Raw genomic sequence first — 72,089 nt, forward strand, 5'->3', positions numbered from 1 at the left:
TTCCACTCCTAGCAACATTTTTTCTCGTTCGTCACTCGTTGGCACTCCTCATTGTAACAATCATTTCGTTGGCGTCGCTGTGCAGTGCCTAACACTCCTTGCGCTGTTGTAGTCACAGCTTCGTGGATTTTTTCCCACAATCTGTTGACGTCGCCAGATCCGGTGGCATTTCCTATCCGCTTGTCCAGCTTATGGTGGTACTGTTCAGCAACTCCTTCAACTGATAAGCGTTGGAACGCATCGTTCGTTGTTTCGTGAATTCGTGACCCTGGATAGTCGCGCCCGAATTTTTGCAACTACAAGGTAGTGGTCCGAGTAAATGTTCGGGCCTCTAAAGGACATTACATATAGAACATCCGAGAAATGTCGTCCGTCGATCAGCAGGTGGTCTATCTGTGAGCAAGTGTCTCCACTCGGATGTTGCCAGGTGTGTTTGCGGATATTCTTACGTGTGATGTAGGTACTGCTGATTGTCATCCCTCCAGCAGCAGCAAAGGTTACAAGTCCCTAACCATTATCGTTGGTAGCGGAATGGAGGCTTTCCGTACCAATGACAGGATGAAAGAAACTTTCTCTTCCGATCTGCGCATTCGCATCCCCGATGACAATGTTTACATCGTGTGTTGGTAGGGCAGTTCAAATTTCAAAAATGTTCGAAAATTCCAACTCCCATATGTCTATTAGCATCATTTTGATAATATAGGAGTCCTGGCAAAATTTCAGGCAATTCGGTGGCCATTTAGGGGTGGCGCGAAGTCAATTTATGTTTATATGGAAATTTGTATGGGAAAAACTTAAAATTTATTCAAATCTCCCTACAACTCTTAAATCGTGATGAATTCAAATAAACATCCCCAACCTCCATTTTTGGAATCTATTTGAGCTCAACCAGTGGGTAACTCATTAATTTTGATTTATATTTCCACTGCTACGTTGATGCTAATTACACCATTTTAGCCATTTATCCCATATTCACACTGTCAATAGAACCGTTCAATACACTCATAACTAATGTGTTATCCAGAGGTCTCATTTATATAGATTCCAAAAAGGGAGGTTGGGGATGTTTATTTGAATTCATCACGATTTGACAGCTGTAGGGATACTTGAATAAATTTTACGTTTTTCCCATACAAATTTCCATATAAACATAAATTGACTTCGCGCCACCCCTAAATGGCCACCGAATTGCCTGAAATTTTGCCAGGAGTCCTATATTATCAAAATGATGCTAATAGACATATGGGAGTTGGAATTTTCGAACATTTTTGAAATTTGAACTGCCCTGTTGGGCACTCTCTGTAGACCTTATCAAGGCTCTCATAGAAGTCATCCTTCACGTCATCAGGTTTATCGTTGGGGGTTATTCGTTGGGGCATAGATGCTGATCAGGCTATAGTTGAAGAATTTGGCCTTCATTCTCAACACGCAAATGCAGTCGCTTATCGTCTTCCACCGGATAACACGCTTTATCTGCTTCCCGATCACCATGAAGCCAACTCCTCGTTCTGCTCTGTCACCGCCACTATAGTAGATGTGGTACTTGAATGAAGTGTTCGCTATGGAATCCACCGCTCGGAATTCACGTTCTCCAGTTCTGGGCCACCGTATTTCCTGGATTGCTGCCACATTCACGCCGACCTTCTTCAGCTCACGAGCCAGGAGCCCAAGACTTGCGGGTTCATTCAAAATTCTCATGTTCCAAGCTTCGACTCTCCAATCGTTGCCGTCTGTTGCCGTTGAATCAATTCGGTTGCTCTACTTTTACCTTTCTTCAAATATATTATATTAACAATATAGGTCACTTCTCTCTTCCCCATACATCAAAATAGAGACAATCTTACTAGTGAATACAGCACCATCTGTTATCTGAAATGGTCGATAAACTTGTTTTGGTCATTATCTTCTAAGTGTGTAGATGTGACGTTTCTCCTGATAATCAATACCAAATTTTCAAAAAGACTTATCTGCTTTTGTAAACAAAGATTCAAACGATAAGAAAATTATTTTGAGCTTTTTAGTGGAAGTAGAGTCAAGTACGAGACACTGAAGATCTGTCAAGATACAATTAAGTGGTGGAATTCAATGGGATTGTATAAACTTGTCTTATGAAAGATTCAAACGTCAAATTGAAGAATTTGATAGCACTCCCACACCACCAACAGATAGCAGAAGCATTCACCTACGTGTTGGTTTACGTGGGATTGCTATCAGATTCGTCAAATCGACTTTTTAATCCTTGGATTTTTTAAAATGGTAAGATATTGAGAGATAAAGCCTTTTTACTGACGGCATTTCATCCATTGAACGCAGTAGGAATGGCTTCCATAAAGTATTTCACTATTCTTACCTTATTTCTGCTGCATTCGATAAAAAAGGAGAGATTTTCATCGAGAAGCATGTTGTTAAATCCAAAAATAGTGAAGTTCAATTTACCCAGATTTTAGTACAAATGGCACAAATTAATTTTGACGTTTACTCAGATTTTTACAACTCTCTAGACGACGCAAAATGCGGATAAATCTATCATGTCCCTGGGTAATCTCAGAATAGCGTGTACCTGGGAGGGAGAAACAGATTCGAAAAATTTGTGTGTTTAGCCGAGCCGTAATCTAGCTGTCAGTGTGAGCCGAAAACGAAACACTCAGCAAGAAATTTTTTGAAGGCAATATAACAACAATAAGGCCGATACAAATATTTAAAAACAATTATGTCTCCCCCCCCTCGGATTTTTTTTGCCCCAAAAAAATATTTTGAGGGGGCAGCAAAAAAAATCGGGAAATTCTGAGGATTTTCAAAACATTCTTTAACAAATCCGAGGAGTTTTATTGATTTTTTCCATTTTAATATTTATTTTTTATTGTCCCCCCACCCTTGACCTTTCGAAGACCAGTAGGACATAATTTAAATTAAATATTTGTAACGGCCTAACGCACAAATCAAAATTTAGTTTTTTCAGGTGAAAGTTGAAAGTTTACCTGTTGCATTACGACAGTATATATTTAATTTGATGTGTAGTATCGAGAGCTCCCTCCCAGGCGTGTACTATGTATCTTTTGATGGGCACGAATTCACGTAGCACAGGTAAAATAATACAATTTCAAGCTCACTAATTCCTAGAATAGGCTTTAGGTATTAAATCCCACATGGTGTATTGTTATGATTCGCAATAAACCCCGCGCCAGGAGGAACTGGTCGCAGTGGCACACCCCTACGAAAGTAAAAAAGGCCGTCTGCTGGATGGAAGTGTCAAAACTACAGAAATCGAGTTTACGCTTCCTGTCGATGGCCCATGTTTATGATAAACTAGCGAAAGAAACCCAGCTTTGCCCGGGTGTTGCAAATGTCACATTTAAACTATTTGCAGCACCGCACTCTAGATCAATATCCGTGCGTTTGTTTTGTTTTCCTAAACAGCTGACCGAAAATTGTATTCTAATGATTTTTTTACGTTTCCTCGTTAAATTCATCAACTTTTTGATTATACAAACCTTGCGGATCCCAAAACGAATCGATTAGGGAAATAATCTTGCAAAACGGACAACTCGTTTGCGAGTTAAATCGTCAGGAAGGAAAACTCAACTCATTTTTATTATATTAGAAGATAGAAGATAACCAGTAAAAAAATGTATCGATTCCACAATTTTACCATTCCGTCCTTTTCATAAAGGACTCTTGCTATTTAGATTTGACACCACTTGCGTCAATTAGGGTTGCGCGAAATTTTAGCGTGTAGTAGTTGCATTTCTGCCACGGGTGGCGCCACATACGCTAAAGCATGGGTCGCCAGTATTGCATGAGAGTGAGCTATATTGTTAATATAATATATTTGCTTTCTTGGTAACTGTAGAACCTTCGGTTGACTAGGGTTGCGCTACCTACATCGCGTTGAAGGGGCTGCCTTCTCGATGCTGACACGATGCAGCATAGTGTGCACAGTTTTGCTTAGAGTCCCTCGCTGGCACTCGGACGATAGTCAGCCGCCCCTAATATGGGGAACAGACGCTTGATGAGATTTGCACCTCCGGACAGGAGCAAATCCCGCTTCCCTGTCAGCATACGACCAAAGTTCCCACTGGGATTGGTTACCAGATCTTCTCTAAGGTTGCTCGTACTAAACAGAGCCCTAGCCTAATCCATTTTTCTAGCTAGGGCAATAAGTTGTGGTAATTAAGGATTCATCGTATTTAGTCCTCGCTACCAACAGCAGTCTCAGAAATAAAACATAATTAATGTTCCTTCCTTGCAGACAGTTGAAAGACTCGAATTCCTCTTGTTTGAGGCTAAACTGTATGCAGCGGAAACAACTTTTCAAGCAATTAGTTAAAAAACCTCGGTACCCGGTCCTAGGCTGAACTGACTGCTGGAAAAATCGAGTTAGGGGTTTGAATACGTACTAACTCTTCATGAACTGGTGAAAATGGTAGTGAGAGGAACACACGGAAGTTCTTATTACTGAACAAATTCTCTTGCTTGAAATGGTCTTGTAGACAGAGCTAAATCCCGGGTTTTCATTGTTTACTGGTGATATTCTAGAAGCAAGACAAGGATGTGGCTAGGGCTCCGATGCATGGCCAAAAACAGTATTACTGTTCTGTTTTCTCAAGAAAGGATTGATTTCTTATTGATAAGGGGCGCGCCTTCAATGGGATTGCTCTCTATGAAGGGTCTAAATAGCGGGACCTTGTCATGATGGTCTTGAGAAAACAAAACAACAACTGTATCGAAACCGATACTGCATTGCTTCTCAATAGCACTGGAGTAATTCGACATGCACTTAAACACTAAGGATACGGGTAACGCTACAATAGATCTAATAATTGGTCGCAGTGGCACACCCGAACAGGAAAAAAAAAACCCTGATTAATCCACCTAGCGGTGATGATGCCTTTCTCGCTCGTTCAAAATAGTTGATAAACATATATGAAAAGTCTAAAATAACAATTGGTGAATAAGACTTATTTTTCACATTTATTTATACCAGATAAACCGGCCTAGGGTCGAAGATCTCGTAAATAAAGATATATTGAATTGAAAATTCACATTTGTTATAATTGCTGCCGGATGCAATTTGTTGCAAGCAAATCGGATGAGGTTAAGTGCCCGGAAAATGTGATGAGGTTGTGCAATTGCACAAATCGAGTTTCAGGCATAGTAGAAAAATTTTGAGCCCATAGTGAGTTCGGGCTGATTTTTAATGTGAAACAATGGGACAGGATTCGCCGTTGAAATAATCGGTTCAGGATAAGATTTCGAAAAATGAGTTAGATTTGTTTGCACACATGCACATACACATACTTCTTCTGAAAAAAGTTCGTATCGTTTGCTTTGAATACGAAAAAGCAAAAAACGGTGGTGAGAAAAAACAAATGTTTCCATTTGTCAAACTTTCGAGTGCTTTCCGTTTTGAAGCCAGAATCCAGCTTAGACTTCTATCATCTAATCAATAAGTTAGCTTTTTTGAAATTGTTGTTTTGAATAATATGATTCTTCATATAAATAAAAATTAAGTTGACCATTCCCGTCAAAAATTGTATTTCGTTTCATTATTTCAGTCAATTCTTTGGCTTATCAACTTTCCCAAAGAACCCATATTTTTTTAAGCCTCTAACAACTAAATCCAAGGGCCTCATATGCCTGTCACTGGCGAACAAAGCTCGTGTACTCTGCATCGAAGCTTAGAACCGGTGTTAGGGCGCAATCGTTAATGTGAACATTTTTAAAAACAAAAGTGTGCATAAAAATTGCCTCGCCATAACAAAAAGGTGGTAGAGAATTAACACTGTTGTTTACAGTTTAGAACCAAGTCCAGATGTCGCACATGTTGGGGTAGGGATTCAGTGCTCCGCCTTCTCCCCCTGATTAAATCAAAAGATGTTTTAGTTACAAGATAAAGTTTGTCGCTATCGTCGCTGTCCGGAACATCTTTTGCCGGCGATGATAGGAGAGCTAAATGTCAAAGAAGGAAAATCCATACGATTTGACCCAACATGTTCCGGACAGCAGAACAAAGGGAATCGAAGCGACAATCTTTATCTAGTAACTAAAATATCTTTTATTAAATCGAAAACAAAAACCGAAAACGTGTGCATGTGTGAACCGGTCTGTAAAAATGCACTCGGTGTTCGTTCAAAATCGGGTCAATCTTAAAAAACAGCACATTTTCGAAAAAATATAGGTTAATTGGGAATGTTGACCTTAAATAAGCCAAAGAATCTATTAAGGGAATGAACATTTTTGACGAGAAAGGTAAATTTTTGCTGATGAGCAGTTCCATTTTTGTCATTATCATTCACACTTTTCAACAAGATTTATAAATTTGATCCGACTTAAAAAAATCTGAAGAGAATTCTACTGGGGCTGCTTTTCTTTATATGGAAAGCACTTTGCAGTAATTGGTATGAATGTATGGTTAAAATTGAATATTTTAATTTCTAAACTGATCCAAAATTATTTATCAGATCACTCTTTACAGGTAAACGATTCAAGCACAAACTCTGATAGATAACGCGTGACAGAGCTAGTGTTACCAAAATCAGCATTCTTGAGTTCATATTGTGCAATACTTTATATCGTAATGATAACATATATCGGAAAATCGAAAATCGTTGCTTACCTTCGTGTAATTTGTTATGGATTATGGCAAAGCTGTTTTCGATCATTTAGTAATATAGTTTCGATAATTTAGTAGTTTGTCAATAACTTATTCCAGAGGTTGAATTTCAAAAGTGATATGTGGAGGACTTCTAGAGCGAAGGTTTTTTACAACTCTGCCTAATTGTTGTTTCTATTGCACTAATAACAGAGTTATAGCGCTAGTTGCAGTAACTTATTATACAAACTGATCGAAATTTTGTTATCATTTAGTATTAGTAACTAGTGCTTTAACTCTGTTATTAGTTGAATTAAAACAACAAACTATTAGGCAGAGTTGTAGAAAAATAATCGCACTAGAACTCTGCTGTAACACGTTTTGACATTTAACCTCTGGAATGAGTCATTGTAGTTTGTCAATGATCGAACTAAGACTATTAAATTATCTAAAACATACTTGGATTATAGAAAAGTTTGAATACTTTTTCTACTGACTTCCAAAAATAGAAAATTTTCTCCGAAGCCTACCAAAACTCATTTTCTCCTACATAATCCGAGTGCTTTTTATTTGAATTCTTCTAACAGACATGCTGTCACTATGAACGGGGTTCCAATTATTTGGTCTAGCGAAGTCCAAGATTTATGACTTATGTATAGCATGAATGAATTAACTATCAAAAACCACACAGAAGGTATGCAAGCAAAAAGGTACAAATATAGTAAGTGAATATTCATAGAAAATCAAAATCTCAAAATATTTTTTTATTTACAAACTAATTGTTAGGCCAGCCATGTTTTACATACATATACTGTGCCAATATGGGTTATTTGCTGCAACGCCAGGAAGAATGCATTTACAGAGGATTCAAAATAAAATGTTGAAATTGATTATGAAGCACCAAAACAATAAGAATATTACATGTGACTTATTTGAATGAAATGACACAAAAGCACCTGACGTAAACTCAATCGTACCGTTTTGACTCAAATCCCGAACATGACTTATATTCCGATATAACTGAACTTTTTATCGGTTCAGATTACATGCCACCGAACCAAAGCACAGCCCCCGGTGCGTTACCGCACGTATGCACAAGCAGCCTAGGCAGCCTATGTCTTGATGTAGTGAAATAGTTATTTATTGCAAATCGCGTAGCCTCTTGTTCTTCGAACACCAGTATCTCAAGAAACAAAGATAGCTCAGTGGTAACGTGATAGGCTCTCATTCAGAGGATTTATGTTCGATCCTCGTGTAAGTCATCTTTTTTTTCAAAACTCATATTTTCTAGATGTGTGGTATAATACGCATTGCAAGAAAAATTTTGAATACTAGAAAATTCAAGCGCCTTTAAAAAACAATTGTGTTTAATATTTTCCATGTTAATAATCAATGGAACGTAATGCTGTGTATTGTTTATATTTATATTCATGACATTTCTATAATTGAATCCATCTGATTATTTGGAATATTTGAAAGAATTCAGGTCTGAACTTCAGTTGATAGAGGTAGGAAATGAAACATAAATACATAAGTTGAGAATCGATATGTACTCAACAGTTTTCTTTAATGATTGTTAGCAGAAACAAAATAGCTTTTGATTTATCTTGGTAGTAATCAAACTTGCCCACCGAGTTTCAGTAGACAGTAAACATAAGAAGGAAATTATATTCTATTGCTTCAATGCACAAAAGAAAATATGCTTTAGTGAATAGAAAAGACATATTTATTCAATAAAATTAAAAGCTTGCGAGTTTATGGTGCAGCAGACGCTATATCCAAGGAATTGAGACCGGGATTTCCTCTGCGCGTTATTTCCGCGGAGCTTTCAAAATTTTATTTTTCCGTTTAAACCAGTATCCGTTTGAACCAGTATCCCCAAATCTCATTTGCTCGGATCAACATTCAACCCAGCTGAGCTAAAATAGAACATTGCCGCACGCAATGCGATGTGTGTTGGTGATGCTTCCTTCGGCAATATTCATCCGACGGCAAGAGACTGAAGCGAATGCGCATGCGTCCCGCGTCTTCCCGCACACCAGCTGCGCTCCCATATGCTGATTGAGCGCCACAAAGAATGATGCATGCATATGCGTAAAAATAGAACAGAAGCGCGGCTTGCCGCTGATGCTACGATGGTTAAGCCGACCGATCCACAGTGGCGGAAACCCAAACAAAACCCAAAACAAATCGTTCTTTCGTGAAGCTGATATTATTTTAATTTTGCACATTTAGTCAATGATAATTCCTCAATTTGTTAATTGTAGTTGGTAAATTTAATTTTTGGTGACTTGGTTCAAGTTGATGGTGTAAAGTATCTCCTAAACATATATGTATGGGAAAATTTAATTTGACTAAATTTTGTATCGGGAAAGATTCGGATAGAACTGATATGATGCATTGAAATATATATTTTGTCACTTAACAGTGGTTAGTTTGGCGAATTGCGCCTTGTTGCACCAAAGCGGGAAATTTACTGTTTCAAGGTGAGAATTAAGACGCTGCTGTGATCCTAAGTCATGGGCTTCCGGAAGTCTTTGGATAGCATAGCATATGTCGGATAACTATTTAAATTTCAAAATGAATTCAGCGTTACAAAATTACTGTTGCTAAATTTTAAGCGCAATCTTAGGTTTAGTCGAGCATTTGTATGGGGGACCACCACTGCGCGACGGCACATTGCCATTCCTTCTTTTAGGCGCATTCGAACGGGAGAGCGTTGAACGTGTTAAACAAAGCACGATGCTTTTTGAATTTGCTTAATGAGGACTGAGGAGTATTTATAGGCTGTTAGGGTATTTGTGCTTTTCTTAGCGCTTGATAGCAATAAGACATGAGAAAAGTTATGTCTAACGTTGGATGTAATTATGCAATTATACCAATATAATTTTGCATTAACATCCTCGAATCAATAGTGAATCTACTTTTATCTCAATTAAAGTAACAGCGTATCCAAGCGATTTCAATAGTTTATCTACTAGAGCATCATTACTGGGCGCGAGTGTTTTGACCATCCTCGCAGCGCTGTCATTTTAGTTTAGTCACTCTTTTTCGCACTGGTCACTATTTTCGGTTATCATTTTGGTGGCTGCATTCCGTACAAATGACGGAATTTAGTCAAATTTAATCAAATAGCAGCGCTGTTATCGCGCTACCAAATTTGATCATCTGTCCGCTGTCCTATTGTTTTAGCAGCGCGTTTAGTAGCCACCGGAAAAGTGTCAAGTTATGATACTGCGCTGCCAAACGGCTTATACTCACCACCGGCAATCTTGCTCTAAGTTAATGTATTGAAACTGTATATTTTAATAACCAACGGTAAAAGCTAATATTTTCTTTTCTCGATCCATTAATACTTCCAGTATAGGAATCGGTACCCTAGCAGGATAAACTCTGATGCTTATAGAGGTAATGAATATATGCCCAATTCGATGATTTATATTTGTATGTATCTTGTCACATTCTATGTGTATTGATGGTGCTGTGGTGTAGTAGCCGCTTCCCGATCAAGAGATCACGAGTTCGAATCCAGATCGGAGCATTTTGCTTTTTTTTGCACGTAAAAACAGTTTTTTGGCCATAACTCCGAAACGCAAAGTTCAATCGATCTAATTTTAAATAGGAACCAATGGGACTGCATTCCGCGTCGAATGCAACTTGTTGCGAGCAAATCGGATAATGATAAATGCCCAAAAACGTGTCTCACATTTTTGTACACATACACACACACATACATACACACATACAGACATCACCTCAATTCGTCGAGCTGAGTCGATTGGTATATAACACTATGGGTCTCCGAGCCTTCTATAAAAAGTTCGGTTTTGGAGCAGTTCTATAGCCTTTCCGTATACTTAGTATACGAGAAAGGCAAAAAGGTTGCTCGTATCCCGGCAAGCACCGCGAGGAGGTAGGGATAGGAGTTGCTGGCTGGGATAGGAGTTGCTGGCTAGGATGGGAGAGGCTAAGAATCGCGGAATGGGGTCTATTTTATTCCTTCAGGTACGCGAAGTACCAGTGGTACGCTTCGCCCAGCATTTGTCGTGTTGAGGCGACCATCTAGCGCTTATTTTCCGACGCGACCAAAAATAGGCGGAGGAGGGGATTTTTTGTATGAGCGAGACAATATCACAAATCAGTCAAAAAACCGCTTGTTGCAGTTTAGCAGAACCCCGACCGTTTCTGATAGTGAAACAGAGCTTCGATTCACCCTTCCACGTGAGTCTGCTTAGTTTTTGCAACCGATCACCAGTTGAAACATTTCCACTCTTCCTACATGAGCCTGAGCCATGTCGCCGATAACGATTCTCACATTAGTGACACATTTCAAATGAAATCTACCAGAGCGTTACACAAATCCATTTATTTCATACCTCCTAAAGTTTAATGGTTCAATTCCAGATCCTGGCAATGGGCCCACGCTTCGCCTGCAAATGCGCCATTACGTGACTATTTCCGATTTCATACACACCGTTTGAAATTCAATCACATGCCCATACAATAAATTTTGACCGCCCTTCGGTTCCCAAACCGCCAACAATTTCTCTGACCAGTGTTATTGTCGTCCACAATAATGGCCGCAAACAGAATCGCACACCACCACGAACCTCGCCATCCACCACTACTTCTGCCACCCGGCACAATGCAATAATAATAACATCGATAGAGCGAATAAGCGGTCCGGTCCGTTCCGATCCCGTATCGTATCCCAATAATTGAGGAAATGTCACCCGAATCAAATTAATTAACCACGTATACATTTTCGCCATTACCCCACCGCGTTTCCCATCATTGCCACATCGAGCGCGTTGTTCTATCCGTTGTAATAACAATGGGCTTACCAGCGTAGTCTCCTATTTTGGGACCCCCATTGCGACGTCACCGTCCTCAAACAAACCTGAGTGACCACGTCTCGCAGCCGGTTGTATACCAGGAGCTCAGTTCGGATCACTATCCGGTGGTGGCTGAACTGGGCTCCTCGGTCAATCGGCACCAGCAGTTACGGCGGAACTACCACCGAGTGAATTGGCAGCGTTTCCAGCAGTGCGTCGATAACACCGTCGACTACGAGGTGCGTCCGGAGACGCCGGAAAGTATCGACCGCCAGCTGTGCGCTATCGAGGAGGCGATCACGGCGGCCTGAGAGCAACACGTACCGACGGCTCGGCAGGTAAGCAACCTTAAACATCGATACACTCACCAAAGATTTGATTCGATTGCGGAATGTCACTCGCAGCAGCAGTTTCAGCGTACTGGACTGCCTGAGCTTAAGGCACGCTGCAATCGAATCACAAAATTATCAAGGCCAGAATGGTGGACCTCAAAAATAACGACTTCTCGAATAAGATCCGCACTCTCCCAGATTATGCTAAGCCGTTCTGGAAAATGACCAAAATTCTAAAATCCAAGCCTCGGCCCATTCCACCTTTGATCCCACTAGACAATAATGGCTCTAAGGATCGCTTGATAACTCCTGCAGAGAAGGTCGCTGAAATAGGTCGTCACTTCGTCAGCTCACACAATCTTGGGCAGAACATCGTCAGTCCACACGAAGCAGCCGTCAACGAGCATGCTAACAACATCCATTTGATTCCCAACGACTTCTCGGAGGAGTTGGAGATCTCAGCTGACGAATTGACGGCCTATATCAAATCGTCGAAGAACATGAAGGCCCCAGGCTTCGACAGCATCCTGAATCTCGAGCTCAAACACATGAGTGCTCCGTTCTTTGAGCACCTCTCGCTGATCTTTAATCAGTGTTTCCGGCTTAGCTACTTCCCATCGTCCTGGAAGTCAGCGAAAGTCATCCCCATCCGGAAGCCTGGGAAGGATCCTTCCTCCCCCAAAAGTTATCGACCCATCAGCCTTCTCTCAGGGTTATCCAAGCTATTCGAAAAAGCTATTCATCATCGGTTACTTGAGTCTGCCGAAAATCTCAACATCTTGCTCGAGGAACAGTTTGGTTTCCGACGCGGTCGGTCAACTGTACATCAACTGATCCGAGTTACCAACGTCCTCAGACGGAACAAGTTTGTCTCGAAAACATCCGCCATGGCCTTACTCGATGTCGAGAAGGCATTTGACAATGTATGGCATGATGGCCTGGTGTACAAACTACAACGCTACAATCTTCCCAGCTACCTGGTGAAAATCATCAACAATTACCTGTCGGCAAGGACATTCCGGGTCTCAATCAGCGGAGCGAGTTCCAATGCGCACAACATCGTCGCAGGCGTTCCCCAGGGCAGTATCCTCGGGCCCCTGCTTTTCAATCTGTTCACCTCCGACATGCCAGAACCTCCAGAAGGCGGCATTCTGTCTCTGTTCGCAGATGACACATCCATCGTCTACAACGGTAGAGTGATCAGAGCGCTAGTGGCAAAACTCCAACGAGGCCTAGATGCCCTGACAGAGTACCTCACCAGCTGGAAGATCTGTATCAACGCGGCGAAGACCCAGGTCATCATTTTCCCCCACCCAAATCCCTAAACATGTTCTGCCTGGGACTGTAAAATCATCCTCAATGGCACGACTGTGGAATGGGCCAATGAGGCCGGCTACCTTGGCTTGACCCTCGACAGCAAGCTTATTTTCAGGCAACAGGTTGACAAAACGGTGACAAAGTGTAACGTCTTGTTGAAACTACTGTACCCTTTGATCAACCGCCGGTCGTCATTGTCCTGAAAAATAAGCTTGCTGTCTACAAGCAAATCATCCTCCTGTGATCGAATATGGCATGCCGGTCTGGGAGAGCTGCGCTAAAACCCACCACCTCAAACTTCAACGGGTCCAAAAACAAATTCCTGAGGATGATCCTCAACACCCTCCCAGGACAAGAACATCCGAGGTCCACCGTCTGGCCGGAATAAAACCTTACATGAACGCTTTGGTGAGTGTAAAGAAAAGTTTAGGGTCCGTTGCTTACATTCGGATCAGGCTCCAATTAGGGCGCTAGTTCCAATCTAGGTTATCAAATTTCTTATTGTAAATATTAGTGTACATAGTAGTTAGGTTATCAAATTTAAAAACACCTCAGCGCCTCCTAAAGGCCGTCATGATATATCATATTAACACTTAAATAACAATGTAAACATAAAAATTTAAAATTGAAGTTGGAGGGCCAAGCCGGCCGAGCACTGTACATGTAAAAAATAATTGTAGAACAGAAAATGAAACAATAAAGAAGAATTTTACTACTACTACTCAAATTAATTAACCACGTATACATTTTCGCCATTACCCCACCGCGTTTCCCATCATTGCCACATCGAGCGCGTTGTTCTATCCGTTGTAATAACAATGGGCTTACCAGCGTAGTCTCCTATTTTGGGACCCCCATTGCGACGTCACCGTCCTCGGTAATCCAATTCTGAGCCCGACCGCCGACACCGACTCGGAATTTCGGTGTGGTGGGTGGGCCAGCCAGCAACCACCAGCCTTCCGGTGACGTGTGGTGTACTTTATGCGTTGTGGATGAACGGGACCAGAACAATGGCGAAGCTGCGAAACTCAGTTGCTGATGCCATTGCATAGGTCTGATGTAACTGGGATTAATTGAATGGAGTTTACACCGAGCGCATAAGCGGAACTGTACTTTGTTTTCCTTTCGACTTGTGTTTGTTGATTTATGGAAATAATTGAAAACTGGCCTCGTGGTTGTGGCGAGGATGGCGAGGGTCGAACAAGGAAGTACTAGAATGAAAGCTACCAGCATATCGCCTACTGTGATGCACTTGGATCGATCTGAAGGACACGTTGATGCAAATTCCATCGTTGGCGATTACAAGCGTGGATGGTCAAACCTGCGAATGACTAGATATCCGAAATGTAATTTGGTGCCGGTAGTTGCATAAATTATCGTACGAACGTATCCGCTCGATGTACAATCGACATGACCGTTTAGCGCGTTGAAAGGAAACTGCAAATTCCCCGCTAATTCTCTGGACGAGAGAACGTGCCCGTTGGCGAACCTGGAAGTGTAAATTCCAAACAATTCGATTAACCGCCAACAACGACGGTTATCACTTCGTCCTAGTCGCAGAACGGAGCCGGATACAGACCAGGGGCAATTGATTCAGCGCCAGCATCATCCAGGGCAACTGCGGTGCCAATGTGCCAGAAATCCATATGGGTCGAGAGCTTCTCATTCCTGTTTCCGATCCGTAAATGTTCGCAATCAAAATGTTCATTGCCAGTAGGTAGGTACCAATTCGATCCAATTCGTATCGACGGCGACTCTGATAAGGGAACGAGCAAGGGAGCCGTAAACCAGAAACCAGATGACACATTCTTTTGTACCATATCGAACGGGTTTTATGCTTGTATGCCGCCCATGCATGAGCGACTCAGAGAAAGAAACTTTGTTTACACTTCCAAAATGCAAATTTGGCTTCTGATCCGATTCAGTTTCAAACGCCTGTCCCAGACACCTCTTCTGGGGCGAATAAATTTCAATAAAACTCCTATGTTCGTTGACTGGAAACAAAAACGTGGCGGTTTTGATTTTTTCGAATTCAGGGTTGCTAGTAATAAGAATTTTTACTGTCAATCAATGGTAATTCCAATTCTTTGATAGAAAACCTATTACTATCACGGTCTGTTCGACCTCATCATATTTGAATAATTACTTTTGTATCTCTCGTTTTTTATTGCTCGGAGTTCCATCAGTCACAATCTATCAAGATTATTCGGCAACTTGATTTCTCAGCATAAAGCTTCCGAAACTTTCAACGCTTCTCCTCTTCCATAATTGAACTGTCACCCATCCCCTCCAGACACGTTCAAGTTTATTTCCCCCCACTTAGCCATAAATTCCCTCTCCTTCCACTACGGAATATCCTAATCATTGATGTTATGATTTTGGGTGGAGCAGAAACAGAGGAGAGCAAGGGAAGATAACATCGTTCACTTCCGGAGCCACACATACGGCCGTTCGTTGTTGAACAGCAGCACGTTCTCGTATGAAGGCATCAGACGGCGACAGTAGCGTTGCGGGGTCGATTCGGTGAAGATTCCTCATTGCTTCGCCTTAGCTCGTAATTTTTCCCAATCAAGTGGAGGAAAAGTATTGATGAGGGTGTCGGTGAAACGGTTAGCTGGGGGGTTGTAGTACACACAATGATTCTCACATAAAAAGTGGATATTTCATCTGAATTTCATATACACGAATGTAAAAGGGTAGGGTTACTGTGCTGGTTCTTCAACTAACAGCTTGTTCATTCAATGAAAAACAAATGAATTAAATGCAAAGTGCATGATCGCAAAATGATCCGAAAAAACTGGTGCTTTATTACATATTTAACTTTGAGATGAAATGAATTAGTTACAGTTAGATGTAAAATGAAGCAGTTCTCATAATTATTATTATTATTAGATAAACCAGTGCACTATGATCCAGGATACAGATTTACGTGGAAAGATGCATTTTACGGCTTAACGCCAAAACGTGCGCCGACTAGGTTTAAGTCTTACATGCGTAAACATTTAACCTTAGTAAGATGTTGGAGTTGACGGTGGTGACGAAATCGAGGTGGTAGAAGAATTTGTGTACTTGGGCTCACTGGTGACTGCCGAAAATGACACCAGCAGAGAAATTCGGAGACGCATAGTGGCTGGAAATCGTACGTACTTTGGACTCCGCAAGACGCTCCGATAGAATAGAGTTCGCCGCCGTACCAAACTGACAATCTACAAAACGCTCATTAGACCGGTAGTCCTCTACGGACCCGAGACCTGGACGATGCTCGTGGAGGACCAACGCGCACTTGGAGTTTTCGAAAGGAAAGTGCTGCGTACCATCTATGGTGGGGTGCAGATGGCGGACGGTACATGGAGGAGGCGAATGAACCACGAGTTGCATCAGCTGTTGGGAGAACCATCCATCGTTCACACCGCGAAAATCGGACGACTGCGATGGGCCGGGCACGTAGCCAGAATGTCGGACAGTAACCCGGTGAAAATGGTTCTCGACAACGATTCGACGGGCACAAGAAGGCGAGGTGCGCAGCGGGCAAGGTGGATCGATCAGGTGGAAGATGACTTGCGGACCCTCCGTAGACTGCGTGGTTGGCGACGTGTAGCCATGGACCGAGCCGAATGGAGAAGACTCTTATATATCGCACAGGCCACTTCGGCCTTAGTCTGAATAAATAATAATAAGATGTTGGGGTTAATATGACCCAAAACGAAACTTTAAAGTAGATTAACTCTTTAACTGATGTGCCGATTGTTCTGTAATTTTTTTTACTTTTTACATTTTATGGAAATAAAGGATCTGACGTGAAAGATGTATTTTCAGGTGCAACAGGAACGACCCAACAAAAAAGGTAAGAATACGATGTTAGGGTCATATTGACCCAGAAATGTAAATACTTATAGAATAATAAAACTATATCCGAATTACAAAGTTTACATACCGTTCGAAAGATAAACTCATCAATTTTGGGGGTATGTGGTGATACGTGGAGATAAGTGATAAGTGGAGATAAGTGGCTAGTTTTTTTTTCTCATGTAAGGGTATGGAAGAAAACTTGCCCATTTGTCCTTTTTATTGGGAAAGGAATTTGTATTCTCTCATGCGTTAAGAAAAGTTTAAAAAAAAGGAATTATATTTTTGCGCTCTGCCAAAACGCCCATACATGTAGGCCGTGTGCGGAATTTATCGGCGTTGGCCTGATAGATCATTTTCTGCCAGCGGCGGCTGCGTTGTGGCGGCACGCCGTTGGTAATCAGCGGCAGCGTGGGTCGGCGTGAGCCTTTTTTCTTGTATTAATCGTTAATTAGCCAACCTGGCCAACCACACACTACGACGCTGATGGCACACCATCAAAACGACTTCCTCTCACAGAGAGAAACCGAATAACCACACCACTGTAGACAACAGAAGTCATTTGCAACATTCAATAACAGAATCTTTATAGCAACTACCGCCATCTTCAAATGAACCGTCAAGCATTGTCTATTCCAGTATATTAAATATTTTGTAAATTTTGTAGAGTGTAAGTTTTGTAAAATAGCGGTGTTTCCAACGTCCTTAATCGTCCGCACTAAATGTTCAAATTGTAACCCAAGTAACACAATTTGTTGAATGTAGTGTAAATAATTCATCTTCCACACATATAGGTTGTTTATGTTTTGGTATATAAACTTGTTTTATTACCTTCACAAGACCGAAACAGCGCAAAAATTGTTGAAATTTTCAACATCTTTCAGTCGCACGAAATAAATCGTAATACATTCACAAGACTAAAGTTAAGTTGGAAGTGAGTATTAATAACATTTGCTCAACATGATATGATATGTCAAATTGAATACAAAAACCCAGATCAATCCACCTAGCGTTGGTGGTGCCTTTCTCGAGCATTCAAATAATAAGTTATTTTAACTTAAAACGGCTACGCAGTCTTTAAGGATTAAAACAAGATTTATATTTGTCCAACGTTTCGACACGGGGTTGGTGTCTTCATCAGGGGATGACATCACCTCAATTCGTCAAACTGAGTAGATTGATATATAATACTATGGGTCTCCGAGCCTTCTATCAAAAGTTCGGTTTTGGAGTGATCCTATAGCCTTTACGTATACTTTGTATACGAGAAAGGCAAAAAGTTGTTGACAAATTTTTCATGCCGAAATAATATTTACAAGATTGGATGAAAAAATGCATGCATAAATTTATCTCTGAATTCCGTTTTTAAAATATAGTACACATAGGTACTGCGATGGGCCGGGCACGTAGCCAGAATGTCGGACAGTAACCCGGTGAAAATGGTTCTCGACAACGATCCGACGGGCACAAGAAGGCGAGGTGCGCAGCGGGCAAGGTGGATCGATCAGGTGGAAGATGACTTGCGGACCCTCCGTAGACTGCGTGGTTGGCGACGTGTAGCCATGGACCGAGCCGAATGGAGAAGACTCTTATATACCACACAGGCCACTTCGGCCTTAGTCTGAATAAATAATAATAATAACACATAGGTACATAGCATTTAAAATTCGTGACGATGCTTCATATGCCACTCACGACTCATCGTGGAACTTTTTTTATTTTATTTCTCCTACATTTATGCGCCATTGATTGTTGAAAAATACGCACTATATCAAAAACATAAAATTTAAAAATTCATCTGTAAACACATGCACCAATCTGCACAACAGCAATATGGCGAGTTCTCGTTAGACGATAGAGTCGATGAAAAATATCTATTGCTTAGTGCTGAAGAGATGTTGAAATAAAGTTAAAAAACTCAGAATAATACACCTAGCGGTGATGGTGCCTTTCTCGTGTACATATTATAAAACAAGAAAACACATAAGAATTACAAGAAAAGCACATAAGAGAGGTCAAAATTGCACTTTAGGGAGATAGATTCAGCTATTTCCAACAATTCATATTTATTTGCGTTCATTTGAATGCATTTCGAATTTTGATTTTTAAATATTTTTTTTAGGGGGGGGGGGCCATTGGGAAAAATGTGGAAAAAATCAATGTTTTTTTAATAACTCCGGATCGCAATGGCCAAGCAAGCAAAACGGATAAGGGTAAGTACAAAAAAGTGTGTCTCGCATTTTTTTGTACACACACACATACATACATACATACACACTTACAGTCATCGCCTCAATTCGTCGAGCTGAGTCGATTGGTATATAACACTATGGGTCTTCGAGCTTTCTATCAAAAATTCGGTTTTGAAGTGATCCTATAGCCTTTACGTATTAGTATACGCGAAAGGAGGTCAACTGGCAACCTTGCCGATTATTAATGACGTGATTGTGTTGGCAAAATAATCAACCGAATATTACTACCGAAAACGGGTTATTAAATTCGAAATTCGTAGATCTAAAAGGATAAACTGGAGGCACACTTGTGAAAACATTGAAAGTACTCCAGTTGCTGCCAGACTGCAGAAAGTCACTGGGATGAATTGCACTATGAGCGATGCTAGTACTCTGGCCAGTGAAATTTTTACTGAACAGAAAGTAGAATGGGCGATTGATTCTTTTGCACCCTTCAAGGCGCCAGGTAGGGACGGAATTTTTCCTGTACTACTACAGAAGGGAAAAGAAATCTTAGCACCCATTCTGACTAAGATGTTCCGATCAAGCTTAATATTAGGCTATATACCGACTGCATGGAGGGGAGTGCGTGTCACATTTATCCCAAAAGCTAATAAGAAGGATAAATCATCCCCAAAATCCTTCAGACCAATTAGCTTATCGTCCATCATATTAAAAATAATGGAAAAACTAATAGATGAGCATATAAAATCATCCTATTCAACGAAAACTCCTCTAAGCGGAAATCAGTTCGCGTATCAGGAGGGAAAATCTTCAGTAACAGCGCTTCACAAGCTAGTTACAATACAAAGTTGGAAAGATCTTTTGAAGCAAAAGAAATCTCACTTGCAGCGTTCCTTGACATTGAAGGAGCATTCGATAACACATCTCACAGTTCAATGAAGGATGCTATGTTGAAACGAGGTTTCGATGTATGCATTGTTGATTGGATTGGCGAGATGTTATCAAAAAGAGAAATATCAGCCAACCTTGGAAGCTCATCAATTAGTGTAAGAGCAGTAAAAGGGTGTCCCCAAGGAGGCGTACTATCACCTCTATTGTGGTCTTTAATCGTTGATGATCTTCTCAAACAACTGGAGGCTCGTGGCTTCGAAGTAGTTGGCTTCGCGGATGATATAGTTATGTTGGTGAGAGGAAAATATGACTGTGTTATTTCTAACCGAATGCAAATTGCCCTAAATTTCACCACACTATGGTGTGAAAAAGAAGGATTAAACATAAATCCTTCAAAGGCCACATTGGTGGCGTTTACAAGGAGAAGAAATTATTCTTTTCCTACTTTAAAATTGAAAGGAGCAGATTTGAAACTTTCAAACTCAGTCAAGCATCTTGGAGTTAGACTTGACAGTAAGCTAAATTGGAACTTACATCTTGAGGAAGCATTGAGTAAGACTACAAATGCTTTATGGATCAGTAAGGCGACATTCGGTAAAAAGTGGGGACTGAAGCCAAAAATGATTCAATGGATTTATACGGCGATTGTGAAACCCAGAATCTCATATGCCGCATTAATATGGTGGCCAAAAACAAAAGAAAGGGTGGTTCAGAAAAAGTTGGAAAAACTTCAAAGATTGGCTACTCTTTCAATAACTGGTGCAATGAGAAGCACGCCCAATAAAGCGCTAGACGCTTTGCTCCACGTGCTACCATTGGATCAATTTATTCAGATAGAAGCAGAGAAGGGTGCTTTGAAGATCAAAGGAGATTCAAACCTCTTCGAAGGTGACCAAAAAGGACATCTTAGTATTCTTAACAAAATAAATATCAACTCACTTATCACAAACAATGATGACTGGATGAGGAGAAGATACAACTTTTGTCGTTGTTTTGATGTAATTAATCTTGAGCGAAATACATGGGCAAACGGTGGACCAAATCTTCGCTCAGGATCAATTGTATTTTACACCGATGGTTCAAAGCTGATGAACAATCAAGTTGGGGCAGGCGTGACTGGCCCAGGGATAAATATTTCGATTCCCATGGGCAAATGGCCAACTGTTTTCCAAGCTGAAGTTCAGGCTATTCTTGAATGCTCTAAATTATGCTTACGCAGAAATTATACTGCCGCTAACCGCAAGTCGAGCACATCTGTATATGGGATCCATATACATATGTGCTCGACTTGCGGTTAGCGGCAGTATAGGCATTCAAATATTTGCATAATGTCTGACAGTCAAGCAGCATTGAATGCTTTGAAATCAGCAATATGTAGATCTAAACTCGTTTGGGAATGTGTCCAGTCACTCCAAACCTTGGGTAGTCGTAACAAAGTGAACCTATATTGGGTTCCTGGTCATTGTGGAATTGAAGGCAATGAACAAGCTGATATGCTGGCAAGACTTGGTTCATCTCGACAATTCATAGGTCCAGAACATTTTCGTGGTGTATCTGCGTGTTCTCTTAGAATGGAACTCAAATCTTGGGAACATTCTAAAATAGAGGACATTTGGAAAAACACATTGATTGCGAGGCAGTCTAAACGTTTCATTACACCAAACGTATCTATCACTCGCAAAATTTTAGATCTTTCCAAAACAGATCTTAACACATACACAGGCCTTATAACAGGCCATTGCCCGAGCCGATATCACTTGAAGCTGTTAGGAAAACTTCAAGATGATGTATGCCGCAAAGACTCGGAAAGAAGACTCGGAACATCTGTTATGCCATTGTCCGGCAATTTTTAGAAAGAGATTTCAGTTCTTCATATAAGGGGCTGATAGAACCCTCAGAAGTTTGGAGAACAAGTCGATGACGTCAATGATGCGTCAACTTGACAAAGCTAGATCAAATGGGGCATATATCACAACCCAAGTAACAATTTACATGCTTGTTAGATTTATTTAATTCTTATAGCGGATTTATGATAGCAGTCACCATGGCTAGTTGCTCAGATTTATTGGCGATCTTATTGCTATCAATAAACCTCTAATAAATCTGTTCGAAAAGCTTCAAACGTCAAATGCCGACTGGTCTTGTTAGCAGCTCTACGGTTGTAACGAAGAGCATAATAAGTCCAATTTTCAAAGCTTGATCAAAGCCATAATTTTGGGTCGTAATGTGGTCAAATGAATAACCCCAATAAGAATATTTACATTGCAAAGGGTTTATAACGGTGTTTAATAAGAGCAACATTTTTCTGATCGAAATCTATGATGGCCATATTGGAAATGAAGAACCATCTTCAAGTCAGTGAAATTTATCACTGGAATTTATGATTAGACGGTGTTTTCGCCGCAAAAGACACGTTTTTGGTAAAGGATATAAAAATCAAACATATTTGGATGTAATATCAATTAGTTTAGTGAAGATTTACGTTATTGATATTATAATAATTTTAAATTCATAGCCAGAAACTATATTATTTTGCGGGCGCGTAGTGCTTAATCTCATTTTTGCACTAGCTTTCACCATGAAATCGAGCGCGCACCTCATTTCCATGAAAGTACATTGGAGAAACTTAAAAAAAAGTATTATTTTGTAGTCATCCTCATCATGATTTTCATCAACACTTTAGTTTGTTATCATTTGTTTGCAAGATTTTGTTTCTCTTTTTTCAAAGCAAATTTTTGACAGCTGCCGCAGCCAAATTCCCTTTTTTTGCGGGCGGCTTGAAACGGATTTTTATATACTCTTATAAGAGGTTTATAGTGGTAATCTAGAGAGGGCCACTTGGACATATCTTACTCTTATAGTGGTCATCAGAAGGTAATCCTGTAGTAATGGGTTTTATTGTCAGTTCTTGTAATTCGATCTTGAAAACCATTTCTAGAGCGGAATAAAACTTGAAATGTTACTTGGGAATAGATCTAACAAATGGTCGCAGTGATTAAAATATCCAACAAGGAAAAAAAAAATACGCGAAAGGCAATACACCTATTTTAGCTGAGCCCGCATCATAACTATACATCTTCGAACTAAACAAATGTCAAAAAATAAACATGTAAATTGTAAGTTCGTGAAATTATCCTGGCGACATGTTTTATGTCTTGAGTGTGTGAAACAAAACATCTCGAAAACCAAATCAAGTGTCAATAAATGACATGTTATCAGCTTGTTTTCTTCTTTCTAATTGAAAATTTCATTGAATTTCTTCTTTCTAACCATCATACAACAAGTATCTTAAACCTCCGCAAAAAAAATAGGTTTTCGGTATTACTTGGGAAGCCAAAGTGTAATTGTAAGTGTAAGCACACCAATTATCGCACGTGCCTAATCATCTTTCCTCGTCCAAGCTGATGTCGTCCCTTCCGTCTTTGGTTCATTCACCATAGACCAAAGACCTTTCTTCATCAGCACCAGTTCCATCCAAAACCTCTACGTCGCCCAGTTGCAATCATTCAAACAATCAAACGGTCCACCTGTCATAAGACGAGTTTGAACAATCCCATTGAATTCCACCACTTAATTGTATCCTGACAGATACGTATTTCGACCTCAACAGTAAGGCCGTCTTCAGTGTCTTGTACTTGACTCGAAGTCGAGTCAAGTACAAGACACTGAAGACGGCCTTACTGTTGAGGTCGAAATACGTATCTGTCAGGATACAATTAAGTGGTGGAATTCAATGGGATTGTTCAAACTCGTCTTATGACAGGTGAAAACATTCCACTAAAAAGCTCAAAATAATTTTCTAATCAAACGGTATTTTAGCATCTGCCATTTTTACTTGATATTTCACAGTCACAGTTAAAAAAAATACAAAAAAACACCCTTTCGAGCCACTGTGCGATATTTTTTGCTATTCAATGTGCTTCTACGAAATTACACTCCTCTCTATCTGCCTATACACACTATCCATCTCTTTCCACTGCTTCTAGCTTGGTTTAGTATCCGGCAAACAACAAAGTATCAAACAACACATATCAAACATGGCAGAGGACGGCCGCTCCTCCTCGAACAAAAAGTGATTATACGTTTGCTATTTATCGCTTCTTTTGCCGCAACCTTTTCCAGTACTAGTCAGCAACCATTCGAACATTCCGACCTATTGATGAATTCCCCCCGGCCGTATCCACGACTTATGTGTTCAATCATGATCCCACTGCACCTCGCGACTTATGCGTCCGATCCATGATCCCACTGCTATAACGTCAGCGACCAATCCATCTAACTAAGATGTGTTACTCGCCGGATCGGAAGGACCCGTATTAAAACCCTGGGCACCGGCTAGTCAGAGCTTGTGCTCTTCTGCCCACAGGGTCGGCACTATAGGAACAGTTCAAGAGCTCTTTCGTACTAACAATAATTGCTTAACACGATATTTACCATTAGACCATTTATTGTGTGACTTACAGAGGTGTGTTCGTGTAGGTAGTGTATTGGTTGGCCGGCCGGCTGATGAGGGCGATGCTCGGGTGATCGGGGTTGCCACATGTGCCTTGAGCTTGGCTTACTCGACGACGTATACGTGTCCGGTCGGTGGTATGACACTCGGACAATCGACTGCCGGTTTAGTGGAACTACGGATGTCGCGGTCGCGCTAGTGAACTACTCGTAATCAAGCTCTGGGAGTTTTCACGTGGCCACTGGGGAAACTGCTGGGCGGGGGAACGTCGACCTAACCTCTCCGGGTTACTCGATACGAGGTCGCGTGGTCGAAAGGAACAGGTCCTCAAAAATTCCGGAAACCGAGAAACTTATGTTTCGCAGTGCGCTTTGGGATGGCACCAGTCAAAAGCACTTCAGCGTTGCACTTTGGGTCCTGATTCGAGATCGTAGGCGAATACAAAGTATTGCCGTTATCTGGATCTACTTCGATTACAATCAATTCGAATCACTGCACACTTTATAATTTTAATCTTGCATAGCTTGTATCACTCTCGAAGTGTGGAGATGAAAGAAGTGTATGGCTATTCAATCATCCGTATTCTTCCCAAAACTTCTCTTCTATCTAGCTGTCCCACTTTCACTGGTCATTTCTGCTTTATGTGGCAACCCGTTTTGCGGTTCACCGTGATCGAGGGGTATCGTGTGGTGTTGAATTGTTTTTACAAATCTTGTTTTAAATGTATCTAACTTTTTTTTTATCGTTTATTTAAATTCATGAGTGTGCATGCTTTAAGTTAATTTATCATTTAATTTTTTATTTAGTTAGGCTTTCCAGTTCTATTTATATTACCGAACTTAAGAATAACGCTGAGGTACTAGTTAATTGCATTTTTTTACAAACAAAGTATTTTATGCTACAACGGTAACAGATGTTTCTGGACCCATAACCTGTTGGAGGAATAAAGAGAGCTGCAGCTGATGGCAGAATTATCAGTCATGGAGTGACAGGGAATTCTATTATTGTTATTCCTTGTGCGGGGGTTTCCAAAAGAAATTAAGGGTACCAGTGTGCCATGAATTTATAGATATTTAAATTCTCGTTTGCCGGTGTGTAATATGCATAATATCCATTGCCGACATCTATCTTCTCGATCTTATGTTTCACGTGTATGGTAAACGCAACAATTTTTTTTCGCCGAAGATCAGCAAAATTTTGCTTTCATTGTTATAATTATTTTTTATTGTATTGAAGAAGGTATTCAAGATTTCATGGCTTTTATAAAAATCAGTCAAACAATAAACACAAATAAAAAATCTAATTTACATTCATTTGTATACTGTTTCATTATTGTAAATCTTCAGTTTTGCACGTTGGTCATAACTCTTTCAATGGTCTCATGCATTTGGACATGTCTTCGAAGCCCATCAACCATTGATTCATGTTGATTAAAACATTTCAAGATGTCCGCCATTTTATGAATTCTGAAAGAAAAATATAATGTTATTTTTACTGCTCCACCAAATATCATTTTTACTGCTCTACTTTATAACTTACGATGCAACGCACTATGGGGAATCAGGTGGCCGAAAATAAAAAAATCGACTTTCTCTGATTCGTAATTCAAGTTGACCTACTAAATGTTAATGCTTTGGAGCATTAAACCCCAGCATATCAGCACTCTAAGCCATATGTAGAGGTGTGCGCCGCCGCGCCACGCCGCCGCCGCCGACAGTTTTTGGCTCGCCGCAGCCGTCGGCATTTTAGTATCGGCGCGCCGCCGTTTAAAATTTTGTCACGCCGCTGATCTATATTTTTCCACGCCGATTCAAATTTGAAGAAGTCCGCAGAATTTTTCGTGGAAATTTCGAAGATTCAGACGAATTTCCGTATAATTTTCCGAATGATCCCCACATCATCTTGTTGGAACCCCAGAGAATTTTTCGTGAAAATACCAATGATTTCCTTGAGAATTACCGTTAAAATTCCGAAAACCTCTCCGTAAAAACTAAGAAAAACTGTGAGTGGAAATTCCGAAGAATTTCTCGCTGAAATAGAATTTTTGTCGTTTGGCAGAAAGTAATTTGGCCGAAAGTTGTTAGGCCGAATATGTAGTTTGACCAAGCATATCATTTGACCGAAGTCCATCTAGCCCAAAGTTATTTGGTCGACGACCCTTTCCTGTTTTAAATGTTTCAATGGAACTTTTGAAGAATTTCTTATGGACAATACAAAGAACCTCCCGTAGAAATCCAAAATCCTTCCGGAAAAATTTTCGTTGAAATACTGAACATTTTCCGTGAAAATTCGAAAATTTCACTTATAAATTCTGAATTTTAGTGGAACAAGGTGTCTACTCAATTGTAAAAACAAAATTCCCAAATTTTTCCAGTTTTTTTAGGTACTCTACATTAATTTTGAGGTAAAAACAAACGTGCCATATACAGATTTTTGCAGCAAGATAATCAATTCAAACAAGTCAAACGAAACACGTTTTTCAAAAGAAATTATTGGTGGCCTCACAACATTTTTTCTCGTCATCTTTTTCTTCTTATTGGCAGAGGTTGCATATCCCACTGGCACATTGCCGCCTTGCAGCTTAGTGTTGATTAAGCACTTCCACTGTTGTTAATACATTTATATGCCCAGGGAGGTGAAAAAAATCCAACCCGAAAATTTTCTAGACTTGATCGGGAATCGAACCCAGCCACCTTCTGCATGGTTTTGTTTTATGGCCCTGACTGCTTCGGAACTTCCTCCAGAACTCCAAAAAAAAATTCCTTTAGGTATCCTTCTTTTAAAATTTCTTCAAAAATTTGATCGATTTTAATTAGTAATTTCTTCAGAGGAACTTTAGTAAACTTGTAAAGAATTGTTCCTGAAATTTGTTTGGGAATTTCTTCGGGAATTCCTGTCAGAACTTCGTACGGGTATTCCTTCAGAAAATCATTTGACGATTCATTTGTGAATTGTTTTACGAGTTCCTTCAGCACATTCCTCGGAAATTTTAATGTCTTTATTATTGAGATTTTCAGCCCACGGCTGGCTCATATCAGATTCCTCGGAAATTGCGGTGTCAATCGAATCTGTATCTTCATTACTTTCATCTACTCCCTTTCACTTTGAGTAGTATAATTATCACCGAAAAAAAGCCAATAAATTAATTTCGATAAAAATTCCTCGAGTAACTTCTCCGGAATTTTTTTCCGTCATTTCTAGAGAGTTTCTCTTCTACAAATTCCTTTGAATATTCGGAAATTCTCTTGAAATTTCCATAGAAATTGATTTCGAAATTCCTTCGGAAATCTATTCATAAATTCATTTAGGAATCCTTCTGAGGAATTCTTTGATTTTTTTTATTTGCCTTTTAAGACCTTTAGAAATTCTTTTGAAAATTCTTCTGGGAATTCCTTGGAAAATCCATTCGATATCCTATCGAAAATTCCTTTAGCAGAAATCCTTCACAATTTCCTATAGATTTTTTTTTCTTGAAAATCTCTTTATGTTCTTCCGCGGGAATTCTTTAAAGAATCTTTCGGAAATTCCTCCAGGAATTCATTCGGGGGCTCATTTTGGAAATTCCCCCAAAAATAATTTAGAAAATTACGCTTATAATTCCTAGAACACGAAAATTGTTCCAGAAATTTCGAAAGTTCTTCAAGGAACTGTCTTGAAATCCTTAATTAGGGGAACGGTTCGGCACTTCATCCCATAGCTTCTATTTCCATCTCATCAAAAACAAAGCAATGAGAATGAATTTGGCTTGTTTCTTATTTTTGTGGTTTTTTTTTCACCAGTGAGCACGTTTGTTAGCAAAAAGAGCGACAAGAGTGGTAATGTATTTCTTTGTTTTGCATGAGATTAATATATGTTCATTGAGATGGAAAACAGAACAGCTCCCCTATTATATACATTTTAATACATTCATGAAGAATATTCTAGCGAATTCTCAGAAGATTTTACAAGCAAAAACTACTTGATTTCCCGAATAAATGTTTAGCTCTCTTTAGGTATTGCTTCGGAAATTATTCAGAAATTTGGATGAAGCTTTGAAGCTGGATAAACGTTTTTTTGTCCATAAATCGGAACAACGATCCATACGTGTTCAATTGTTAAATTTGTTATTTTTTTCATGTTTGAAAGTTCCCTGATTGTGTCAGAAATTCTCTGACAATTCCAGCATTTTTTCAGGTTTTCCAGTGGAAAGTCTGGAAAATTCCGAAGAACTTTCCACGGCAATTTGAAAAAAATCGTGTGCCCATTAGAATAAATTTCCTATGAAAACTCCTAACAATTTCCATTGAAATCGAATTTTTTTTCATTCAAAAAAAATTCTCGCTGTAAATTTTTGGTGAAAACTTCAGCGAGTTTCCCGTAAAAACTCCTTAGAGTCCCCCGTGGATGTTCCGACAATTGTTAGTGTAAATTTGACAAAATATTTGGTTGAGTTTTCTGGAGTACAAAATTCTGAAAAGTTTGTCATGCAAATTTTGAATTGTTTTCCCCTGAAAATCCAAACAATTTCCCTTGGGAATGACAAAGAGCTACAAAGTAGTTCCTGTGGAAATTTCGAAAATAATTTCCAATAAGGGCTCATTCACAAATTACATAACGCAAAATCCACTGATTTGAACCCCCACCCACCCCTCCGTGACTTGCTTGTAACATTTCATTTATACCCACCCACCCCCATCTGTGACGCATAACGTCTTACTAAAATTTCACAAAAATTATAAACTGGTATTTTTAGTGTAGTACATAATAGTACATAATAATACTGTCAAATTTGAATTTAATTAGTAATTTCGTTTTTTAAATTATTTTATTTTCATAAATGTTACCAGTAACAGAACTAAGCAAACCCCCCAACAAATATTCACTAGTTGAACTAACATCAGTGTGATGATTTAATTCAGCGCTGTGTTGAATAATGTCTGTACTATTTCTTATCTCAACTTCTGTTCAAGCTTTGTTCACACAATTTTGGCGAAGTTATACAACTACAACATCTCATTTTGAAAAACAAATTTATTAACTGATTCGTTAAACCTTTAATAAGCATTTTACTAAGCCTCAATTCAGCTACATGTGAATTCTTCGAAAATAATAACGCATAGAAGGTAACATCAGTAAGATCTCCAATGAACGTATTTTGAAGAAATTGCTATTTTCATATATGTAATAATTTTAAAATTTTCCTAAATCGGGTCTCGAACTGCTGTAATTTGATCATCCGCCGGTAACGTTGTCATCCGCGCCATCCTTGATTTGTTAGATATGGCTCACTCAGTGCATAACATAAATAATCTTATTGCTGAATATGAATCATAATTGGACTCTTATTCAATAAGTCGATCTGTCAAACTACAGTTTGTTAATAACTGTACAAGATTTTTATTTCAACCATTGTTCAGCCAGTCATAACCATCGCACACTAGGAAAAATACGTAAAAATAATGTCGATAAACGATAAAATAAAATCCGTCCCTAATGCTATTTATGGATTTATGAAAATAAAATCAATGTATATTCAGCCTTCCTCAGAATCTCTTGATAATCGGTTGCGATATGATTGTCAAATGCTAAGATAATTCCAATTTCGTAGCAATAAAGATCAACATCCATGCGATAATATTGGGATTCCACACATCAAAGATTCAATAATTTTCCGATGTTATTCAACGGCGTTATGTCCGGGCTTTTAGTAAATTTAGTTTCGCATGAATGCGTGATTTTTTTTATTGCTCCAGCAGTTTCGTTCGTTATAAGCTCCGACATTTTAATAAATCACGAAAATAAAAAGCATGTCTTGAAAATAAATCATTATTGTTCTATAAATGGAAAGATCTAGAATCCAGATTTTCTCTCAAACTGAAAAAGCATGTTTTTCCCACTTTGCGATAGATCAGATAAATGTGAAATCCAATGGTCAAGAAGGACAAAGGTAAAGAAGGATGTCTAAAGCCTGCTTATTAACTTACTATTCAAACTCAATTCGACCACCCTTTCAGAGCATCACATCATAGTCGAACAGAGAACTCAAAATCATTAGTTCAGTACATTGTTAAACTTCCCCAATGTGCTGAAATGTGATAAAACGAAAACGTAAGTTCGACTTCAAATAAAGGTAGTAAACAAATAAATAGGCCATGTCGAATATTAGTTAGATTAAATACTGAAATGAAATCTGTCTAGCAAATTATTCAGCATCCATTTTATTCAGCTACAAAGATCACAAATAAACAATAATTCAACCTAGATGCTTATTTGTAGCTTGTCGTTGTTTGTTGGGCCACCCACCCCCTAAACAAACCGTAACATTTTGTAACGCAATATTGTGTACCCACCCACCCCTTTATGGGTTATGTAATTTGTGAATGAGCCCTAATGAATATTTTGGAAAAGATGCTCTCGTTGAAGTCTTGAAAATATCCCGAAAAAATGAAAAAAAAAAAAAATCTTCGAGAACGTTATAAAAAAAAATGGCCACGCCGATTCACGCCGCCGCCGCCGCCGGTTAAAATGGCTTTCGGCGTGACGCCGAAAACGCCGCCGCCGCCGACCAAAATTCTGACAAACGCCGCCGCCGTCGATTTTCGGACCGGCGCACACCTCTAGCCATATGGTTATCAAGATATCTCGGGTACTTATTCAAAAGGACGTATGTGATTTTGTAAACAAAGATTGAAACGTCGATTTGTCCAATCTGATGGCACTCCCACGCAAACCATCACCACAGACAGGCAGGGGAAGCCTTCGGCTACCTGTTGGTGGTGTTGGTTTGCGTGGGAGTGTCATCAGATTGGACAAATGGACGTTTGAATCTTTGTTTACAAAATCACATACGTCCTTTTGAATAAGTACCCGAGATATAGGCATTAGAGCCAGATACTTTTTAGTTCTTGAAAAATCAATGCATTATTCAACTGTCAATATCTTCGGCTACAGTATAGTAGCTCTTTTCCAACTCTTTAAAAAGTTTCTGAAAGCTTGTTTCATGGACTTGCGAAGAACGGGTTAGTTATGGGAAAATAGGTAGTGAAACATCCGAAAATCACCCGAAGAAAAATTTTGTCTGACTTGTGTGCTCACCTTTATCATACCATGTGAGTCTGCTCACCTCTTTCATTCAGTTCGCGCTGACACATACTACTATAGTCAGACCTAACTCTACCTCTGTCATCCCTTGTGGGACATTTTACTTAGGTTCCCACTTCTGACATACCATGTGAGTCTGACTCACCTCGTTCATACCATATGAGGCTAGCTCAACTCGAACATACCGTGTGAGACTGATTTGTGTGCTCATTCCTTTCGTACCGTGTGAGACTGACTTGGATGCTCACCCACACTCCTCTGCCACGCCGTGGGGTATCAGTAGTCATAGGAACCAACATTCCTGCGCTACTCCCAGTGCGGCTTGTGCAGTCCATACATACACCTATTCATTCACACTTCTGCTATGCTTCGAGGTGACGATCTCGGTTGCCACCCGCTGCGCCATTACCTCTGCATGGGCAGACCATTCACATACTTCTCCGCGTTCGGCACTTTTCGCTCTAACTAACCAATCACAAGTTAGTACTGCTTGTCGATTGCTGCTCGGCGCGCCAGATTCTCTGCAAGCTGCAGGCAATCTGAGTGGTTGCAGTCGAAACTGCGTTCCACTTCTCCACCGCTTGACACATCTTCTGGATAAGGTTATCCGGAGTTGTGTCCCGGCCGCAAATGTCTAGCATTGCTCTTCTTTCGACGTCGAAACGAGGACATACGAACAGTATGTGCTCTGCAGTTTCGTCAACACCTGGGCAGTCAGGGCAGACGGGGTACTGTCGGAAACAGCCATGGCCTGACAGGAATTGTGTCAGATGGAAGTGAACCTCCCCATGGGGTCTCCCCACCCAGCTTGATATGTTAGGTATCAGCCGGTGGGTCCACCTACCTTTCGAGAAGTTATCCCACTCGCGCTGCCATCTGGCAACCGAAGTCGCCCTGGTACGCTCGCGGGCTCCTCTGGTGCAATGTAGCTCAAAACACTCCTCGTCTTCCCGGATGACCAGCCCGACTGGCATCATACTCGCTATCACGCAGGATGCGTCGTGCGATACCGTGCGGTAGGCCGATATCACCCTGAGACACATCAAGCGGTAGGTGCTCTCCAATTTCTGCAACGCCTGCCAGTAGCCTACGTCTACTGGCGAGCACACTAAGTCTTGTTTGTGGCGTTTGTAGTTGACTAGCCGGACCGACTAATCCCCCTTTTGTTACGGATATGTCGTTTCACAACAAGCCGTTGCAGCCAACTCAAGAGCTATATAAAAAGTTTTTTTTTTGTAAAATTTATTGGAATAAGCTGCGTTACAAAAACATTGCACGTCAGTATTCCGCAAAATGTAATAATATTTACAGTAAAATAAAAAAATAGTAAAAATATTTACATTTACATAATAATATTTACCGAAAACCAAATACCACCAAATAGTTGAATTCCAAAATCATAATCCGACCAGTAGTTCCATTCATCACGAGGGACAATCCCCACAACCTGAAATAACACCAAATGTAAAACTGTACTGTACAAATGTAAGAAAGGTCTTCTCAAGGTGTAAGGAAAGGTTTCTCAAAACTACCTATAAAAATGAACTTTTTGGAGTGATGTCGAACTCTCCCTAAAAAACCCCGATTTGAATCAAAATATCATTCAAATTTCCACGTTAGAGAAATAAGGAAAAAAAATAGTTACAGCTATTTTGATATTTTTTTTAAATTGTCCTCTACATTTTAATCACTGTTTTACATACTTCTCGTATATCTGAACATTTTTTCTTCAAATGTCGAAAACCATCGTAAATTAAAAGAGCGAAAGAAAAATTTCCCCTTGCATTTTATTCTCTGGTATGCAGAACCCCAACCTCCCCTAAAATAACCTCTTTCAAGACTATTCATCCAGGTGTTATTTCAAAAACTCATTCAGTATTCAATTCGCAAAAAATCTTCCTGACAATTTTATAGGAAATCCCTCTGAGGATTCCATCGTAAGTTCATCCAGAAAATCATTCGAAAATTCACCATCGAAGTTCCTTCAGGAATTTCATCGAAAAATCCTCCGGCAATGAAATTACAAATTAGTGTAAACCCTCCTCTAAAAACTCTAGGAATTCTTTCAAACTTTCCTCAGGTATTCCTTTGGAACATGCTTCGCGAAATTTTCTTTCGGAAATTTCTACACTCAGAAATGAACAAGCATTGAGCTGAATAAAAAAATTAAAAATTCCTTGAGACTTGTGAGTCTTGCAAAGATTTCTTCAGAAATTCTTTCAGAAATTTCAAAGGAACTTATTCCAAGAATTCCACCAGTAATTCCTCCATGTATTATTCCGTATTTTCCTCAAAGAACCATGGCTCGGATGCCTCCTTCCAAGAGGCTCGGAAGCCTCCTTCCAAGAGGCTCGGAAGCCTGCTTCCAATAGGCTCGGAAGCCTCCTTCCAAGAGGCTCGGAAGCCTCCTTCAAAGAGGCTCGGAAACCTCCTTCCAAGAGGCTCGGAAGCCTCCTTCCAAGAGGCTCGGAAGCCTCCTTCCAAGAGGCTCGAAGCCTCCTCCAAGAGGCCTGGAAGCCTCCTTCCAAGAGGCTCGGAAGCCTCCTTCCAAGAGGCTTGGAAGCCTCCTTCCAAGAGGCTCGGAAGCCTCCTTCCAAGAGGCTCGGAAGCCTCCTTCCAAGAGGCTCGGAAGCCTCCTTCCAAGAGGCTCGGAAGCCTCCTTCCAAGAGGCTCGGAAACCTCCTTCCAAGAGGCTCGGAAGCCTCCTTCCAAGAGGCTCGGAAGCCTCCTTCCAAGAGGCTCGGAAGCCTCCTTCCAAGAGGCTCGGAAACCTCCTTCCAAGAGGCTCGGAAGCCTCCTTCCAAGAGGCTCGGAAGCCTCCTTCCAAGAGGCTCGGAATCGTCCTTGCAAGGCCCTGTCAGGAGGCTCGGAGGCCTTCTTTCAAGAGCCTCGGAAGTCTTCTTTTAAGAGGTTCGGAAGCTTTCGTTTGAGAGACTCGGAATTCTTCTTCTAAGAAGCCTGCTTCAACAAGACTCAAAAACGTCCTCTAAAAATGGTCAGAAGGCTCAGAAGCGGCCTTTCAAGATGCTGAGCAGTTTTTTTACGAGGCTCTGAAGTTTGCTTTCAAGAAGCTCGGAAATCTTCTTTCAAGAGGCTTAGAAGTTTCCTTTCAAAAGGCTCGGAAGCTTTCCTCGGACTCTATAGGCTTGGAAGCCTGATTTCAATAGACTCGAAATTGGAGGCTTAAAAGTCCTATAGGAAGCTTGATTTATAAACTAATATTTGAATTGGAAAGTTCACGGAACAGCAAAATTTCAGACCAGACTTTTGGAGAGCTATATATCGTTAGTTTTCAGGACCGTGTTTTCGTATATCATATGAGTTATACTTATTTTCATTCACAGCGAAAAAGATATGGAGTACCTTGATGAATGTGAATGTTTGAAGGGTCTTAAGAAAAAGTTTAGAACCGCTGCCATAAAATATTTCTCCACGAAATCCCTTAAGAATTTTCTCAGAAATTCATTTAGCAATTTCTTCGGAAATTCCTTTAGGAGTTTCTTCGGAAATTCGTACAGGAATTGGTTTAGGTATAAAATCTTTCAGGTATTCCCTTAGGGCTTAGTCCAGAAAATTCTTAAATATTTTCTTCGAGAATTCCCTAAGCAATTCTTCCAGGGAAATTCTCCCGAAATAATTTCAGTAATTTATAAAGGAAACTCTTACAGTTACTTCTCCAGGCATTCCGTCGAAAATTCTAGAAAAAAAATCTTAAATTCATCTGTAATTTCCCTAAGAACTTCTTTTAGATATACCCCCAAAAACTTCTTCAGATTACTCATTGAAGTTTCTTTAGGATTTCCTCCTAATAATTAGGTCGATACAAATATTCAAAAACTATTTTGTCTACACCCCCCCCTCGAATTTTTTTGCCAAATTTTTGCCAAAAATTCGGATAATTTTGAGAACTTTCAAAACATTCTTTAAGAAATTATTTTATTTATTTTTTATTTATTTTTTTATTACCTCCCCCCTTGACCTTTCGGAGACCAGTAGGACAAAATGTCTATTAAGTATTTGTAACGGCCTAATTGAAAAAAAATATATCTTTTAAGATATCCTTATGAAGCTGGAGTTCCCTTAGAAACTCTTTCAATAAATTCTTTTTAAGAAATTCCTTTCAGAATTCCTTCGAGAACTTTTTTAGAAATTCGTATGAAAATAACTTTAGAAATTCTGTTGGAAATTTTCTTTTGAAATCCTTGTTAAGCCTTTGGAAGTTCTATCAGAAATTCTATCAAAAATTCATACATGATTTTTTTTATTCCTTCAGGAATTCCGTTGGAAATGCTTTCATCAGTGCTTTTCGTAATGCATTTTGATATTTTTTCGGAATTTTATTCGAATTTATTGGAAGCTATTTTATTCAATGAATAAATTTCAGAAGAACTTTAATAGCAATTTTAAAAAGAATTCCTTAAGGAATTGCGTATGGCTTTACTAGAGAAAATTTCGAAGAAATTTCTGGAGGAACTTTTAAAAACAATTCAAAAGTAATTTCCTGTGGATTTTTCTGAAAGATCTTCCAAAATAAATCCCGGAAGGTGTTTCCTTGTGGAATTTTCTGAATTACTCCAAAAATCATTTCCGGGAAGAGTTCCCGAAAGACATTTTTAATGGAATCTCCGATATTTTTGTTATTCTCCATCAATTATTTTAAAAATTCCGAAAGAATTTTTTTCGGAAATTATCCGAATATAATAAAATCGGCGGCGTTGGCGTATATTTATTCCAATTTGAGGGAAAATATTCAATTTGGTGGGTCACGTGCCTCATCGTGCCCCAGCTTAACTCCGCTAGTGGTTAAACAAACCATAATGAAGTACATAATGAAAAAATACTTGTCCCTCAGTTTTTCTTCCCATGCATATTGGTAAACTATTCCTAGTCGTGTTCAGATCGTATTCTATTCGTATAAAATGTTTAACTTTCATTGTGAACTCAACAATCAGTTAATTTGGCGTGAAAAAATCCGAACACTATTGCGATTGAGTTCCACGGAATGTAAAGAAGAAAGATTAGCAGAAGGTGATGGTCAGTCTCATGAACCTAACAATCTGTTCTAGAATGAAGCAAATCGAGAGCAGTGTCATCTTAATCTTTCCATTGAATTTACCATGGCATGAGAACATTTGACTATGGACTGAACCCTAAGACCATTATTCTACCCTCATTGGCCTAGGAGCTCTATTATTGTACAAGCATCAAGTTTCCTCTTTTGTCGTCAGCATCAAAAAACAATTCCAGTACGTACGTTCCATGCTGCTAACACCGAACCACCTGGGCAAACTGTCGGATGTAGGACGATAGAATTTGATAAGCTGATGCTGGTGCCGGTATCCACTGTCGCATGCAACATAGACAAAAAGAAAAACAATGCTCTAAAAAAACAAATTAAATTACGAACATCAAGAGCAATGCTTGTCGCACTATATTAAAAATATTAAACAATTTGTCCTACGACTTATGTTAGGGTCCTAATCGAGTGAACAAATTTAACAATTACCCAACTAACTTGTCCGACGATCTGTGCCCGTTTCAAATTCGTTCCCGTACCATGTAGATGAGTCTGTCGTTCGTTGACCTGCATGGTCCAGTAATCTGTAATGGAACTGTCACCAGTTGGACCAACCCAGCCAGCCAGAGGACAGAATAATGTCGTTTCGAGAGTCACGCAGGTGGTCACTCAATGGGGCACATACGCTCTAAGGATTACACGTGAACGAGAGGAAAGTCACATTCATATTGAGGTTGCTCACGTGGAAACTTGATAGCGTTGGGACGTTTTATGATAAGCCGATGTTATTTCCACCGGAAAAAAATGATTCCATGAAACTCGTCTCAGCTGTACTCATCAGAACCAATTTAGTGATATAATAATGTTTCCATTGAGGAAAACTATTTCGTTTCGAATTCCTACTTGTAATTGTTGATGAAATCATAAAAGTAAAAGGATTACTTCTGTTGCACCATGCCTCTGCAGAATTGGTTAAATTAATCGTTTGCCATCGGGATTAGCGTAGCTCAATTTGTTCAAAACGGATGAGAATCTGTTCCCCATTGGCGAAGGATACATTTCCTAAATGGGTAATTAATCGGATTTATCTCGTCGCATAAATTTCACAATTGCGACGTTGGGAGCAATCTACGGCGGCGGTGTGCACGGGTGGGTTCCTAATGAGGCCAATTTGCAATTCACATACGTTCAACATAATCATTAACGCTTCGGTGCACTGCAGTGGGATCTCCGTGCACATTGACACTCACAGAGACAGCTGTGCTCTGACGGAGCACAGGTCTGACACTGGGAATCAATTTGTCCAATTAATTAAAACATTTTGCAGCTCCATTTCAGCTTCCCGGGTGCTTTCGTTGTTTCCGTGTGGAGCCAGAACAGAAGTTACGTAACTTAATGAATGGGAATGCTGTTTCACACCATAGGAGTAATCACGTGCAAATTTGTTAGAATTTCTTGGAAAAATTGTATAGTCTTGGAAGGCTGCAACCTCTTATCAAATGTTTGAATCTGCAACTGAATTTATGCAACTATGTGTTCACATCCTCATAACCTGAAAACGCTTTTCTCGAATCGTGTTCTCTAAAGTCATTCTTGTTCTACCAAAGAATTTCTAAATTCCTAAGCCCTTCTATCTGTTATTCGACTATTCTAAAAGTTTTGCATTACGCTACTACAGTTGGCAAGCGCAAACCCGTTTAGATTTCACATCACGTTCAAAAATATTCGACGTTGACATTCCGCATCCAAAATAGTTAGTTCTTAATTACCGCTTGGAAAACTTTTCCTCCGAATACTTTTTCGGAAGCATTCACTCGACAAAAGCGGACCCTTGCTATTACACGGACCTAACACATGACCGACATAATTTTGCTTTCCTTCCGGTGTTCACCTCCGCCGTGGAAGTTCGAACACCGAAAGTCCATAAAGTGTGTCCATCGTTCGGAACCTTTATTTCCGGGGTACAACAAGGGCACAAAAACATATCCCCTAAATTACCACCGAAACGAAAACGTCGTCCTTGACATTTCTCCCCGCAACTCGAAGCGATCCGATGTTTGTGCGATTCGAACGAACATACGTCCGGGCACAATCACACGGCCATATACAAAATGGACAACCAACTCGGAGAGTTGGTGGATTGTCCCGAAAAACAGAGTTTGTAACCGAACCGTAGTACAACTTCCATCGTAGCAGCGAAACGAACATGCCATAATAAAGCGGAAATTTCACTATTCCACGAATATGTGGCCAGTGCTTGCACAGTCTCTATGTATAGAAAAACTATTACATATTGGGAGAAACCTCCGTTTTAACATTTCTAATTTCTGAAATTAACTTCTTATAAACTTTTTCAATTGAGAAAAATGTAAATGATATGGTTTTGAATTACATTTTATGTACAAAATATGCTAATATTAGCGTATATTTTTCGGTCTTCCCGAATTTGTGAAAGGGAAGAAATAAGATAAACGTTTCCATCCCTGAATATTTTTGTCCGGGTCACCCCCTCACTCCGAACTCGTCGGAGATTCACGATTTTGGATGGGGACTTTTCTGCTGAGTACGGGGCTGTTTTCCACGCTCCTTAGTTTCACATAGAAGCGGGATGATGGCGATAGTGAAACTAGAGAATTAATTCGGACGGAGAAAAAATAATTTCCAAGCGAAGAGGAGTGGGAAAATTTATCGCTTGCTGAATTTTGTTTTTGTTTCCTCTCGTTGGGTCGTTGTTGTTGTTGTTGTTGGTAACCGGAAAGGTTTTCCGGCTACTTGATCTGTGTGGCCCTGGGCTGTCTGTTGGAGGAAAACAAGTGTCGCAGCTCGTAGTTTATTAACGATGGCACTGTTGGTTTCGGTTTGAATAGAAGTCATAAATACCCGGGAAAACAGCCATTTCTGGAATCATACAGCTTCGCTCATGAGGCCATTACGTACCGCTACACGATTCATTTTCTGTATGGAAACGGGTCATAAATCAAAGGTTTTATGATACGATAAGTCAGGAGTGGTTTTTCTCAATGCAATGATTTTATCATTAATGATCTCTTAGAGAATAAGGAGATGTTTGGCAGTTTGTGCTTTGTTTTAAAATATCCACTGCCATACCCGGAATGGTTTCTGATTTTGAATGAAATACGCAGATAGTTTACTGTCTGTGATTGCATATCAGTCCCATATGAATTTTCGTCGTTTTCGAGTCAGCACCTGTAACGATCATTTTTATCATAGTATTATCGAATGGAACTGAAAAATAGGAATATTTGTTCAGGAAAAGACGAAAAAAAATATCAAGCCAGTTCGCCCCAGATGAAAAATGATCACATATGAGTCCCTTTTTCTTTGATAATAAGACTCATGCGGTCATTTTCAAGATGGGACAAGTAGGCTCGATGTTTTTTTCATTGACGCAAATAAGGGGGGGGGGGATGGTAGTGTGGTAGTGAAATTGCACTTGGTATTGATACCTTTTTTTCTGGTACGGCTACTCTTAGCCCTTGAGGAATCTTCTACGATACCCAGAAGAGGAATCGGTTAAACCAAAGAAAGTAAAGTACAAGATAGTCCACTCTTGAATATCTCATAGAAGTGGTTAGCGAACAACTTTTCCTGCGAATAGCGCTAACTAGTGGTAAAAAGTCTAACCATTTCATAAAAATCGATCAAGCTAACATTGCTTTTTAATTGTTTACAAAATGTCAAAATAAGTAATCAACCAAGGATGAAGAAGCTAGGCAAAAGAAACCGGTTAGAGGGACACGGGAAGTCAATACCGGTCCATAGCCAAAACTCCGGGTTCCGGTATTATAACTCTACAGCTGGAGATTTCACCAAACTGGGATCTTGAGGACATTGGCTGGCACGACCATAGCTTAATCGCCTCTGAAGCTGGCAGACCACTCATGCGACCGTTGAGTCTGTGTCACTGGGTTCCGACGCTATAATCCACCGCAGGAAACGCCTTTCCAACTTGATCACGCGGTCATCGACTCAAGCTCTATTCGCCGCTCAAGTCGGCGGATACTTAAAAGACGTAATATGTTCTTGTCTTAAATTTCTACTGCCGTTTCCACAAGCCAACTTTCGACCGTCCAGAACTAGCCGTGAGCGCCATATGCATGCTGCATCGGCTACAATATCAACATTTGTCCTTTCCCTTTATGCGTTTCTACAAATAAAAGTTTAAAGTAAATTCGACCACGTTTGGTTTATTTTGGTAGTCAGCTTGAGTCCATAATAAATGTGATTAATGTCTCTCGCTTGTTTGTATATGAATTGAAAAATGTGTAACAAGCAAAAAACATTTGAGTAGCCAGTAGTTACCTTTCTCTCAAATCTGACAAGCAAAACTTGAATTTTTATTCCTAACTGGACCATCTGCGGCGGATAAAAATTAAGTAACAGCATGGTGCTTCCGTATTTCAGCGTTATTGTCCAAATCTGTGCATCAAGTTCAAAACGACGTTTATAAAAAATGATTTATTTACGTGCATCCAGAAGATGAATTAATGAAATAGATATATTTATTCCACCACTATTATGCTTCAAACATTATTATGCGAACTCAAATTATACGTTTTGACAATGACATTGATGAACGCGTTTAAGTATGCGTCGCGTTATCCAAGCATTGACGCGAGTCGACGCGTTTACTTCGACGACTACGGCAAAATAGTTCGACCGCCATCCGTTGTAGCGCTTCAATCCACGTTCGCCCGTTTTACGCAAGAGTGGACTATATTGTTAATATATAATATTTGGTTAAACCCTCAGACTGCTGGTCTGACCAACGGCAATCAACGAGGTGGGCTCAAAAGGCCTCGTTTGGTCCTCGAGTCCCAGGGTCGTTTTTCGAGGATGTGTGGGGGGATTTTCGGACTGGTAGCGGACTGGTAGCGGACTCACGACGGTCAAACCGCGAGTGGTTGTGGCACCTGTTAGAGTGGCAGAGTGGAACTGACTCCAAGATGGCTTCGCTTCGGTGGTGGGGACGGTTGTGCGGCGGCAACTCCGTGATAGAGGGAGGCACGAGAAGAACACAATACCGACTTACGTAGTTCACTATACCTCGGCGTGGTTGCGTTGGGTCCAAGGGTTCCGGATCCCGAAATCTCACCAAAAATCCACTTTAGTCCTTCTTGGGGGAATAACTCCCTACGGCTAGCAACTTGTCGATGTGCCGAAATACAGCGATCACTCGAAATTCCGATTAGTTTTAATACTTTCGATCTTTCTCGTTCGGCGGTTGGGATCCAAGTCCCTACACATTTTTTCTGTTCCCATCCCCGAGGTTCGCTCCCTTTCATTCTGCCCCACTTTCCGGGTGGACCTTGGAAAGGCATATCCGCTTTTCTTTCCGCTGACGGTCTGACACACCACGGTTATCGCTACCATTAACGAATCTGGTTCTGTCATAACGCCCACCTTGGTAGCGCTGTACCGAGTAATAGGGTTCTAAAACCTTCACCCGCTCCAAAAACCACAACAAGGCGGTGAAAATCGCTAAATATTTGTATTGTTTTTCTCTCTACTAAATTAAACAATTTTGTAACCATTTGTCGGTTACAGTATCAATTATGAAAATGAAAATTAATTGATTTGAAAGCATCAAAGTAAGCTTGATATGAACAACCACGGTATACAGAAACAAGGTACACGTAAAAAATAACCTTATATGTTATGACAAAAAACCATTCGAAAATACTTATACTCTTCATTATGCCACCTAATGAATGATCCCATACAAAAAAGCTAATAACATTCATAAGTTAATGAAAAGTATAAGTTTCGGAATGTATGTGACTAATGCGATGTATATGTTTTGCCCTTCTCGTACACTAAGTGTACGTAAAGGCTATAACATTGCTTCAAAAACAAAATTTTGATAGGAGGCTTATATACCGTCTGATGTGATGTCTGTATGTGTGAATGTATGTATGTGTGTGTGTATGTGTGTATGTGTACAAATTTTGTAGACACACTTTTTAGAACTTAGCATTACCCGATTTACTCGCAACAAGTTGCATTCGACGGGGAATGCGGTCCCATTGTTTGCTATTGAAAATTGGCCCGATCGGACATTGCATTTCGGAATTATTGAAAAATTATTGTTTTTTCCCAAGGGTCCCCCCTTGGAAAAAAAATTCAAAACCGAAAAAAATTTTTCTCCGAAAATGGTGGCAATACATTATAACTAATGCAAAAACATGCAAAATGATCGAAAAATGTGATCTATTCTCCTAAAGAGCTTTTTTGACCTTTGTAATGTGATTCTTTCAATATATTTAATAATGCACGAGAAAGGCATCATCACTGCTAGGTGGATTAAACTGGGTTTTTTCTTATACATATCATTAGGCGCCTGCCTTGGCAAAAAGTATTAGAAATATTAATCTTATATATAAAAATGAAATGGTCTGTGTTCGTATCCGCATAACTCGAAAACGGCTGGATGGATTTTTTTCATTTCTTCAGCAGAAACATTCGTTATAGTTTCCGACGGGTTTATATGATATTTCCTAATGCGAAAATTACGAGTAAAGTTGAGTAAATCGTGAAAAACTAAAATTAAGCATCGTATGAATACTTCGCATGGGCAGTTCACAACGCGCATTTTCGCCTACTATGCAGGACAACGTCTGCCGGGTCGACTAGTTATTATTAAAAATTAATAAAAATGAAATGGTCTGTGTTCGTATCCGCATAACTCGAAAACGGCTGGATGGATTGTCTTCATTCCTTCAGGAGATATGTTTGTTATCGTTTCCGACGGGTTTATATAATATTTCTTCATGCCAAAAACACGGGTAGGGCTGAGTAAATCGTGAAAAAATTAAATAAAGATTCGTATGGAAATTTCGCATAGGCAGTTCACAACGCGCATTTTCGCCTACTATGCAGGACAACGTCTGCTGGGTCAACTAGTCTATATAATAAAAATGAGTTGGTCTGTGTTCGTATCCGCATAACTCGAAAACGGCTGGATGGATTTTCTTCATTCCTTCAGCAGAAACGTTCATTTCAGTTTCCGACGGGTTTATATGATATTTCCTTTGTCGAAAATCATTAGTAAAGTTGAGTAAATCGTGCGAAACTAAAATAAAGATTCGTATGGGAAATTCGAATGGGCAGCTCGCAACGAGCAGTTTCGCCTGCTATGCAGGACAACGTCTGCCGGGTCGACTAGTCTATATAATAAAAATGAAATGGTCTGTGTTCGTATCCGCATAACAGGAAAACGGCTGGATGAATTTTCTTCATTCCTTCAACAGTTACGTTCGTTATAGTTTCCGACGGGTTTATATGATATTTCCTCAAGTGAAAATCATTAATAAAGTTGAGTTAATCGTGAAAAACTAAAATAACGATTCGAATGGGAAATTCGCATGGGCAGTTTGCAACGCGCATTTTTGCCTACTATGCAGGACAACGTCTGCCGGGTCGACTAGTAATAAATAACATTAATTTTTTTTACGTGTAGCCTCATAAAGAAAATGACAGTTCAAAAGTGACGTGATTATGAACGAGTGCAAGAAGAAGGTCAAATTGAATCGTGCACTCAAGTAAAATTGTATTGTATTTGTATTGTACTGTGTTTGTATTGTATTGTATTAGCACATGCACAGCCAGTATTGAAAAGCATCCTGGAAATATCGGTTGTATTTTCGAGCATTTTCTTGTCAGCATTAATATTTGGAGCATATCATGAATATGATACACATATTGAAACGGCCAAGACCACCGTGAAGGCTTAAAATTTGGAATTGGAATTGGTGCATTGATAGTTTGTAGTTCCTAAAATTGTCCTAAGGACTGTTCAGTTTATTATCGATGTTTTTTAAACCATCAATCTTTTTAGAAATTACTTTTGTTTCGTTGAATATATTATATGACCTTCTAGACATGAAATCTAATTATTCCGTTTTCGGGCTACCACAGGCTCTAATGTTTCTGGATATCGACAAATCAATTACAGTGTGTTTCTTTCTGATCTTCATGATGATTTTGTTGACATCCCTATTTACATTTTTTATTTTAACTGTCAATTCAGCTTATAATAAAAATGTGTTGAAAAACTTATGTTTACGCGAAATTCGAGAAGCTTTGACAATAGGCGCCATTGAAAGGTGATCCATCTATTGCTTCTATATTAAGAACACACATTGTACCTGTTCTTTCTCTAGCCTCGAATGCTAACAAATGTTCCTGAAAACTCCCTGTTTTCCAATTCCTTCAAACTATGAAAATTGAATGCTTATGTTTAATGAATTCCTCTATCACAGCGGTTCCCAACTTGGGGTACATGTACCCCTGGGTGTGCTAAATGGCGGATTTATCACCATTCCAATATTAAAACTTATTGTTAGTTTTGATAATTGTTTCATGTGTGATTCCAAAACTTTGCATTGAACATAATATGCATAGCGATGCGATCAGTTTACCAAAGCCTGTAAAAGGGCAGTAGCTTCGTTGCAAAAGCATTTTTTGAAGCCATTTAGAAGCCTTCTTCTTAGCAGCTCGTAAGCCTCCCTTCAGAAGGTTTCAAATTCTTCTTTCAAGGAGCTTGAAAGCCTCCTTTCAAGAGGTTTGAAAAAAAAATTCTAAAAGCTCAGAAGCCTTCTTCGATAATGCTTGAAAGCCGCTTTTGAAGATTTCTTTCAAGAGGTTCGGAAGCCTCCTTTCAAGAGGCTCGGAAGCCTCCTTTCAAGAGGCTCGGAAGCCTCCTTTCAAGAGGCTCGGAAGCCTCCTTTCAAGAGGCTCGGAAGCCTCCTTTCAAGAGGCTCGGAAGCCTCCTTTCAAGAGGCTCGGAAGCCTCCTTTCAAGAGGCTCTGGAAGCCTCCTTTCAAGAGGCCCTGGAAGCCTCCTTTCAAGAGGCTCGGAAGCCTCCTTTCAAGAGGCTCGGAAGCCTCCTTTCAAGAGGCTCGGAAGCCTCCTTTCAAGAGGCTCGGAAGCCTCCTTTCAAGAGGCTCAGGAAGCCTCCTTTCAAGAGGCTCGGAAGCCTCCTTTCAAGAGGCTCAAGCCTCCTTTCAAGAGGCTCAAGCCTCCTTTCAAGAGGCTCAGAAGCCCCCTTTCAAGAGGCTCTGAAGCCTCCTTTCAAGAGGCTCAGGAAGCCTCCTTTCAAGAGGCCTCAGAAGCCTCCTTTCAAGAGGCTCGAAGCCTCCTTTCAAGAGGCTCAGGAAGCCTCCTTTCAAGAGGCTCAGAAGCCTCCTTTCAAGAGGCTCAGGAAGCCTCGTTTCAAGAGGCTCAGAAGCCTCGTTTCAAGAGGCTCTGCAAGCCTCCTTTCAAGAGCTCAGAAGCCTCCTTTCAAGAGGCTCAGGAAGCCTCCTTTCAAGAGGCTCAAGCCTCCTTTCAAGAGGCTCGGAAGCCTCCTTTCAAGAGGCCCAGCCTCCTTTCAAGAGGCGGAAGCCTCCTTTCAAGAGGCTCAGCCTCCTTTCAAGAGGCTCGGAAGCCTCCTTTCAAGAGGCCTCAAGCCTCCTTTCAAGAGGCTCGGAAAGCTCCTTTCAAGAGGCTCGGAAGATTATTTTCAAGAGGTTCGGAAGCCTCCTTTCAAGAGGTTCGGAAGCCTCCTTTCAAGAGGTTCGGAAGCCTCCTTTCAAGAGGTTTGGAAGCCTCCTTTCAAGAGGTTCGGAAGCCTCCTTTCAAGAGGCTCGGAAGCCTCCTTTCAAGAGGCTCGGAAGCCTCCTTTCAAGAGGCTCGGAAGCCTCCTTTCAAGAGGCTCGGAAGCCTCCTTTCAAGAGGCTCGGAAGCCCCCTTTCAAGAGGCTCGGAAGCCTCCTTTCAAGAGGCTCGGAGCCTCCTTTCAAGAGGCTCGAAGCCTCCTTTCAAGGGGCTCGGGAAGCCTCCTTTCAAGAGGTTCAGGAAGCCTCCTTTCAAGAGGCTCAGAAGCCTCCCTTCAAGAGCTGGAAGCCTCCTTTCAAGAGCTCAGGAAGCCTCCTTTCAAGAGGCTCAGGAAGCCTCCTTTCAAGAGGCTCGAAGCCTCCTTTCAAGAGGCTCAAGCCTCCTTTCAAGAGGCCTGGAAGCCTCCTTTCAAGAGGCTCAGAGCCTCCTTTCAAGAGGCTCCAGCCTCCTTTCAAGAGGCTCGGAAGCCTCCTTTCAAGAGGCTCAGAAGCCTCCTTTCAAGAGGCTCAGGAAGCCTCCTTTCAAGAGGCTCAGAGCCTCCTTTCAAGAGGCCTGGAAGCCTCCTTTCAAGAGCTCAGGAAGCCTCCCTTTCAAGAGGCTCGAAGCCTCCTTTCAAGAGGCCTGAAGCCTCCTTTCAAGAGGCTCTGGAAGCCTCCTTTCAAGAGGCTCGGAAGCCTCCTTTCAAGAGGCTGGAAGCCTCCTTTCAAGAGGCCTGGAAGCCTCCTTTCAAGAGGCTCAGGCCTCCTTTCAAGAGGTCTGAGGCCTCCTTTCAAGAGGCTTGGAAGCCTCCTTTCAAGAGGCTCTGGAAGCCTCCTTTCAAGAGGCTCGGAAGCCTCCTTTCAAGAGGCCTGGAAGCCTCCTTTCAAGAGGCTCAGAAGCCTCCTTTCAAGAGGCTCAGAAGCCTCCTTTCAAGAGCTCGGAAGCCTCCTTTCAAGAGCTCGAAGCCTCCTTTCAAGAGGCTCAAGCCTCCTTTCAAGAGGCTCGGAAGCCTCCTTTCAAGAGGCTCGGAAGCCTCCTTTCAAGAGGCTCGGAAGCCTCCTTTCAAGAGGCTCGGAAGCCTCCTTTCAAGAGGCTCGGAAGCCTCGTTTCAAGAGGCTCGGAAGCCTTCTTTCAAGAGGCTCGTAAGCCTCCTTTCAAAAGGTAATAAAGTTAATCGGTTCAGTGCGTATTTTTTCGGAGTAGCCATCGAGCAAGCGTTGTGCAGTGCGTATTTTGATCGTCGCGAAGCAGTTAAGATATCAAATCAGTCTTCGGGAAATGACTTAAGACACGCGTTGTTTTTCCGTTTTTGTATCATCATGAATATGGCGTCGTTCAAAATAAATAATTAGTCGCTTACCAAGGCGATTCCCAATACATTTCCTTCCCAACTAACATACTATTCCTTTGCAGTGCGCTGGAGATGCAGAGGACTCCTCGGGCTCTTGTAGCAATGAGTGTCGAACTAATTTTCCTCCCCATATTCTAATTGACTGTGAGTTCGTGGTCGGCATCGTTATTGGTCTTGAATTAAAGAAACTCCGAAGCATGTACATGAGAATAGCTTTCTGGCAACTACTATGGGTACTTTCATTTTGTTTCCTACTTTCACTTTCCTTCTTCCATCTACCATCTGCCTTCTTTCTCACCTCTTCATCTTCCTTCCTTTTCCCTTTCCTTTCTTCCTTCTTTTTTCTCCGTATTGCTTTCTTCCCTTTTCCTTCTTCCTTTTTCTTCTTTCTTAACGTGAACTGTTATGGCTCATAAGTTCTGTACTCATATTCCAATTCCTTATTTCTTTTTTTTTTCTATTTTTTATGAACCTTTTTCCTTTCTTCCTTCTTCCTTCTTTCATTTTCCTCCTTCTTTCTGTCTTATTTCTTATGACTTGTTTGTTCTTCCTATTCCTGTTTTATCCATCTTCCTTGTTTTTCCTTCCTTTTTACTTTCTTTCTTTATTCGGTTTCATAATTTTACTTCTTCTTTTTTCTTACATTCATTCTTCTTCGTTCTCGCTGCTTCCTTTGTCTTCTTTCCTTCCTTTTTATCCCAAATTATATATGAAATAAATAAGGGGAAGCACGGAGTCGAATAATGTAGCACGGGTCAGTTTTGCTGATTTTGGGAATACGGATGAAACCTTTCCAGGAAGGAGAACTTTTTAGTGATTACAACAAGGAGTGCTCTAAAGAAACAGCCTCTTTCAGTAGTATTAGTTTTTGTCGTAAAACACGGTGAAGAGTTAGAGTTCTCTCTTACACAAGACTTGGAAACTACATTGCGTGAAGAAGCCTCCTGCTTCAGAATCTACCACGCTCACAATTAAACTAGTGAATGTTAAAAACATAGCACAGGTAGCTACCTGTGGTCTTCATAAGGAGAATTGATGATCATCTTCAAATTACAGAGGAAATAGCAGCTTTGATGTCAATGAAGGAAACGACTAACTCAGGTTTAGACCTGATGAAAGCTGTTAAGATCTGTATGAAAGAGCTTGAACTCTTCTTTGAAAACTTAAGAACTTAAACTAATGGAGCTCCGGCAATGACGGGGAAGAACACGGGCGTTGTGGCACTTGAACATTTTAAGCAATTTGTGTATTTGTTAATCGATTATTGATCAGCCACAGAAGTTAAATAGTGACATTTCTCAATAAAAATGTTTTTTTTTTTTTACTAAAAAAGATCCATGTGCAAAAACGATCAATATTCGTGATGTAGTGGCGCTCGTTATTAAAATAAATCAACTTTACCTTACTTACTTTACTTTTCCTTGTTTGAGAGATTTTATTCTCTTCGGAAATCATATTATTTTTACAAAATAAAGCGAAACCAATGTCCAAGCTGCATGATCCTAAATGGATGAGCATTCACAGTAGATGTCACCAAACATCTCAATGACATAAATAAGGCTGCAAATCAGGAATCAAGACGTTAAATCTTTATTATCCAAAATGCAAACTATTGAAACATAATTTAAACAAAGTGGCACAATTGCGTGTCGAAAACTGATACATTTATCAGGTTCTGGTAAAAAAAGTCGAAGCCTTTCAACAGATATTTTCAAGCTCATTCGGTAATTTTTGAAAACACAGTCCCCCAACACTGTTTACTGATGTGAATAATGTACTTGAAATGTTTCAAATAGAGATAATTGACCTCCAATGCAGCAACGTGCTCGAATCTAAATTTCAGTAAGACACATCTTTCGTAAGACATTTTCTCTCTCCAAGAGTAAATATAAATGTAAACAACTGTTTATCAAGAATGAAAGCAGTAAAAAGTAATTGTTTGCTAGCGAAATTCGATCACCGATTGTGAAATTATTAAGCGTCGAGTATTGTGAAGAAGCCAAAAATTCCATGTCCTGTTACGTACGTAAAAAGAAAAGAAAATAAGCACATGAAAAGCTTATATGTGAATATGCACGTTATATGGAAGATATTGATTTGGAAAAAGTATTGGAGGTAACCACTTTCCCTTCGATGGGATTCGAACCCATGATCCTACAGTACGCTAGACTGTTGCTTTAACCAACTAAGCTACGAAGCACCAGTCTAGCGTACTGTAGGGTCATGGGTTCGAGTCCCATCGAAGGGAAAGTGGTTACCTCCAATACATTTTCCAAATCAATATCTTCCACATAACGTACATATTCACATATGAGTTTTCATAACATTGTAAATTAACGTCCAAGTCGGGTGGTTTAATCCCCGGAAATAGGCAATTAACTTTGATTGAACCACATAAAAAGGTTGTTCAAACGCAATCAAATCGTGTTTAGTTTTTCTTTCAAACAATTTTAGCCATTCTGTACGGGCTTGGTAGTCATATGGCTACTGCTTCTGCCTCATATGCAGGAGGTCATGGGTTTAATCCAGGTTTCTTTGTATCTTTCTCTATATTTCTCATCAGTTCCATCAGTTGCTTTCTCCTATCTATCACATTGGCAGCTCGTTAACCAAGACGGACCTCTGCCTCTCGAACCTACCCCAAAAATTCCAACAAATTCTGCATGAACTCGTGGCAAGTGCAGAGGTATATTCGACTTGCAGTGGGCGAGTGATTGCATCATCATTTCCTCCCCCTTCCCTACATTGACTTGCATTCTGACGTGGCAGGCGCCAGTATGACCTAACAAATGAGATCACCAGTACTTGTACATTGAAGCTGTGTGCTAGTTCCAGGCAAAACATCTGTTGGTTCCCTGTGCAAGAACAGCTGATCTGGTCATAATGGAGTAGCAACAACGAGCAGTCAATCAAGCTGAAGCTCCAGCAAACAATTTTAGCCATTCTGAAAAAAAAATGTATTTTACTTTGTATACAAATGTATACAAACTTTGTATACAGTAAAAATATGTACCCAATATTTTCTGCCCGCCAGTAAGTGACCATTCTGAAAATCGGCCTGTGGCTTGAAAAGTTTGGGCAGGCCTGTTATATGCCATAATTTGGGAAAATTTTAAATTTATTTTTAGCTTCTACCTTGATATATTTCAGTGTAAATATTACTTATGAAACTTTTATTTTTTCTTGCCATCGAAAATGAAGATTTCAAACGATATTTTTTTAAAGTGGTTTTCTATGACATCAATGCCTTCAAAAATAACTGAATTCATAAAATTGATGAAAACCGCCCTTATTCAATTTTTTGCATGGAAAATTTTAGCAATGATGTATTAAATCTCAACGAAAGTTGCTGAAGATAGGCAATATTTTCACCAGATTTTATCGAGAACATGAATAACATATTGCAATTGAAATACCTACACCGAGGGCGTTTTTTTACGGGTGATATAAACCACAGGAATCCAAAGATTCTCGTGAAAATCGACTCTAATGAGAATAAATTTTTCGCGGTTCTCACGTATTCTCCGCGCTTATTAAAAAGTGCTCAAAAATCGCATGAATTCCTAAATTTGGGTAGAAACCGCGTGAAGCGCTTCACTGAAAATTGATAATTATAATTGCCATATTTTTTTTTCGCCGCCGCCGTCGATTGCCACTCGCCCTCTCCGATAATGCGACCGGCGTACAGGCCTAGTATTAGTCTATTTTATACCTACTACTCGGAAGGTCGGAAATGGATTAACGTGAAAACGCCGATTGTAACACTTTAGAATAGTTTATTTTCCTTTGCATCAATAAACATCACCCATCGTTCCGAGCATTCTAACCAATGTAGAATATAAGAATGTGCCGATGAAGTGAACTCAAGCCTTCTTATATACCACATTGATCAAAATGCCAAGAAACGGTGGGTGCAGTTGATCTCCACAAACGTCAAATCAGAGACCATTACCGCTCGCGGAAAACTGGATAGTTTTTAGAGAATAAACAAATTTAACACAGCAACCTGCATTGTCAGTCAATTAGTTGACCTGTCACAACACGAAATAATAGCCGGCAAATTCCCTCAATATCGGTAAAGTATTACTAAAACCTAGTTTTTGTTTCACCTTAGCACCAATAGTTGCGGTAGTGTTCGAATTGTTGCGAATTCCGTACAAAGCACCAACAATTGGATGAACTATTTGATGTAGTAAGGCTGGATCTGGTGCAACTTACACACTCTTCGTGCAAGGAAAGTTAAAGAGGTTTTGGATACCTACACCCCCAAGGTGGATTAAATAGCATTAGAAGGTGTGTGGTTCTAAAATGGCCGGAGCGGAGTTATGACTGCGACTCTCCGTGGATGCGTGTGCATGCCGCGGAGGTCTGACTAGAAGAGGGGCAAAGTCATGGCTTGCTGCTTGTCGATTGACACGCTGTATTGTGAATCTATTATTGTCAGATTTTCTGGATGTGATACACTGCGCGGCGTGTATGAGTATTCCCCGATTTAAACCAGGACATTTCCTGACGAACTTTCAGTAACTCTGAAGACATCCTAAATCAAAAACTAGCTGGTTTTGAAGAAAGGTCCTCCCTCATCCAGGACATTCGAATTGAAATTTGGTGAGAGAATTCCATTATATACATATATTTACCAAATTATATTGAAACTATATGATTATATACCAAAAAAATAACCATCAGGGCACCCAATTGAAGCGATTTGGATAGGAAGAGTGGAATCGCCAACTTCCTATTGTTAACATTTCGTGGATAAAGGGCGGGCTCTTCTCCCCATCTATTGGGTCAATCTGGGAAACGAAGGCCAGATTATAATATTGCATGTACGAACTTTCTTCTGGAAGGAGATTCTCTATTCATCCCGTGGATTCGCATAAGCGTCTTTGCTTATGGAACCACCCCACCCATTTTTGGCCCTTCATACAGGAGTCTGATGAAATACAAACAATAACATAATCATGATCAAATCGTTTGTCAGATATGGCCAGTGCTATCGGCATGTGCCTTGCTACAATAGATGGTAGTCTCATCATCATCATCATCATGATACACTGCGCGGCGTTTGTAGTGTTCCCAAATGGGTAGGGGAGAACGGTCCAAAATGCACCCCTTAAGCTTTTTCGATGTTTTCGCCCATATAAACAAAAATATCCAACCATTTCAACGTATAAGTGCAACATTTACAAACCCAGCTACATTTCACAATGATCTCCTATTCAAAACAATAAGCTTTTCATGACTTTCTAGCGCATTTAAAAAATGTTTTAAAAACAGGCCTGGGGCAAAACGCCCGAATGGTGGTCTAAAATGACTCAATTGCGTATAAAATGATGGTGAACGCATGGTTGTTTGTTTTTCTCAATGGATTGAACTACAATCCTACGGATGTGGTGGAAAAAAAGCAAATCGTTAAATTTGAATAAATATGAAAGGATTTTGCTATTTTTTTCCAATGGAACTCAATGATGGATAACTAATTATGAATTGTAATGACAATATTCGTTCATAAATGTACTACAACAGATTATATGAGTGATTTTATGAGTGAGGCCATTTTGCCCCAGGGGTGCATTTTGGACCATTCTTCCCTACTTGCACAAAACTTCACGCGGCGAATGACTGTCGAAAGGTACGGCCGCGCCAAACGATACACCGCAATGATATTCACCCATAAGAATCAAGTAAACGGGGTGCAGAAAGCGCGGCGGTACCTTTCATGAAGGGTTCGCCGCGTGCAATTTTGAAAAAATCAGACAATAACACACGCTGAAGGCATTTTACTCAAACCCCACATTTTCCTTCTTCTCTCATTAAAAACGCTTGCTTGTTTTTTTCCTACATCCAACCGACGGTAAAAATCTAACAATTTTGCATATGCACAGTTGTTATACAGGTTTTGGTAGATTCTTATACAGAATTGTTCGAAAATCTAACAACCGCCAGTTGGGTGTAAGATTTAAGAACAACCTAATAAAGATAAGAAAATCCATGGTAATCCAAATTCAATCCAAATCAAATCCAATGCGAATTTAATCCAAATCTAATTCAAATCAAATCCAATCCAATCCGAACTCAATCTTAATCCAATCCAAATCCAAAACCAATCCAAATCCAATCCTTATCCAATTCAAATCCAATCTAAATTCAATCCAAATTCAAAACCAAATCCAAACCCAAACCAAATCCAATCCAATCCAATCCAAATCCAATACAAAGCCAATCCAAATCCAATCCAAACCCGTACATTTAATCCAACTTTTAGTTTCGCAAATAGTACACCATCAAACATTTGCCGTTAACTAGTACTGCTAGCCAATAACTCCAAACTAATCTTGCGCATAATAAATTCGAACTTCCGAATAGCTTTGTAAAATCCGGCAACCTTATTAATTCTTCAAATTCCAAGATATCTACTGCTACAGGTAATCCCGCTATAGCTACTAAGTCAGTACATTCCAAGATATATTTCTAGATAATATATTTGGCTTTCCGAACGGTTTCGAACAGTACAGCATTGAATATTTCTGCATTTCTCTCAGATTTCGATATATCATAGCTCAACTGGTAGTCTCATGTACGTCGCCAAGTGGTTTCATGAAATCTAAATTTGTTTTAATCAAAATCAATGCTCGCAGGACTTTGAAATTTTCTAGATCGTAAACCATTTTCCGTTGGTCTTCCATACGCACCTTGTAGTTTCACAAACTACAATACATTTTTTCGGCTATTTTTCAGACACGCCTTATAGTTTTCTAAACCACAAACCATTTCCACCGATCTTCCAGACGCGCATTTTAATTTTGCAAACCACAACCAATTTCTTACGGTCTTCCAGGCGAGGCTTTGATGTTTTTCAAACAACAAACCATTGTTCCAGCGGTCTTTCAGACGCTCAACCATAAACCATTTTTCGACGGTCTTCGAGACGCGTTTTGTGATTTAGCAAACCACAAACCATTTTCCGACGGTCTTCGAGATACGTCTTGTGATTTAGCAAACCGCAAACAGTTTTCCGATGGTCTTCGAGACGCATATTGTGATTCAGCAAACAACAAACCATTTTCCGACGGTCTTTGAGACGGATCTTGTGATTTAGCAAACCACAAACCATTTTCCGACGGTCTTCGAGACGCGTCTTGTGACTTAGCAAAACCACAATCCATTTTTCCCGACAATCTTCGAGACGCGTCTTGTGATTTAGCAAACCACAAACCATTTTCCGACGGTCTTCGAGATGCGTCTTGTGATGTAGCAAACTGAAATATACCACTCGTCACAATTTAGCCACTTGAATTCAACTCACCTCATAAAACCAGCGACAGGATCCAAAAAATATACTGGCAGGATCGTTCTAAAATGGCCGGAGCGAAGTTATGACTGTGACTCTCCATGGATGCGTGTGCATGCCGCGGAGGTCTGACTGGATTCTGGAAGAGGGACAAAGCCATGGCTTGCTGCTCGCCGATTGACACGCTGATGTGTGAATCTATTAACACACGCTGAAGGCATTTTACTCAAACCCCACAGAAGGTGCTTAGTTCCTCCACTATTGGATAGTCATAGATTCGCCGTGTGTAGATCTCCCCGATGCTTCATTACTTTTGAAAATTTATTAGGGTAACCGTACCCTTAGTGGAGGTAGCACCAATAGTGGAGGTAGTGGGGTTTTAACGAAATTTATCATATTTATACACTTTACGATGGTTTCAGTTGATGCGTCGTGCTTTAAATATCCTGTTAAATGCAACTTATCCTAATATTTTGCTTGGAAAACTATTGAAAACAATGATTTTCCTTAACAAAATTGACTCCCTTGCACCTATAGTGGTGCAACTGTACCAATAGTGGCGAATCTCATAAGAAACCAATGGATAGCACCACTATGGGAACCAAAATTAATTTTTACCTCCACTAAAGGAACAGTGTACCCATAGTGGTGCAAGCAATATTTGGTAATTGTTGATGTTAAATGACATCTATCTCATTTTTGTTAGCAAATTTATTTGTTTTTCTATTGACTAAGATATAAAAGCTGTAAATTTCCCATAATTATTAATTTTTAAAAAATATTTTCTTTTGTGGATCTACTAATACCTCCACTATTGGTACCGTTACCCTACGTATACGCCAACAAGTTCGTTCGCCGTTTAAGATGGAGACGCATGGCTCATTGTTTCATCAACTTTTTGGGACTAAACTTTTTGAGCATATTCAATGAGAGATGTCACGCGATGTTTACATGTCTGGCTTTCAATATCTATAGAAATGCGAAGGATGAATGGCATGCTACAAAAATCTCCAAAAATACTTGTTCCGTGACAGGACATGAAAGTGTGCAATATCTGCTTTATTTTTGTGATTATCACCACTTTCAACTCGGTGAATTAAAGGAACATGATAAATTTATCGACTAAGTTACTATTCTTTGCATATATCTATTAAAATAATTTAGAAATATTTAATTTAAAATAAAGCACAACGTTCTTTCATGACTGCCTTTCATGCGAAATTGATCAAAGAAACCACGATTCTTTCATTTGGTCGCCCGAGATAGAAAAAGGCGATTTGTTTTAGCTGTCTTATGACGATCACGACCTTTTCTAGTACTGAGTCTAAAACATTCACAAAAACTTTTAAACCTTTTTATTTTTCAAGTATTCAAGACGCAACAGTCACAAAACAGGGTATTCAAATATTATCTAAAACTTTCTAGGCCATGGAAAAAAGTAGAAATGAAAATTAATGATATACGATGAAAAAAACATTTTTAATGGGTAATCGGCAAAAAACCTGACAGGTCTCTAAAAGTTATGATTTTACGAACTTGGCGTCTTCGACAAAGTTTTTCAGGAGAAGTTTTGCTACAACTTTTGTAAAGACACAAATCTTGTATGTTATAAAATAAAAAAAACCCAGATTAATCCACCTAGCGGTGATGGTGCCTTTCTCGTTCGTTCAAAAGGTTTGGAAAAAATTGGAAGAAATATGTGGATTGGTCTTATTTTTCATATTTGTTTATGTTTGTATGTACACTCAACCCTCTTGTTACGGCAGTTTTTTTTACGTCACTTCGTTTTACGGCCTCCTTTTTACGGCACGTGACGTAAAAAGAATTTGAAACATTATTGACATCCAAAAGTAAGCCTATAAGAAGGCACTCTTAGAAACCCAAAGAACAAAGTAGATGCTTTGTATACACATAATTTGCCTTCAACAATTGTTCCGTTCCAGGTCATCCAAGAATTTCCTGGAGTCTACACGCGTAACCGAGGACCTAAGGTCTACAAGCGTAGCGAAAGAGCTGTTATCTCTTGTAAAAAATGGTTTATGCCCAATTTGATATATTGAACCAAATTCCGTTCCAGGTCATACAAGAATTCCATGGAATATGGGTCTTGAGGTGTACCCGCGTAACCGAAGGGCTGTTATCTCTTTTAATAAATGGTTCATGCTCTATATGATCTATTAAACCAAACTCAATATGCCTTAAGCAGCCGTTCCTTTCCTGGTCATCCAAGAATTCCCTAGACTCCTCAGCCGCGGATTCATCCCAAATATGTCCTCCGAGTATTTGTCTTTCACTTGCATCTCAAATGTAGGCATATGAGTTGTTCTAAGATCTCCAAATTGCCCTTGAGTTTGAATCAAATGGCCTGCAGAATCAACCAAGGCTTTCATGATGTCCCCAGCCGTGGTATCAACCCAATTATGTCCTCCAAGTATTTGTCTTTCACTTGGGTCTCAAATCCAGAGATATGAGATGTAGTAAGATCTCCAAATCCTCCTGGAGTTTGAATCAAATGGTCTGCCGAATCAACCGAGGCTTCCATGATGTCCTCAGCTGCGGTATCAACCCAATTATGTCCTCCGAGTATTTGTCTTTCACTTGGGTCTCAAATCCAGACATATGAGATGTAGTAAGATCTCCAAATCGTCCTGGAGTTTGAATCAAATGGTCTGCCGAATCAACCGAGGCTTCCATGATGTCCTCAGCCGCGGTATCAACCCAATTATGTCCTCCGAGTATTTGTCTTTCACTTGGGTCTCAAATCCAGACATATGAGATGTAGTAAGATCTCCAAATCGTCCTGGAGTTTGAATCAAATGGTCTGCCGAATCCACCAAGGCTTCCATGATGTCCATAGCTGCGGTATTAACCCAATTATGTCCTCCGAGTAATTTTCTTTCACTTGCGTCTCAAATACGGACATATGAGATGTAGTAAGATCTCCAAATCGTCCTGGAGTTTGAATCAAATGGTCTGCCGAATTATCCAAGGCTTCCATGATGTCCATAGCTACGGTATCAACCCAATTATGTCCTTCGAGTATTTTACTTTCACTTGCGTCTCAAATCCAGGCATATGAGATGTTTTAAGATCTCCAAATCGTCCAGGAGTTTGAATTAAATGGTCTTTCGGATCAACCCAAGGCTTCCATGATGTCCCATGCCGTGGTATCAGCACAATTATGTTTCCAGGGTATTTGTCTTTCACTTGCGTTTCAATTCCAGGCATATGAGTTGTTTTAAGATCTCCAAATTGAGCTTGAATCAAATGGTTTTCTGAATCAACCAAGGCCTTCATGATGTCCCCAGCAACCCCAGTAACAACCTGAGCAGCACAAGTCAGACAATCATCCCAAGGAACATTTTTAGTTCTTTAACGGTCATGAAAACCATTATTTGCTCTACATGACTTCGGTAAAATCAGAATAAAACTAAAATGTTTGTAGGAATGGTTCTAGCAATTTGATTGAGACTAAATTCGGTTAATTCATATGGGCCATGCCCTGTTTGATCCATAGAACCAAAGTGAATACGGCTTCAACTATTTTTCCATTGCAGATCATCCATGAATATCATCCATCCCTGAAATATAAGCTTTACGGTCAACACGCGTAACCAAAAGGCTGTTATCTTAAAAAAAAAACTTGCTCATACCCGTTTTGATCCATAGGACTAAATTGGATACCTCTTCAACTATTGTTCCATTCCAGGTAATTGGTCTTTAGGTCTACAGGATTATTATTTTTAAATGGTTCATCCCATTTTGATCCATAGATCCATATTAGATACGCATTCAACTGTAACTGCGTCGTATGATGGGTTGTCATCAGTAGTCAGAACAACCTTACACCTTCACTGTTGAATGTTGAATCTTGAATGTTTCGCTTTATTTTCAAATAAGTTTTATTCTAAATTTAATCTACAAAAGTCTACAGAGAATAACAGAGATAGAAGAGTGGGAAACAGAGTAAGAGATAGACGCCAGGACTGCGATTGACTATTGGTGATTGATATATGCTTGTACTGTAAATAATGAAATGCAACGTATGCGTTAAGGGTTGCGTTCCCACAGCAGGGTACGTTGCCGTCAAGGAGGTCTGTAATTTGACCTTCTTGCTGGCAACGACTTGCCGGACGATGCACTCAGAATGGTGTCATCGTTTTATAGAATAATGTCACTAAAATTGCATGGCAACCAGATGTTGGTTTAGTTGGTTCGTGAGAATTGAACCACTTGAAAATAGAGGTGTTACTGAGAGAATTCAGATGTGAAATGATGATGCGTTTATATTACGACACAACAATTATTCCACTCCAGGTCATCGAAGAAATATCTCTAGTCTAGACTTCGTGGCCGGGGACATAATGGAAGCCTTGATTGATTCGGTAGACCATTTGATTCAATCTCTAGAACAATTGGGAGATCTTAAAACATGTTACATGTCAGAATTTGAGACGCAATTCGCAAACTATCCAAATTCCAGGAAAACTTTGAGATCTTACAACACCTCATATGCCTTGATTTGAGACGTCACCCCATCAAGCGACGGCATGCTACACATTATTAAGCTAGTAATGGAACACGTGGGCATCTAACGAATAGAAATCAAGCATGCTCGTATGTTTTTGCATAGTTTCAAATCTAAGGAACCTTAGTTACGATGATCGTTTTGCTTGCGTGCACATCCAGTGCACATTGAACTGTGTTCAGAGTTCAAAACTAAGAACACCAAAGCACGCTCTTGGCTCATGTTCTGTTCAGGATGCATCTCTGCGTGAAAGCCTTGTTTAATTCGACGGAACATTTGATTCAAACTCCAGAACAATTTGGAGATCTTAAAACGTATCATATGCCTGTATTTGAGATGTAAGTGAAATTCAAACAATCGGAGGACATAATTGGTTTAATATCGCAGCTGAGGGCACCATGGAAGCCTTGGTTGATTCAATACACCAATTGATTCAAATTCCAGGACAATTTGGAGATCTTAAAACACCTCATATGTCTTGTTTTGAGACGCAAGTAAAAAAAAATACTCAGAGAACATAATTGGGTTGATACAACAGCTTAGGACATCGTGAAGGCGTTGGTTGTTTCGATAGACCATTTGATTCAAACTCCAGGACAATTTGGAGATCTTAAAACATCTCATATACCTGGACTTGAGACGCAAATGAATGACAAATACTCGGAGGGCATGATTGGGATGATACCGCGGCTGGGGGCGCCATGGAAGCCTAGGTTGATTCATTACACCAATTGATTCAAACTCCAGGACAATTAGGAGATCTTACAACACCTCATATGTCTTGTTTTGAGACGCAAGTGAAAGACAAATACTCAGAGAACATTATTGAGTTGATACCACGGCTTAGGACATCATAAATGCTTTGGTTGATTCGATAGACCATTTGATTTAAACTCCAGGACAATTTGGAGATCTTCCAATTTCGAATATGCCTGTATTTGAGACATTAGACAATACTCAGAAGACAAAATTGGATTGACACCGAGGCTGGGGACATCGTGGAAGCCTCGTTTGATTCTGTAGACCATCTGATTCAAACTCCAGGACAATTTGCAGATCTTACTACATCTCAAATATCTGGTTTTGAGACGCTAGTGAAAGACAAATACTTGGCGGGCATGAGTGGGATGATACCGCAGCTGAGGACATCGTGCAAGCCTCAGTAGATTCGGTAGACCATTTGATTCTAACTCCAGAACAATTTGGAGATCTTAAAACATCTCATATACCTGGACTTGAAACGCAAGTAAAAGACAAATACTCGGAGGGCATGATTGGGATGATACCGTGGCTGGGGGCACCATGGAAGCCTTGGTTGATTCATTTCACCATTTGATTAAAATTCCAGGACAATTTGGAGACCTTACAACGTCGAATATGCCTGTATTTGAGACGTTAGTAAAAGACCAATACTCAGAAGACAAAATTGGGTTGATACTGAGGCTGGGGACATCGTGGAAGCCTTGGTTGATTCTGTAGACCATTTGATTCAAACTCCAGGACAATTTGCAGATCTTAAAACATCTCATATGCCTGGATATGAGACGCAAGTGAAAGACAAATACTCGGAAGGCATGATTGGGATGATACCGTGGCTGAGGACATCATGCAAGCCTCAGTAGATTCGGTAGACCATTGGATTCAAACTCCAGGACAATTTGGAGATCTTACAACTTCATACATGCAAAAATTGAAGATGGAAGTGAAAGACAAATAATCGGAGGACAAAATTGGGTTGACACCGAAACTGGGGACATCATGGAAGCCTTGGTTGATTCGGTGGATCATTTGATTCAAACTTCAGGACAATTTGGAGATCTTACAACACCTCATATGTCTTGTTTCGAGACGCAATTGAAAGACAAATCCTCGGAGGACATAATTGAGTTGATACCACGGCTTGCGACATCATGAAGGCTTTGGTTGATTCGGTAGACCATTTGATTCAAACTCCAGGACAATTTGGAGATCTTACAACACCTCATATGTCTTGTTTTGAGACGCAATTGAAAGACAAATCCTCGGAGGACATAATTGAGTTGTTACCACGGCTTGGGACATCATGAAGGCTTTGGTTGATTCGGTAGACCATTTGATTCAAACTCCAGGACAATTTGGAGGTCTTATAACATCTCCTGGATTTGGAGAGATCTTACAATACCTCATGTAAGACGCAAGTGAATGTATTTGAAAGTATCCTCACTATCAATAAATTAAGTGAAAAACTAGAAATTTTAGCAAAAATTCTTTTTACGCCACATTCGGTTTACGTCCCCCCAATAAGTGACGTAAAAAGAGGGTTGAGTGTATGTAGTTAGCCACCATCATGGCTGGAGTCTTGCTCTGCATGCGGTTCCACTTAACAGTAAGGTCAAATTTCAATATAATTTTGAATTCAACATATTGCTGTATGAAAGGCCAAAAATGGGGGTGGTGGACCTGTAAGCAGAGACACTTACACTAAACCCACGGGAAAATAAGAATCTCCTTCCAGCAAAATGATCCAACAAAAATAATAATGAAATTTTCAATTCTTGTTAAGCTTTCCACGGGATGGTTTGTTTGAAGAAGGGCGCGTCAACTGGTTAACAACTGTTGGAGATAAAAGTAATAGACGCGAACGACTGATACTTTCCTTCCTTGACTCCGATTGGCTACCACTTTATTGTCCAATTGTAACTTCATTGATGCCCTGATGCACCCTCCCAGTCCCATTTCATATATTTACAGTCAAATCAGTAATATTGTAGAGGAAATAAGGTGGTGTTTCGGCTGATGAATACCGTTATCCCTGGACCTTGGGCCTGATCTGAAAAAATATCCCTGATGGCATAAAAATAATATAGCATATGTATTATAACTAAAATGAAATATATGCATGATAATAACCAATGTAATGAGTATAAAATAATGATAATACATATTTACAATATAATGTTCGCAATAGATTTGCGATCAAAATATCATATAGCCATTCGAATGAGTTTGATTGTTGGCCATATATTTGATTTCACAATAAAATATATGTCATGAAAAAAAATATATGAATGTTACAAATCATTTGATGAAGCAAAATAAATATGTATATGATGAAACATTATTACATTATTTGTTTTTATTTGTTTGTTTTCTTCCTTTCTTTTTTATGTCAGAAATGTATTTGAAAGTTAGAAATGATCAATAAAATCGAGGTAATATGGTCGGAGTCTTGCTAAGTTTTATTAAGCACTGATGTATTATAACTAACGAAAGTTATAAGCAACGAAAGTTTTCATGTAGTGATTCTTATTGATCACAAATGTTTTTCAACTCAATAATGACATATTCATATTACAAGCATTTACGAGGCATTTAGAGTGATAAATTTCATATGAAATGAAAATACGATGAGCAATCCTTGATATCAAGCTACTCTTCATCATGTGAGTAAAATCGTGCTCTGAATAGGCTATAACAGAAGACATTTAATCTGCAATAGATTAATACATTAAAAAAATATCAATAAATTACGAGCTAAAAATCACAGGTGAATCATACTACGTTTACTACATACTACAAACCCTTTGCTACAGTGTAAAAGAACCCATACCATATATTATTTACTTTACATGTTTTGTACGGCAATAAGTATTACGAATATTATAAACATGTTTAGAAAGAGTAAAACGATTATAAAAAGTAAAATATTGAATAAAACGTTACGATGTATGTAATATATGATAACCAATACGGAGACAATGAGTTTGGATATTTCCGTTGGTAAAAAATAACCCTTTAGCTGTTGTACACAATATACAGTTTATTTTATGAAAATACTGTTGAATACACTGCCATATGATGAAAATATTCCATATAATTTTCTATTTGAGCTCATAGAGTTTAATTCATATACACTTAAAAGAAATTTGATAAAATTGAAATGACTATATCAGAGGTGATGGACATTATGTGTTAAATAAATAGGAATGAAACAAATGTAAAGAATGTGATAAGAATAATAAAATCAATAAATATTCTGAAAATATTAATTATAATAAGGTAATGAATTAACAATAAAAACTTCACTTGTCATAAGACGAGTCTGCACAATCCCACTCAATTCCACCACTCAACTGTACCCCGACAGATACGTACCTCGACCCCAACAGTAAAGCCGTCTTCAGTGTCTCGTACTTGACTCGACTTCGAGACGCCGAAGACGACCCCACCGCTGAGGTCGAAACACGCATCTGTCAAGGCACAATCAAGTGTTGGAACCAAATGGGACCGAACAAAATCGTCTTTTTTTTTTAACCATTTCATTTATTTGGTAGGCTCAGTCGTGTGTGACACTTTGCGGAGCCGCAATTCTTAAGTATGATATCTTTATAATTTGTATCATCTTATCATTAACAGTTAGTAGGGAAGGGACATAGACCATAATACTCGTGGTGACTCAAGGTTATATTTTACTTAATTCAGGCTGGACGGGGTAAGGATTTGGAACAACAAAATCGTCTTATGACAAGTGAAAATATTCCACTAAAAAGCTCAAAATAATTTTCTCAGGCTGACTACTTTACCCACAATTTAAAGACTTGGCAGCTCTTCGCTTCCGAGAGGTGGTAATCCTGAAAGATCTCCAGCGATGCCGGCGGCACTGGTTACCAGTTTCCCACCGACCAGTGAGCTGCTACCATTTTCACTTGACCACTATTGTCAGCTATTACGATCTATCTCGTTGATCCGAAGAAAACACGATCGGCTAACGGACGCCTTCAGGGCCGTATGGTCTCCCTCGGGGTGTAGGTTAAGTTGGGTTAAGTCGACCATTCTTACCCGCGGAAGTTAATATTTGTACACCAACAATTTTCAAAATTTGAACAAGACAAAATGTCACACGCGAGAAAAATGCTTCCGTTTTAAACGATGCCGAGTGTTTTTTTCATATTTGTTTATATACATAAAAAAATTCTCGCCGAACGCAATTTGTTGCAAACAAATCGGATGAGCATAAGAGCAAAAAATGGCATTTTATTTTGTAGTCTTAAAATTAGTATTTTCGCCATAACTTTTGACCCAATTGTACGATCCGATTAAGGTTAGGTGTCCGAAAAATAGGTGACATTTTTTGTGATTTTTATGAAAAAAGGTATTTTGGTCATAACTTCCGATCCCATAGTCCGACCTGTCCAATTTTCAATAGGAAACAATGGGAAAGGATTTTGCGTCGAATGCAATTTGTTGCGAGCAAATCGGTTGAGAATAAGTGCCTGAAAAATGAGTGACATTTCTTACGCAATATTTTCGTATGAATTTGTATTTTGGCCATAACTCTCGATCCCATAGTCAGATCTGGCCAATTTCAAATAGGAAATAATGGGACAGGATTCTGCGTCGAATGCAACTTGTTGCGAGCAAATCGGTTGAGGATTAATAGTTGTTTTAAAGGCGGCTTATTGGGCTGCGCAATCCTCCTGTCTCGTCGGAGGGCCGTCGTGTCAGGTTTTAGCGTCCCACCTAACAACAGGAATTGGGCTTGTGCGCTTTGGGCGACACACGGTCGCTGGCGGAGCCTACTTGCGGATACATGCAGCTTTTTATAGAGGTTTAACAGGGCCACTGTCAACCCACCACATCCTGAGCAGGTGCCACAACTCGCAGATGGCCTGGGAGGGATCGTCAAGCCCTTGGACATAGTTCCTGCTGCCCCAGCTTTTACGTTAGCTATAATTTTGTGAAGGGTTTTCCAATCATTACAAAGCTTTGTACGCTTTGCACAGCTTTTGAGATAATCAAAGCAGAGGTCAGTTCAATCAAGTTAATTGCCTTTTTCCGGGGATTAAACCACCCGACTTGGACGTTAGTTTACAATGTTGAAACTCATATGTGAATATGTACGTTATTGGAAGATATTGATTTGGAAAATGTATTGGGTAACCACTTTCCCTTCAGATGGGACTCGAACCCATGACCCTAGTACGCTAGACTGGTGCTAAGCTACGAAGGACCTCCGTCGGCCTTCCGCAACCTAGCACTACAGAAAGATGTTGAGATTCCCAAATTGGACGCATAGTCAAATAACTCCAATCCATTTCTCAAGCCAATACTTCCACTGTGTAGTACACGTCCACATTAGAGGAGCGTGAGTATTTAGAATGTCTGGCGGCTGTGGTTCTTTTCCAGACTGCATCTCGTCATTAATCGCCATTATCCATTCTTCCCAATCCTCTCGCTTACGCAATTCTTCAATGTTGTCCGGCAACTCTTCCACGTAGTTTTCGCATTGCGAATGCTACGCATACTTCATATTCTGAAAGATGTTTCGGAGGCCTGCGTTGTCGATCACTTCTTCTCAATGGTTCACTTTCTTCTCGCACTTTCGTAAGTAATTCTTCTCAAGTCAAAGGACCTGAAAAAATATATTTCTAGAGCTTGAGCTCTTCTTTATTGAATCTATAGGAATAACTTACTAGTGCAATATTGGGATGCAAGTATTTATAATTTCGTATGCACTCGAGCGTTGGATCGATCTTTGATTATGCTGGATGATGTGATTGTTTATCTTTGGGATGACGTGTCGCATGATGCTTCCGTTGTTTGTTTATTCCTTGATTGCGATAACGATGTTTAGTCTGGATGCTAAGTGGTTCTGTCTTATTAATTCTGGGTGGTCCAGAACAAAAGTGCTAATATGTATGATGCTAAGTGTCTGCTGCAGGATTTGTTCACTCGTATTCTTCATGTTGATCTTGTTCTTCCTCAGAGTCTTCATCACTTTGGTTCTTCTTCGTCCACGACTTCAAACCTTTGTCAATTCCGGTTCGTAGGCGGTCGGAAACCAAATGATCGTTCGTGTACACTTCCGGGTGATCTTCGCTTCACTAGAAGCTCTTCTACCACAACATCGACACTTTAACTTTCGCTGTTCCAGGTCCCACGCACGATAACCGTGAAAACCATAACCGATCAAATAGCACACGATTTTTGACGTCCAATTTGGAACGTTTTTCTTTCGGGATATGACAAACATTTTGCTTCCGACGAACACTCGTAGTCTTGATACATTTGGCTTCCGTCCGTACCACATTTCATACGGCGTTTTCATAATCGCTAGCGCAGTCGGGCTCCGATTAATGACGTGAACCGCCGCCTGTACCGCCTTCGCCACAACATTCGATTAATGCCCGATTCATCCAACATTGCTCGCGCGCGTTCGAGAATCGTTCTGTTCCCTCTCGCAACACCGTTTGTTTGCGGCGTATAACTCTGGTTCCATTACGATTTCTGATTCACTGCAATACGTCATCAGTTCTTCGTTTATATACTCGTTCCGTTGTCACTACGAAGTCTCGCGATCTTCCGCTCAAAATGCAGTAGCCTTCGCGGCATACTTTTTGAACGCACTTACCATATCACTTTTGCTTTTAGCACGTACACTGCCGTAAAGTGCGTGTAATCGTCTAAATGTCACAAAAATCTTTTTGCTCCCAAGACTCCGAACGGACCACATACGTCCGTGTGAATTAACTCAAGGGACGAGACAAACGAGCTCTAACACACTTGTCAGAGGTAGCTTCGACTGCTTACCCATCATACACGGTTCGATTTTCACATTGTCAGTAGCTTGCAAATTTCCTTCGATCTCTTCGATCATATCATTTCGGATCAGTTTCATTACCAGACTTACCAATGTGGAAAATATATTAAGCTCGTTTAGTGGAATGTATTAAACCGTCTAAGACGAATTAAGTACTGTCCATTTAATTCCACAGTTAATTTTCGTTATCTTTGCATACTTATTTCGACCACAACTGTGTGGTCGTCTTCAGTTCTTATACTTGACTCGACTGTGACTGTGACCAATGTGACCAGACCTACGATGCCATAATGAAAGTTGAGTTTCTAAATCACCGATCATGGCAGAAGACACTTTCATAACATCCACTTTAGCTCGTCAATCGACCCTTTCGTTCCGCAGTACACAACACTTTTCTGTTCTTCATGATTCGCACCACCTCCATTTCGCGTTCCGCAACTCTTTTACGGAGAACAAGTTGGTATACAAGCCAGGAACAAACAAAACGTCGCACTATGCAGCATAGCTGCTTCCGTTCACCGTTGCACACATTTTTACGTCGCCGACTGACTGTGCGACTCCAGTGACACACGACTTAGCAACATTTATCCATGTCGTACTCCCGAGCTCCGCATATTTATGAGACAGCTTCTGTCATTTCCACGTGCTCAAGCACCGCTATCGAGCACCCAACGAAAATCACTACCAGCACTATGCAAAGCATCTTGTTCTAGGCTCGCGACAAAAGCGATATCTCGTTTTCCACTTCAGCCCTGTGCGCTCCGGGCCTATTCTTCTTCTTCATTTGTTTGCGATCATTACATTCTCGATCCGGCCATTTGTTTTCAGGACAGTCCACTCGCTTATGACCGGTTTCCGCATGAATGACACTTGAATGGGAACTTAGACCCTCTTCCGAAAAAGCCGTTCCCGGATCCCAAACTTTTGAATTTCCATTGAACTGCCGTTTTACATCTTCACTGAGCAGTCTCGATTTAACTAAACCCATTGAGCACTGCTGGACCGGAAACTTTCCGAGAATCAACTGTTCGTACGACTTTAGCATTGATTGAAGCTAGAAAATACCAGAACCTTATCAAACTTAATGTTTGCCATTCTCCACAATTTCTCAAATGACAAAATTGCGCTTCCATCGACGACCATCAATCTACTTTGCACGGTCAACGGTGGTGAAAATACTCGCTTCACGAGTAAGAAAAGATGTGTTCGGGCCTACCAAAAATGCCATACTCGCCGAACCAAGCCTGCATTTTCTCGCGCGCTTGCTTTGTTCGAGTACGGCAAGAGCAAAAACAAAAAGCCGGGCTGTATTTGGTCCGGGAGTAAAAACACGTCGCGAGTTTTGTGATTACTTCGAATACAATGGATAGATTTGACATGACATAAACACAATAACAATAAACAATTTTGTTCTTGCTCGAACATCAGTGAGAAATAAGTTCGAGGTTGTTTTATGTCTTTAGCATTAGAATGACTCATGAAGCTTCACGTATATTTTTCGGAATTCGTTTTTTTATTTTCTCTGCAGTAGTAGGTAAAGAAAAAGGCAAACAAATGTTCGCGAGTCTTTTGCATTGCCTACTTCTTTTTATGAGTAAGATTCACGATTTTCACCACTGCCGGTCAACTGGTTCAAGAAGAAAAACACTCCCGAAACACTTTTTGTTCAAATGTTTGCTTCAGCACTGCCCAAATAGCCTTTGGTGACGTTTTTCCACGAATATATTCAGTTGTGAATCAAATTTTGTGAATTAACACCGATTTACATTTGCGTCTTCTTTCTTCCTTTTTCTCGCTTATCTTCTTTTCCGCTTTCACTGCCCAGAATCAGTCGGATCATCCGGATAAAACACTTCCTCTTCCAGTCGCTTTTCGATACAATAACAACCAACTCTTCCAGGTATGCTGCATACAAGCTCACGTCGAGTAATTTCTACCGTCGAACAAATACACTCGCTGTGTGATTTCATCTTCCATTTGCCGAACGAAAAAAAAAATGGCGTCGTAATCAGCAAACACTACCGCCGAACCGTTTCTAGAAATTTTTTCGCCCGCGTTCTTGATTCCACTTGCGACCGAAACCACTTTTACTTTTCCGCTATTTGTGCTCGATCCAATGATTATGGAAAAATTTATCAAGATAACTCTAACACGTACTAGATAGATTAAAAAGGGTAACCTAACGAGCCTGGATTAAAACAAAGAGACGCAATACTCCACCTTTAACAACCTCGTGCTCGATTGGAACACCGATTTGACAGCAAATGCGTTGTTCCAATTTTGACACTTCTCTTGCTATGAGTGCAGCCTCTTTACGGAAGTTTGGAAGTACCCATTAAATGGGGACGATTCACCCATTTTTAAAATGTTCAGAATTGTCAAAAAATGGGTATTTTAATAATAACAAATAATGGGTATTTTCCCCCGTTACCAAGCGTTCTTGCCGCAATAAATAATGGGTAAATAGTTTGCAGTCGCTATTGAACACTTCATTTCAACGAAAAGAAAAAAAAGTTTCGCGGGATATAAGGTAAGTCGGTTTTATTAAATCTTTGTTATCGGTGGAGTGGAATGGCAAGTGGTGATTTGAAATTTCGAGTTCCATGATTTATTCAAGTCACGGCATCTTAACGTAATTAATTTTTTTGTTTCTAGAGACTGTGAAGCACCGACATTTTCGAGAGGCAAAGGCACCCGTTAGCTGCCATTTTACATCGGCAGCACCTCAATCTACTGGATCCAGTCCATCACCAACGTTTTGCATTGCATTCGCTTCTGCTGTTTCCATATTTCCGAGTGTATCGAGAACCACCAAATATGCCCAACAACTATCGATGAGCTACCAAACAGTCATGCCAATGACTTGTTCCATAACAGTCAAGAAAAAATCCAGGAAGGAGTTCATTTGAGAGCCGTCCGAAGTTTCTCATAGCTCCTTTCCATTTGAGATTCAGGCAGCATAGGGTTATTATATTGCTATTATATTGATTCAAATATTTGTATTGATTAAAATAAAGATGCGAAATTCGATTTCGATTCACTTGAAAAAGTTCAAATCTATTTAATTATTAATGTTCAAGAACATAACCTCAATCTCCGCATAATCAATAAAGTGTGTTTTTTACCCACTAACAAGCAAAATTTCAAGTTGAAAAATACCCATTTTGAAGTTTAATGGGAGTACTCATTAATAAGTAAACGCAATATACCATTAAATGAGTTATGCCGCTTTTATTTGAAAATGGTACGAGAATACATTAATGGGTACTTGACAAGCTACCGTGTAGGGTAACAGAGTTTCAGAATGGTGCATATAAAGGTAGGACAATTTGACATTCATTACACTCTAAAACAAACTCAATCAACTATTATTTACGCTGCTGTCTGTTTCACAACATTTTTTTATACTGGTTTTATCACACTCTTGAAGAGTATATTATGGTCTTCAAGGCGTTATAAACTTGAAATATTACTCAGGAAGTTTATATTGTGCCTTGCAACAAAATAACAACTCTCGTGATCATTTTAAGGCTCTCACAGATGTGAAAAATTTCTCCACAGTACAAATACTTCAAAAAAAATAACAGTCAATCTTTAGATGTATTATTTTTCAAAGAATTATTCTTTGTTTGATAAAAATCTCTTTTTAATATAATATATCAAAGGATGAGCATAAGAGCAAAAATGGCATTTTATTTTTGTAGTTTTCAAATTAGTATTTTCGCCATAACTTTTGCCCAATTGAGTCGCCAAGTTTCTATAGGAAACAATGGGACAAGATTCTGCGTCGAATGCAATCTGTTGCGAGCGACCTGAGAAGCTATATTGCACATCAATCACATTAACTTATATGATGGATTCAGTCACAATATGGTTACTGCAACAGATTTATTGAACTTGTATTGCTTGAGGAATAGATGAAGTCTAAGTGATAAAAAGTGAGCTAGACTTTTTGAACTCTTTTCACAATAAATAATTTGACCATAATCTAAGCCCATAGTCCGATCTGGCCAATTTTCAATAAGAAAATATAAGACATTCTGTGTCGAATGCAATTTAATGCGAGCAAATCGTTGAGGAAAGTGCCTGAAAAATGAGTGAGTTTTTTTGGATTTTCCATAAAAAACCGACTTAATCCACCTACAGTGAACGCAACCTTCTTACACTTTTGAATGGTTATTTGCCCATGCATATTACAATTTCTATGCATATGACCTTCAATTGAATATAAAATAACTGATATTATCATGCTTTTATCGATTTCAAAATAAAAAAGGATATTTCAATATATATATATATATATATATTTTTAAAACCAAAAGTTCAAATCAGGTCATAGACGGCTGAGATATTGGTGTGACAATTCTTCATTAGTAGTCTGAAAATATGTCTCATATTCATTATTTCACAGGTATCTCTGAAACCGAATTTCCGATTGCAGAAAAAATAATGGATCAGCACAAAACATGCTTTCGTTTAAAGATAAAATCGCACAAATCGGTCCAAGGACGACTGAGATCTTGATGGGACTATTTTACCAATGTGTAGTAGTTGATACGTCTAATGCTTTATGTTCGTATTTCAGAGATATCTCCGGAACCAATGTCTAATTGCAAAACAAAATACAATGGGTTCAATGGCAAAGTCATAGCTTTCGTTTAAAGATAAAATCATTCAAATTTGTTTACAGAAGCTAGAATATTCATGTGACATTATTTTGTTAGTTTTCTGAAAATACACTTCATCATATTTCTCACATATCTCTGGAACCAAATCCGATTACCAAAAAAAATAAACTTGTACAATGGCAAAGTCATAGCTTTCGTTTAGTATTAAAATCGTGCAAATCGGTCTACGGACGGCTGAGATCTTGATGTGACATTTTGTAACGCACACATGCGCACCCGCACACACGACACACGCACACACACAGACACACATACATACATGTGCTCAGTTCGTCGAGCTGAGTTGATTGGTATATACACTTGGGTTTCCGAGCCTCGGATGAAAATTAGTTTTTCAAGCGATCTTTATACCCTTCTTCGGATGTAAGAAGGGTAAAAATGGTATAATTTTCGATCCACAGTCCGATGGCCCAATTGTCAAAAACAACGGACAGGATTCTACGTCGATGCAACTTATTTGTGAGCAAATCAGTTGAGATGTGTGCCGAAAATGAG

This window comes from Armigeres subalbatus, chromosome 1 (assembly GCF_024139115.2).
Source record: "Armigeres subalbatus isolate Guangzhou_Male chromosome 1, GZ_Asu_2, whole genome shotgun sequence".
NCBI classification, from domain to species: Eukaryota; Metazoa; Arthropoda; class Insecta; order Diptera; family Culicidae; genus Armigeres; species Armigeres subalbatus.